The sequence below is a fragment of the Protopterus annectens genome, chromosome 13.part0 (genome assembly GCF_019279795.1).
Source record: "Protopterus annectens isolate FY-2018-M chromosome 13.part0, PAN1.0, whole genome shotgun sequence".
Classification (NCBI taxonomy): domain Eukaryota; kingdom Metazoa; phylum Chordata; order Ceratodontiformes; family Protopteridae; genus Protopterus; species Protopterus annectens.
The window spans coordinates 479,677,209-479,749,297 of NC_056747.1; positions in this window are offsets into that span (position 1 = coordinate 479,677,209).

Below are 72,089 nucleotides of genomic sequence, written 5' to 3' on the forward strand. Positions count from 1 at the left end.
AAACTACCCTTATATAAGTTTCTTTCTCACTCCCTTCTGAGTGGCAATTATAGCTTAATTTAGCATGTTTTCACAGTGTCACAGAGCAAACGTATTGCTTTTTCATTTGCTTTCCCATTGAAAAAACACTGACTTATTACTGGTTCCCATGGTCACATGTTATATCAGGCATTCCACTGAAAGATCTTTTACTTCAGTATTATCTAGCCTCTGTGATCTAAGTAGGAAATCCACAGTTCTTTATATACAAGTTAAAATATAATCTAGGACCCTTGGGTGCCTGCTCTACTAGCACAGGGCAAATATTTTGTCTTCCCACTTGAAGCAGTACGTATAGTGTACACTGTCTTCTATGTTGTTTGTATCCCCTGTTTTTTTTTTTTTTTGTTAAAAAAATGACCGTTTATCTTTTATAGAAGCATTATATTACATTAAAAATGTTTTCACATATTAATGCATGCCCAGTCAGCCATGTACACAGTTGTCAGTTCCCATTACACACACACACACACACACACACTAGCCCATTGATTACCTTCCTCATCAAGTAACGAAAATGTTTTTTAACATGAGCCCTGGGGATGAGAGGACCAAATTTCCTGTTTGTGCTTTGATGAAATGGGTGTCACTAATTAACTTGCTAGTTATTCAGAATGATGAACATTGGGGTAATCTGTATATCCATCTATTTATATAAATATGTGTGCGTGTGTGTGTGTGTGTGTCTGTCTGTCTGTCTATATATATATGTGTGTGTGTGTGTGTGTGTGTGTGTGTGTATGTGCATACATGTATAAAGTTCAATCTTTGATACTCTGTCGACTTGGAATTTTGGAATTTAGTTGAAAAAGTATTGCATAAGCCAGTTTGATTGTGTGGTCAAGTGAATGTTTGAATACGCACATTACACTGAAATGAGGAAATTTGCTTGCAGGCAGTAAGTGTATGCGTGTGTGCATGTGCTTCAGGACTAAGGATATAGTAAATGTTAAAGTATATGATTGCTTATATAGTATATGTGCGTGTGAGGTGAATGTTTGTAGGTGTTACCGGCTAAGAAAAGAGTTAGGGTTAGCTAAGGGCACAGGTATAGTGCAGTGCACGTGTGTATATACTTGTGGAGTGTGTCTGGGAATGTCTTGTCTAGTAGTCCTACAGAAAGTGTTTTTGTAAGGTAAGCTGTTCAGTTTGGGTTAATAACAAGCAGGAGCGGCCTTAGGTCAACTGGTGCCCCAGGCAAAAGGGCTCCACGGCACCCCCCACCACACTACCTGGTGCCCCCATCCTGGTCTACCTACACCAAATAAATACTGGAAAAGTACTCCTGCTAGAGCGGCACCCTAGGCAGCCACCTAGTTGGCCTATACCTAAGGCCGGCTATGATAACAAGGGCAAAAGTAGAGTCAGCATCCATTAGTAATATGGTGCATGGTGACTGACAAGGTTTTGAGTGTTTTAGATTTGATTTTTAAAACTAGATCTAGTGACCTTTTCTACAAAATTATGTGACTCATTTAGAAAGGTAGCTGCTAAGAAAATCAGTTCACATTTCGTTTTCACCCATTTCCCAATTAAAGGTTACTGTACTTACAGATTTTCACCTTGACTATACTCGTATTTCCACAGGCATCACTATATTTAAATGAAAGCTTTCCAGTATCATACCTCATGGTCTCCAGAGTTATTTCAAGAATAAATCATAGGCTTAGCTTAGTAATGGATTCTTGAAGTGGATTGGCAGGAGTACTGCACACATATATTAGTGAAGAATCAGGTGTCACAACATGTGGATGGATGGGTACAGTATTGTATATGTTGGACAGAACAATGCAGTAAAGAAGAAAACAGATAAGAGTGTGAACAAAGATAGAACTCAGAGAATTGAAAGTGGGGTAGAAACTCACTTGTTTGGGGTTGAGATAACACTGAAAACTATAGGTGTGCTTATTAAATAACAAGGACTGATTGTATGAGATGGTTTACAATTTGCTGCTTGTGTAATTGCTTACATATCCATTCATGATATTAAAAATAAAACCTTCTAAAACCATTTTTGGCATAAATGCAATAAAGCATATGCATTGCCCTTTAAATTATGACCCAGTAGCATCACCTTTGCTAGAAAAGCAAAAGAAACTCTTTGGGTCATGCCATATCCAACTTCCAGAGTTAAATGTGGCACAGCAACATGTCTTTGCAGCTGCTAGGAGGGTGCATCAGCTGACTGAGAGCCCACATGCGCCTCTGATGAAGATATTATTGGCAGTGACATGTAATCTGTTCATACTCCAGATACACAGGTGGATGATAATATAGCTATCCTCTATGGGGAGCAGAACTGGAGACACTGTGACTGCACAGTACTGAGCTTCATCCATGCCAGTATCTGCAGTGACTGTGTCAAACCAGCAACAGTGAGACATAGCCTCGCATTGCCTTTGGCAGTGCATCTCCACTGCAGCAGTGTGATGCTAAGCAATGGGCTGAAAGACTTTGGCCAGCTGTTGAAAATGTCAATGCAGTCTTCTCTCCAGGGAATGAACTTCCCTAGCCTGGCTGCAGCGACACACTGGCATGCAATATCTTGCTATATTGTTACAGGGCCTAACCACTATGAGCAGTTCCAGCTCCAGCCCCAGCCTGTGTTACCCAACACTAGCATACTATTTGGGACATGGTAGCTTGTCTAACAGTGGTTTGCCATGGCACACTCCACCATCTGTGCATCACTAGCATGGGACAACGAATCCTTGCTGCTGTGCATGTGAACCTTTACTGGAGAGGTGGCCTCACCCTGACATACACTGGAAGTCATTAGTTGCCATGCCATCTGGCAGACAGTATATCAGGAGTGCAATAACTCACTTATGTTGTAGTACAATGGCTGTACTACAGTATGACTGCATGTTCTTAGTACATAGGTAGAATCCTCAGCCTTCTGATCTTCATGACATTGGAGGCAATTATGTTACCTGCAGAGACAATGGTGCTATGTTCTTATGACTGGGTGGAGGAGGGAGACCAGACTATAGTATGCCTCTCAAACTGCAGAAGCTCTGGACAAAGGCTCATGAAAAATAGATACATCTAGCAGAAACTCGGGACAGCTAATTAGCATGAACTGTGCATGCATAATATTATAAATCCTTCCACTCCCAATAGGATTGTGAAATGCCACTACCCTAAAGCACAAGTGTAAAAAGTTTAAGAAACAGAAGTTAAAAAATGATGCAAAATGTAACCAGAATAATCATCTACTCTGGTGTAAAATAATGAAAAAGCTGCCCTCCCCCTCACAAAAAATGCCTCTAACCAGGCCAGCAATAATTTAATTAGAATAGAATCTTTGGGGCATATTTTATGCAAGACTGAATAAATGTTAAGAAAACAACTGAGCATAAAGGAATAAGATTATAGTCGGATCTTTTCCAATCAGATTATACACACATTTGTGCATGCAAACATAAATAAATAAAATTAAAAAATAAACCAACAAATGAGGACACGAGAGTATAATATGAAATACGGTGCAGGAAACTCTTGAAGATACAAAACGTGATGGGTGGCAATGTGCACTGGTACTTTTGTCAAAGTGTTAGTAATAAGAATAATACAGAACCAAATACAGAATATACTCCCACAAAAGCAATAATATACTCCCACAAACACAGTGGAGTCATGCTGCACACCTCCCAAGAACTCCACAAAGAAAAAAAAAAACAACAAAAACAAAATGGTGCTTAAAATACTTTACTAACTTACAAGAAATGCATGCTAACTTTACTAGCTTGATGTTTTCATACAACTTTAAATACATGATTTAGGTGAGGTTTCCTCTGCATCTTTATTAGGAACTCACTCTCTCAAGGTACCTGTGATGATAGTTCACCTTATTTCTCACAAACCAGTTAACTTGCAGGTTTGTTCTATCGCTTCGCACCTGTTCACCAACCAACGGAGTTACAATGTGACCTCCCATTAGCCACAGTTCATTCAATTAGAACACACAACATCTGAGAATGTAATGTACCAGTAGTTATAGATGCATATGTTAGCCACCTCAGATAAATTTATGGCAAAAATAAATTAAAACGAGTTAATGTATGTTTAATTTTCTTTTTGTCTTGAACATTTTTACACATTTTTTATATTTTATTATTTTTATTAATCAGCAGTTACTCAGCTAAATCCTGGGCATTGCTGTGAAGGACCTCTGAGCTTGCCTACCAACATAGCAAACATCACAAACAAACTTAATACACATAAATAAACAGACAAAAATCAGACTATACAGTACATCAAAATGGTAGGGAATCGGAAAGACTAAGCAGGTCACACAAGGCCAGGCCATTGTCAGCTTCTCTGCCTCTATGTGGAAATATCAGATTTAAAATAGTCAAGATTACATTTTAGGACAAATAGAATCTTTTCTAACTAAATTTCCTGTTAAGCTGCCACTGATAGTGTAGAGTACAGAGCATTCTTGGATAATGATAAATGTATATCAGCCCTAATGTTGGCAGGTTTACATATGTAATTGGAAAGCTGAGATGTATGTATAGTGAAAATCATGCTATGTTACAGTAAAGAGAAATTTTACTTTTTATGCTCGTATTGCATTGTCAGATGCTTTGTATTTGGAGTTAGTGAACTGTAGCTGCTGAGGGGTCACCTTGTAACTCCCTTGGTTGGAGAAACAGGTGTAAAGCAGTGGAAGAAAAATGTGAGTTAAGTGGTTTGTTAAAAATGTAGTACATTGTCATCACAGGTATCCAGAGACATAGTTCCAAGAAAAAATACAGAGAACGATTCGCTGAAAATTTTGTCTTCAAATATGTTATAAAGCTGACTATTAGAAATCCTGTTTTGATTACCCTCATGTACAAAATCTGTCCACCAGCTGTTTTATCCTGTAGAGGAATTAATGTAACCAGCAGGCAGAAAAAAGACTAGTTGAGATTGACGATACTAGAGAGAAATCATTGTATATTTGACTGCAGGCCAGGTGCTAACTATGTATTTACTGTGCTATCAGCATTTCTTATAAACAAATCTTGCTCGACTCAGCCTGCTGTGTGGGAGTGGCTATGATTGCATTAATAATCCAGCTGCTAAGTAGCAATGACAAAATGAATCTAGCAATATCTGATGTCCATAAAAGCTGCTAAAGGATTTGCTGCAGAGTTTTAATATAATGTACTAGTTTGTATTTGTTCTATACTAGTTTCATATGGGTCCTTTGATTTGTCCTGGTGTTTGAGAATTGTCACATCAGTGTAAATAATGCGTTATATGAGACACATTCTATCCATGTTTCAAGATACTCATCTAATGTGATGCATGCCATGTATTCTTCCCAGGAACATTGCTAGAATTAAAACTGGCACTTTTTGAAATGGAATATTTGCAGCAGAAGGCATTGCTCTTCATAGTATTTTTATCTTGTTCTGCATTACAGTTAATTCATGAATACTTAGGTAAGCAATGGTATTTTTTGAAAGTTTGTTACTGGCTGTTTACTTTCTAAAACTTAACTGTGTTAAGACCATGTAGGCACAAGTTAGATTTTTTTCCTGGTCATTTTATGCATTTTAAAGATTTGTTCATAGATTCATTGCATTCAACAAGAGAAGATAGGGCTCCTAGCTGAGCCTGCAGAATATACCTAATTAGACATTTAGCCAAGGCACACTGTGCTACGTAACAATAGATCAGTAAATGATCTCAGTCACATTTGCCAAGACATGAGCATCTCTGAACTGTGCTGACATACTTCTTCAGGAGTTTACTAGTTCAGAAAGAACAAGCTGAGAGAAAGTGATGCTTTCCCTGTACATGAAAAAATAATTATAGAACATGCTGGCCATGTGCTGAGTTGGCCTAGTGGGCTAATGCACTATGTAAAGGGTCAGTTTGGTACAAGCACAAGTAAAAACCAAAGCAAACAGAATAATAAAAGCGAGATCACAAAAAATTACCAGCGTGTAGTGACATAATTTAACAGGAATTTTGAATGTATAACAGAAAAAGAGTTCAAGGAAGTTTTGGACAACTTCACAATTCCGCATGTGGCAACTATTGGATTTAGAAGGTTCTAACTGCATAACTTGTCATGGTGCTGAGTATTGCAACAATCTATGTAAGATAAACACTCACATCTTGGGGTTGTTGGTAGTTACACACACTCATTAATTATGATCTGCTAATAAAAGATTATAAGTTATGCACTCCAAAGGCCTGATAATGGCAAAGACAGGTAACTATTCCGTGTTGGAACGCACAATATGTTGCATTTTTTTAACTAAAAAATACAAAGAAAATTAGTCAGCCGCAGAACTGTGTGCATCCATACCTCTAAACTGTCCATATTTTCCCAGAATGTACATTTTTTTAGCCTCATAATTTTGGTCTGTTCCTCATAAAATTTGAGGTTTTCTGGCAAATCACTGAGGACTGAAGTCACAAAATGATGACCTGCATTTGAGTTTCAGACTTCCTATCCTTCAGAAAATGCATGCTAACACAAATACTGTTATTCTATTGATTTTCTAAGTTTATAAGAGCAGTATTTAAAGTCTGTCCCTACTTTTTGGACCTTTGTCTTCCCCCATTTTAGGCTTTATCCAGATTTCTTCTGGTAAGATATAGAGAGGTATGTTTACATCTTAAAGAATTCTGCTTGCAAACAAATTGACTGCACTCCGGTAGCTAGACACATGATTTACAATCAAATGGCAGCACTGAACAGAGGCTTATAGAATCTGAGGCACAGTTTTTGTTTCTCCATTCTTTCTCCTTCTGGAAACATTTTCAAAGCTGTTAGCGAATGAAATGCATTCTTTTTTCATTTCAGATATTCTGTTATCTCTAACAGCAGAAGCCACTTTTTGACAGGACAGACTGAAAAAGGCTGGTAACTTATATGTTAGATTGTGTACAGAATTGCACCTTTGGAATTCACATCATGCTCATGTTTTGGGCTAGCAGAGGGCATCCAGCAAAACTTAGATTCAGTATGCTGAAGACATGTCAGCTTTGCATGGAAAATAAATCAATGTTCGCATCCTATGTTGATTTCAGATTTCTACATCATGTGCGATCTGCAGAAGTCATTCTGATCACTTATGAAACTAAAATTTATTAAAGCCATTGCCCTTCAAATCATTAAAGGATTTAGTCAGATTTTCAACCACCTTATGATGATAAACTCAGTAGAATTTCTCCAATTACTTATTGGAATATCCTTCCAGTTTCACTTCATGGTGCAGGAAACTGAGTTAGATGTAGCTTCTGGTTTCATTTATCACCCAGAGTCAAGAAATTCTGGTTCAGATGCAGAAGCTTTGAACATTACTGTTCTTATGAACTCTTCTGAAAATGTACACTGAGCCTCTGAAGAATGAAGCATTTTATCTTCTGGAGTGTATTACTTTGGATGATATTTTCAGATGAACTGGTGAACTTCTTTTTATTTCTACTGCACCAGAAAGTTGTGACAGAGGGAATGCCTTTCCCATATGGAAATTGAAGAACCTATATAGTAACAATAGTTCTTACATGGTCAGAGTAAAGGATAATAACTCATTCTGAAATATGAAGACTTGACATACACATGTTTTTTGACCCAGTTCTCATCTTGCATGCCATCTTGAGGCAATTTAGCAATACCATAGCATGCACCTGATGGGATATGAGCCACTTGCTGTGAGAGCTATTGATGAGAGATGTTCTTAGGAAAAGCTCCATAGATGCCATTCACTGCAGGAGAATCCTCAAACAGAAGTTAAATACGTTCTTCACTTCTAAAAGAATGCACAATAGTATACATATTTATGAAAATTTTGTGTTTAGTTCTTGTGGGGGGGGGCATTACACAGACATGTTTTTCTGTATTTTATTCATTATTAGCACAAGAATCAAAACATTTTGCACTGCATTTGATTGCTAAATAGTGTATACTGGATGTACTGTATCTTGTATCTCAAGATTAATCCTAAATGGCATGACTTTTGTTGTGACAGTTTAATGATGTCCATGGTCATACCTTATATGTGACTCTACTCGTACTAAAAAAAAACATATCTTGGTAGTGGCAGTAGTAATGGAGGAAGTAAATAGCTATGTGTTAATAAAAGGTGATTCTAACCAAGTTATATGGCATGAATCGTGTTTCTGAATAAAGCCATTCTCATTGCCTTGCATTCAATACATTTGGTAGAATCTGTTTTTGAAATGGACATTTTGCTAAGATGTGCTAGAAAAGTGTGTTTAAATACATTTGCATGATGTTAAAAACATTTTGTGTACTATTAAAGTGAAAAATTGATACAGTATACAGTAAAAATAGTCCGAAAATGCATCTGAGGCACTTAACACAATGCAATTTACAAAGAAATGCTAGGAATTAATAAGCAAAATGTTGAATTTAAACTAGACATTAGTGCAGATTGTAATAATTTGTGTGAAGGTACCTATAATAAAGTATTAGAACTCAATGGCATGGAACAGACAGCTGTAAACATACTGAGAATATTCTAGTCACAAGCTAGCTCTCTCAGTTCAAATGCCACTGATATGTACATACAAAAATAAGACTTTCAGCATCTTGTTTGAAATTAATTAAGGAAATTAATTAGGCATGAGATCATATATAATGGCAGTTTAGTTATATGACCATTTATGTCTTGTAATTACCCACACCTCAGACAGAACCTTCTCTACCAAGAAGGGCCAAGCCAAGGATTTGGGCAGATAGTCAAAACAGAAATGTGTATGAGTACAGAAACAGTCACTCATAGAATAAAAAAAAACAGCTACAGTGTAGAGCCATACCAATGATATACTTAATAATTATGCCATTTTAACAAGCTTAAAAGTTTGCAGGAAAATATCACATAGAAATAAAACACAATGCTACGCCTGAGATACATTTTCCCAGGAAAGGACCAGTATCCCTTAGGTGGAAAACAGATCAGAAACCATAAGTGGAAAACTCAGATGACATTAAGAAATGTTTAGATCCAATAGTTTAGGGGAGTGACATGATTACTTGTCTAAAGCATAATAAGATTCACATATGTATTGAAAAACAAGATCTGAATAAAGTTAAAGAAAGAGAGTGTTATTCATTACTTCTAGATGAAGAAGTCATCTCAGTTTTGACAAATACTGGTGTCATTTTCTATTAGTTTTAAACCAGGTATTCTAACAGATAAAGGTCTGTGAAGGCATAATGACTGAAACTGTTTAAATCATAGATAAAGCAGCCCCTGCAAGTACGGCCACTGCACGGCTCCAAAAGACCATATAGCAGTACAAAATATTGAGAGCCAGCAGACTGTAGCATAAAGGGTTTATTAGCTCCAAAGCATAATAAAAAAAGAGACAAAACAGACCGGTTTCAGCTGTAAAAGTTACACAGCCTTCTTCAGTGCAGTAAAGACATATACACCTGTTCTCCTTTTTATAGGCAACCACTAGATGAGGCGCCAAATTAGTAAATTAATTAACCATACCAATAAAAGGTATTCAATAAGCCCTGGTAAAAACAAAGTCCCCAGTTTGATGTTCCATTTCTTCTCTCTACTGTTTAAAATCTGATGCCAACCTGATTTATTTGTTCTCTCTCCAATAATTCTGTCTATCACAGTAAAAGTAAAGGATGCATTCCTATGTGCCTCAGTGTGTTTATATAAAGCATTTGTGAGCTACTTGTGTCTGATGTCACTTAGATGTTCAGAAATTTTGAATTTTAAATGCATGAATATTTGGCCTTGGCAATATAGTTACTCAAAATGGGCCCGAGGATTTGGTTTTGGAAAATACATGTGAAGCACAGTTCCTCAAACTAAACAAGCGTATGAGGTCACTCTGAATCAACATATGGCATTCTAAGCTTTTTAAGGCATACCTAACCAAGGGTATTTCGCCAAGGGGGCTAAGGGTAAGTATAACAGCCATTGGTTCATAATATTGACACAAACCTGACAGAACAATGGGCTTTGGCTGAACGAAGAACATCCATGGGTTTTGTGGAAATTCTAGCCTCTCATTACTAGAGAACTATTGATAAGGATATATCGGAAATCACACAAATGTGCGCAGACATTCAGAAATTTGAAGGGCAAGAATCCTATAACACCGGTCTTAGGAAACTTAGCCAGGACCTGCTAACCCTGGAGCAGCAATTGAAAGACAGAAAAATTAGAATGTTCCATAGGGATCTAGCTGACAATGAGGGTGGGCCTCCTTTTTCAAGTAACAAGCACATCAGGTTCAAGCAAACGCATAAAGGTGGTCAAAAAGAAAAGACCAATGTCTATTTTAAAGAAGCCTTCCTCATCCAGCTATGATAGTTCTGGTGAGGAGCCCTTGTCAGGTTTAGAGTCTGATGCACAGCATGCCCCAGATTCCTCAGCCTCTAAACGAAGCAATACTCTGATCCCTTTAGGAGCAAGCAAAGGAGAGGGGGCAGGAAACAACACAAAGGTGGACAATATGGAAGGATTGTTGAAACTGATGGTGCAGAAATAGAACACAACAATGCATTGAGTATTTCATCCACCCCTTTGTCACCCACCCAAGTTAAAATTTTGAATAAAGGTCTTAATTTTATACCTGGCTTTTATGTGTCTGAATATACATTTGTACAAGATATTACCTCATTTTGTAGATTGCACCTAATCCTGAATCGCAGGATGGATTCAGATACCACAAATCTAATTTTATGCCACCAATGCATCATAACATATTTAAGTTTCAGAATTGCATTCTTAAAGATCTGCATTTCATCTTTAGGGAGTTCTGCACCAAATCAAATAATCTCTCAAAGACCGACATGGATGCCATCCATGAACTAGAAACAAACCATGATTTGGCAATATTGTCTGCAGATAAGGGTGGGGCAGTGGTGGTACAGGACTGTATCCAATACAACACAGAAGCTATGAGACAGTTAACTGACAGTCGTTATTATACTCATATGTCATTGGACCCAACTCCTGGTTTCAAGAAACAAATCAGTCAGTTCTTAGCATCTGCCAAGAATGAGGGAATCTTCATGGACAACACATTGCATCACCTCATGGTGCCTGACCCTTCCAGTCAGTATATATATTTTCTACACAAAATACATAAGAATTTGGAAAATTTACCTGGTAGACCTATAGTTTCAGGTAAGGGTTCTATCACTGAACCATTATCCCAGTTTCTGACACAGTATCTCAAATGGGTTAGGGCCCATATCCAAGACACTACGGAATTCCTTAAAGTTATTTCAGAGATGCAGCTTGAGCCAGGGTGGTTACTTTGTACCTTAGATGTTTCTGCATTGTACACTAACATTCCCTACTAGGCAGTCCTGGAAGCATTAAAATACTGGTTATATAAGTCAGAATTGTACCAACTGGATTTCAACACTTTTTTTACTTTGCCTTGCAGAACACGTTCTTACTAAGAACGTGTTCTATTACCAGAATAAATGCTACTTACAAATACAAGGCACTGCTATGGGAACCTCATTTGCTCCCATATATGCTGACTTATTCATGTCCCACATTGAGGAACAGCTCATCTATAACAATAAGCACAATATCTATCTAGATGAGATCGATATTTGGAGAAGATACTTGGATGATTGCTGGTTAATACTGACAGTGGACCCAGATTATCTTATGGAGTTTGTTGGATATTTAAATGATAAATGTAGTATACAATTTACCATCACCTATAATATTAACAGAATCACTTTTTTGGATGTTTTAATTACTAGGAACAATGATCATACTTTAACATCAAAAGTGTATCTTAAATACCCCCAATATTACTCCCTTCTCCATGCTACCAGCTTTCATCCTCCACATATATGCAGAAACAACCCAAAATCACAGTTTTTGCATATGAAATTAATATTCTCAAATGATGATAATTATCAGGTATATCAAGAAGACCTTATCACTAGATTCAGGAACAGGGGCTACAAAATGGGGAACATCTATCAGGCCAGACATTGTGTGGCTAATCGTGACAGGCAGGATCTTTTAACATATAGGGATAAGACTATGGACAAAGACTCAACAGTCTGACTGGTCACTACTTATGGAAGGAACACTGATATCCTATTTAATAGTGTCTGCAGACATTGGAACATACTCTTAGCAGATATCAAACTATGCGAGATTTTGGATGACAGATGTCATTTCTCTTTGAGGAGAGGCAAAAATTTGGGTTCATTTTTAAGTCATATAAACATGGTTGGAGATGTAAAGGTGATTCTATACAAACTACTCTCGTAGGGGAACAACTTAAGGGATGTTTTCCCTATGGCCATTACACTCATTGCAGAAGCGTGATGAAGACATGCTAGTTCAGCAGCAAAAACACTGGGCAAGTATTTGATATTTTCTTTTTTGCGAACTGTCAGACTGGGTGATTTATTTGGTTACCTGCACCTGCTCTGCATTTTATGTGGGACAAATGTCCATGCCTTTAAAATTCAGAATTTCTGAACATCTAAGTGACATCAGACACAAGAAGCTCACAAATGTGTTATATAAACACACTGAGGCACATAGGAATGCATCCTTTACTTTTACTGTGATAGACAGAATTATTGGAGAGAGAACAAATAAATCAGGTTGGCATCAGATTTTAAAAAATAAAGAGAAGAAATGGATTATCAAACTGGGGGCTTTGTTTTCACCAGGACTTAATGAATACCTTTAATTGGTATGGTTGATTAATTTACTAATTTGGAGCCTCATCTAGTGGTTGCCTATAAAAAGGAGAGCAAGTGTATATGTTTTTACTGCAATGAAGAAGGCTTTGTAATTTTTACAGCTGAAACCAGTCTGTTTTGTCTCTTTTTTTATTATGCTTTGGAGCTAATTAACTCTCTATGCTACAGTCTGCTGGACCTCAGTGTTTTGTACTGAAACTGTTTAAATTCAATACTCAGGTAAACTGAAACTATAGGGATGCAGTACATATTTAGAAGGATACAAATTCCTTCAACTTCCATTAAAATTTTTCAGTACCAAAGTATTCATAAAAATCTGTCAGAGAAGTATTTGTTGGCATGTAAAGTGGTGTATATACAATTAATGACTTATTAGTAAGATGTCCAATACAAGAACAGCACAATAAAGACAGTTTGCTGCAGCATATAAATGCATTAAAACAACATAATTTTAAGTTAAAACAAAATCAAATGTAATGTAAGCATGTGAATAGCACACTGATTAGCATTACTTTCTCACATTGTCTGGCTATACAGTTCAAAATTACTGAATGAAGTAACTTCTGAGTAAAGTCTGTTCATTCTTCCTATCTTCTTGGGTGAAACACTGAAAATTGTGTTTTCTGCAAACATCCATAGGAGATGCAAAAGGTGAAGGGCCATTCCTCCAAATTGACTGTAGGCATGTGTACTTTTTTATAATAATTGCATATGTCTAACAGCTCTATCATACAATATAAAAAGCTCCTTAAGTCACACTTAATAGATACCGGTCTGTGTTCCTACAACTCTCCAGGATATACTTCCCTTAGTCTCCTTGCAAGCAATTGCCCTTTAAAGTAAAAAAAAAAAAAATTCACAGCTAGTATTAATAACATATGTAGGAAATAACCTTCTGTATTATTTAAATTGTAATTTACTCACGACGATTTATAATATCAATGCTTCGAGCAAACGTATTGTATTTATTATATATCTGTTATTTGAATGTTTATCTCATGTTTTGTCTGTAACTGATACTTCTGTATACTTTTTGCATGTTTGTTAACTCCAATTTGTCTGTACTAGAGCTTTTGTCCCCATGCCTCTGCTGAAAAAGGACCTCTGTCCAGTAGGACTTTTCCAGTAAACAAATGTAAAATAAAAAAAATAAATGTGTATTCTACGATGAGCAGGTGCACCATTCAGGATTATTTCCTTTGACTTACACGAAATGAATGCCAAGTGCCTAATGAGACTGTGTGACGACGATGACACATTGCATGATGTGTTTGATGAGTTGGCAACTGAATTGTTTGACAGGGGCTACTCTCAGAATGAAATTCAGAGTACCAACGAGGAAGTACTATTGTTAGAGACATTACAGCAGAACATTACTTCTCAGCTAAAACAGACACGGTTTCCTGTCATGAGAAAAGCATGTGGGATGAGGTCAGATGTTCCCTGACTTCTTTCAGCAATGCCAATATGGTTTGTGACATTAAGAGAAATTGGCCAGTATTAATGGCCCTTGAGGAGCTCAAAAATATTCTTGGGGAAATGCCACAAGTCTCATTCAAGAAAAACGACTCACTTAAGCATCAGCTTTGCTATAGGCAGATTAATCCTAGAGGTCATATTGAACTTGATCGAAAAGGGACTTTTAGTTGTTCCTGTTCTGCTTGTAAATATATCAGATCAGTCTCATGTTTTAAACCTCCTACACTGATTTATGATATTGAGTTTGACTTTTATGCGGATTGTTGGTGTGTGAATGTGGTATGTTATGCAAGCTGCACAGTATGTGGTATGTTTTACATTGATAAAACTAATTAGATGTCTAGGGAAAGGATCTTGGAGCATGTTAGAGACATTAACAGGTGCCAAAGATACAAGTGCACTTGCTAAACACGTAAGGAGTACTGACACCACTCACTCTCTTAAGTTTTTAGTGTTGGAGATCATGACTGAGTATGAGGTGGCGATGCTGTGAATAAGACTAAAGAATGTGAACTTTAAATGGATATTAAAGCTAAGAGCAGATAAATACCCAGGTCTTAATGAGAGTGTTTCTTTAAGACTGGTTCTTAGTTCACGGGATCTACATCATTGATCCAATTAACTTTGGCTATCTTTCTAAATGTCTATATGTGCTCATTAGTTTTGTAATTCTTATATCAGCCATGTTTACTGGATAGTTCGTTGTCTTATCAGTTGCATTTTTCATAGGTATGTTCTAGGCTAATGGCTCTGGAGCCTTTATAAGCCTAGCCTATAAGATTAACCTGTCATTGTGTGACCCGACCTTAGTTCCCATTGCCTCTGTCGAGTAGAGCCACTGGAGTGATCCCTGTGGTGAATTTTCTATTTCCCATCCACTCATCAAGATTTCTGTTGAAGAGGGCCAGTGAGGTGCTCTGTTTGACATGTATAAGAAGTCTATTTCATAGTATGGTCAGTCTCTGTGTTATGAACCTGTCCCTCCAGCATGTTCTGTTGATTGTGGTAATAAGGTTGAGGTCTCTGCAGCATGTAGTGTGAAGGGATTGGGATTTTTTAAGATGTAGCATTTCTAACAGAGCTGGGTCGGACATGGCTTTGTAAGTCGAGCAGAGATCACCTCTAAGTAGGCAATATGAGACAGAATAGTTGGTGTTTTTGGAGTCTGTTCATATAGGACAAGTTTTTATGTTCTAGGATCCTCTTTGTGAAGTACTTTTGTGGCCTCTTCAGTTGTTGCTGGTGTCTAGTGAGGTACATGTCAAATGGGGCATTGTACTTGATGATTGGCCTAATGTGGGAAGAGTAGAGGGAGACAATGACCTGTTTCTTACTGGATGCAAAACCCTTAGTAATGAGATGTGCCACATAGAAGGACTTTCTAACCACAGTAGCAATGTGGTGGTCAGAAGAGAGGTTGCTGTCAACCTGTGCTCCCAAATCTCTCATAACGCCTTCTGTGTTCAGTGGACTATCATCGATGTGGTAATTCATGGGAACCGGGTTATTCCCAAACGGGATGACAACACATGTTTTGGCACTGAGTTTAAGGCCATTGTTCTAACACCAGTCATTGGTCTTAGTGAGACAATTCTGTAGGATGTCAACATCAATTGGGGAGTTAATAATAGCTCCCAACTTGCAATCATCTGTGAACTTTGTCAGCCAGAGTCAGTTCGTGTTGGTCTGGACTTCAAAGAAGTAGATACCAAACAGGAGAGGACCCAGGACCAAACCCTGTGGGACTCAACTCATGACTGGTCAGCAGTCTGATTTGGAGTCATCTACTTTCACACTGTGTGTTCTATCTGTGAGAAAGTTTGCAACCCACCTGGTGATATAGGAATTGATGCCTAGCTTAGTGAGTTTTTTTATGATTCCTGAGTGGGGAATGGTATCAATGGCCTTGGCCAGATCAAGGTAGGCTGTATGAATCACCTTGCCTTCATTCACAGCTCTGGTGACTGACTCAAAGAAGTCAACCAAGTTCAGCAGGCATGATCTACCCTTCACAAAACCAAACTGTGTGGGATCCAGAGTTTGGAGATTCCCTGTATCATTGTTTATTAGGTCCATGTTGATGCATTCCATAGCTTTGCATATCAGACTTGTCAGCCTAATAGGGCGATAGTACCCAGGGTCTGTAGTCATTCCTCCTTTGTGGAGAGGGATGACTGTAGCAATGTGCCATTCGGTAGGGACAAAGCCTGAGGTGAGGCTGTGATTGAACAGGGCACACAGATGAGGTGCCAGTTCACTCTGCAGTTCATGTAGAACACTGCCAGGGATATTGTCAGGTCCCATAGAAGCTGTATTCTTGGCCTTGGACAGTGCTGCTTTAACCTGTGCAGCAGTAATACTGGGTGCCTGGCAATCTACTGGTATTGTGATTGGTTCTGGGGGGGTGAGAGGGGTAAAGTTGGCACTGAATCTGTTGGCCAGTATATTGGCAATATCTGTTGGCTCAGTATAGGAGGTACCATTGTGCAGTAGCTCAGAGCAAATCTGGGTATTGCCATGGAGATTCTTTACATAACTATAGAAGGCCTTGTGGTTGTCTTTATCTGCTGCAATTCTGTTTTCATAGCTTGCTTTAGAGGATTTGATGAGGGATCTCATCTTCTGTTGTAGAGTTTGTTTATGGCAGGAGACAACCAGATTGCTTCCTTTTTTTGGAGGAGAGCATCTTGGTTCTATTTGGTATGGCGAGATCCATGCATTTGTGTATATGTTCATACAGTGCATTGTTGTATAATTTGGCAGTCATGTAACTATTCTCCATTTGCATGGGTGCTGTGAAGTTAGCCAACTCTGTTTTTAGTATCCCAAAGTTAGCTTTGGAGAAGTTTTTCATGGTGGTTACCTTTGCAGGGGAGTGGGGTGGGGGGTGGGGGGATGTGGATTTCCAAGGTGATTAGTTTGTAGTCAGATCTAACCAGGGAGGAGTTGACTATTGGTGTAGAGCAACAGTCATCCATGTTAGTAATGACAAGGTCAAGGATGTTGCTACCTCTAGTGGGAGTAAAAACAAGCTGGTCCAGGGCATTGGAATTAATGAATTCCAGGAAACGGTTGGCAAGTGTATTGGTACATGAGTAGTTTTCCCAGTTAAAGGAGGGATAGTTGAAGTCACCCAGTATGAGAGTATTAGGTTGAACCCTAATATTCTCCAGGGTGCTTAGGAATTTAGAGTGGGAGTCTGGGGACATGGTTGGGGACCTATAGTAGGCTACAACCTGAATCTCTGTCTTACCCAATGTTAGCTGCACCTGAATTATCTCTGATGCATTATGTTGGGCCACCAGTTTGGAGGTGTGCTCATCCTTTATGAATATGGTAACGCCACCACCTTTGGAGCTTTGGCCAAGTTCTGGGTCCGAAAGATGTGGAATGAGTTATAGTCTGGTAATGCAGGGGTGCTTTCTACTGCCTCAAACCAGGTCTCTGCTACCTGTTCATATTAGAAGAACAAAAACCCTAAACTGCAAACGCTCACATTAGCAAAAATGCTGGTGATCGAAGTTGCTATTCTGGGGGGCTGCACCCTCCACACCCCCTGCTAACTATATATTCTAACTCCGAGGTCACACTACAGTGCGGAAAGGGCAAATATCCCACTCCTCACTGTAACACGACCCCACAATCCCACTTTCGATTCCTGGCATTTTCGCTCATGTGAGCATTAGCGGTTTATGGTTTTCGTTCTTCTAATATGAACCACTCTGCTACAGCACAAATGTCAATGTATTCCATTTTTGTTTGTGTCTAACCTTTACCTGCTAGTCTTTTTCTTTCATTGTTTTCTGTTTCTAAATACGTGGTGGGTTGTGGCTGATGGTATCGATTTTGAATTGGAGCATAATTCTACTAAGAACACCATTCGCAGGATGAGTCAGACAGATTATCTTGAACACTTTCTACAAGTGGAGTTTAATCCCTTTATTCAATTATCTGCTGCAGCCATATTGTCTGATGGTATTGGACCTCTGAGGTCTCTCCAGCTGCTGGATGTGCTTTGCAAAGTAGATACCGAAAGGGGCATTGTACTCAGTAATGGGCCTTATAAGGGAAGAATATAGGGATATTATGACCTCCTTGTCCTTGGATGAGAGACCGTTATTTATGAGGTGAGCCATATAGAAGGCTTTCCATACAACGGAAGGAACATTGTGATCAAAAGTCAGATTGCTATCATCCTGGGTGCCCAAGTCCCTCATGACTGATTGCATGCTTAGGACATTGCAATTAATGTGATGATAATGCATTTTTTTGTATTCAGCTTGAGGCCATGTTTCTGCCCCAGTCATTTGTCTGAGTGAGACCCTCTTGGAGGATGTCCACTTCATTAAGGGAATTGATGACAGCACCCAGCTTGCAGTCATCTGCAAATTTGGTCAGCCATAGCCCACTGGTTTTGGCCTGCACCTCAGAAAAGTATTCCAAATAAGAGGCCCCAAGACTGGACCCTGGGGTACACTGCTTGTCGGGTCTACTGCTTGAGGTGGCTTCCCCTATTTTGACTATGTGGGTTCTATCAGTGAGCCAGTTTGCTACCCATCTGGTAACATATGGATTGATGCCTAGTTGAGAGAGTTTATCTATTATGCCCGAGTAGGGAATAGTGTCAAAGGCTTTGGCCAGGTCAAGGTAGGCAGTATGCACTGTCTTCCTCTCGTCCATGGCTTTGGTAACTGTCTCAAAGAAGTCAACCAAATTTAGCAGACATGACCTCCACTTGATGATGCCAAACTGTCTGGGATCAAGTGTTTGGAGGTTGCTAATGTCCTTGTTAATGAGGTCCATGACAATCCATTCTATGGCCTTGCAGTTCAGGCTAGTTAGGCTGATGGGTGTATAATTTCCCGGATCGGTGGATGCTCCACCTTTGTGTAAAGGGATGACAGTGGCTGTCATACATACTCTCAACCTCCTAGCACAAAAAAATCTGGACAAAGCCAAAAATAATGGGGGGACAAAGCTCCAAAAAAAGGGACAATTTTTAATTATTGCTCTTATAAGCTAAGAAAGTTGATAGAATAAAATGTCCTGTTCTGTGTTGCATTTTCTGAAGGATATAAAGTCTGAAACTCAAATGCCTGTCATTATTTAGTGAATTAATTCCTCACTGATTTGCCACAAAAATCCAGAAAACCTCAAATTTCACAAGGAACAGACCAAAAATATGGGGCAAAAATCCTGACATTCTGCAAAAATCTGGACAGTTGAGAGGTATGGTGGCTGTCCTCCACTCAGCTGGGATGAAGCCAGTACTTAGTCTTTGGTTGAATATGGTGCGTAATGGTGCTGCAAGTTCCTGCCTGAGTTCACATAGGAAGCAGCCTGGCATGTTATTGGGTCGCATGGAGGCTGTGTTTTTTGGTTTTGAGCTGTTCCTTAGATATAAAGGGAAGGGGCAAGTACTGGGGATGTCCTGATTTACTGATGAGGGGACAGAGGGGTAAAGTTTTCACTGACTGTCAGCCAGCAAGTTTGCTATATCTACGGCATTTGTATATGTGGTGTCCTTGACCACTAGTTCTGAACAGATCTGGGTGCTTCCTTTGAGGTTGCAGACATATGTGAAGAAGGCCTTATGATTATCTCTAGTAGATGTGGCCAATTTGGACTCAAAGTTTGCTTTGGAGGATTTCACTAGTGCTCTTATTTGCTTATTCAGGCTAAGGAAACACTGCTTCCAATTTGGCACTTGCTCCTTCTTGGTCTTGGACAGCAATTTTTTTCCTTTTGCTATATAGTTTATTGATTGCAGATATCCACCAGACTGGTTTACTTTTCCTTGGAGAGGATTTTTTAGTCCTGTCATGTATTCCTGATTCCATGCATCTATACAAATGCTCATATAGTGCTTTGGTGTAGTTTTGTATTTTGGTGCCAGTTTCTACAGAGGAAGAGGGGGCTGTGTATCTGTTTATACCATTCCTCAGGAGTCAGTAATCAGCTTTGGAGAAGTTTTTATGTCTGATTCTAGCTAGAGAGGGGTTGGTGGAGATAGTGACTTTAAAAGTGACCACTTTGTGGTTGGATCTTACCAGGGAGGATGATACTATAGGGATGTTGCAGTGGTTACTCATGTTGGTTAATACCAAGTCTAGGATGATATCACCCCCTGTGGGGGGTATCGACTAGTTGTGCCAAAACTTTTTACATTGACAAAAATCAAGGAATCTCTGGGCATTTGTGTTTTGGCATGAGAAGTTCTTACAGTCTATGTTTGGGAAGTTAGTCACCCAGGATCAGGGTAAAGGGTTGAATCTTGATAGATTTGAACAGGTCAAAGTAGGTGGATTGGGCATCTTGAGTCAGATTGAGGGGGCCGGTAGCTAGCTATGATTTGAATAGGGGTCTTGTCAGTAGTTAACTGCACCTGGAGTGTCTCCTGTATGTCATACTGTTTGACCATTGTTAGTCTACCACGTGGACTAAGAATGCTAAAAATGCCAGCATATCGGGATTTGTTCCCAGTGTTATTGAAACGCTGACAGACATTGAACATACAGCTGGGGCTAAATTATCTCAAGGTTTATGACTGAATTTTTTAAACCTATCAGACAAGATTTACTGCAAGAGATTGTCAACCTGTGTAGCAGCATCAATGCAAGATATATAAGAGAGAATTTTAAAGTTCTCATTGATGAGATGCTTGACAATCTGACTTGCTATGAAAGCAGATTGCAAGTGGTTGAACAGAAAAAACTTCAGCGTGACATTAATGACATTAGCAAGGGCCATGTTTTTTCATGGCCACAAACTGTAGGAGCTACTACACATGCTATGCCTCTAGCATTGATAGTATTGATGCATCACCTGGAACTGAAACTGCAGTCATTTTGACATTGTCAGAGCCATTAACTGGTCATACAAATTTGCACACTGAGATGAACAGGAATGTTGATATCATAGAAGATGCTCAATCCATTCCTTCCACATCAACAGCTGCTCCTTCTCTTTTTCCAGTGACATTTGTGCTGCAAGGACTGCTACCAATAGATAGAAATGTCAGGAAAGATCGGTCCAGGAGCCGGGCGAGTAAAAGGTATGCATCCGTCAACAAACTCAGAAGGAGAGGAAAACAGCTATGGTTACATGAAGCAAAAGTCAGACAGCTTGATCTTTAAAATCTCTTCATATACATTGACAGCAGCCCAATTATCTTTACTGTGCAAAGGGCTCTCATTCATACCATCTAGACAGATAGATTTTAACCGAATGCTCTATTAGATTTGAAACTGTTGGCTAGGAATATTTCTCTAAGTTACTGTTTGCCTGACAGTATGCAGCTTCTATAGTTTTTAAAAAAACTAGCACATTTGTACCACTACTACATCCATTTGTAGAGGCATTTTTGAATTTATGTAAAGAACAGTTATGTGAGACATGGCAACTTAAGAATAAGTCATTATTTTATAATGTCACCTCTGATGAGAGACGAGAACTGAGGGAAGCTACATGAAGCAGATCTTTCAGAGATTTGACTGGCCAATAAGGGAGGTGACATAGTGGTCATGGATAAACATTTCTATACTAGCAGGATGACACAGATGTTAGCCGATAAGAACACATATATATGTTTGAACAAATATCAACTGACTGGCCTCTTTAATAAATGAATTATTATGTATTTGATTTGTTAATGATCAATCTTAAGGATTTAATTACTTTTCAAAAGAACATCCCATCATTCCAGTTCTTTATGGATTACTGAAAATTCATAAAGATCCACTCTGACCACCTATGCACCCGATTGTCTCTAGCAGAGGATGGATAATGGAACCGTTGTCCACTTTTGTAGAAAAGACTAGAGAAGACTCTGAAACCAGTGCTTGCACAAGTTGAAACTGTGTTAATTGATATTAAGAACTTTCTTCAAGATTTATATGTATGGCATACACAATTTAATAGAGGAGGTGATTTGATCTTTGTTACTCATGACATCACCTCACTTTTAACGGTCGTACCAAATGATACAGGTCTGGAGAATATCAGACCATCGCTGAGTAGACAGTGATTTACCTAATAGCAAAGTTATGTCAGTCTGTGTGCTATTAGAATTAATCTTCAAGACTAATATATTTGTATTTGGAGCTGAATTTTATCTTCAGAGAACTGGAGTGGGAGCTTGAGAAAGTGTTGATTGGCAATCCATTTGTGTGATGTATAAGCTTCTATTATTGTTTTGTAGATGATATGTTTATGATTTGCAAGGGAACATCTAATGAACTTATGAGCTTTGTTGAATATCTGCATATCACCATTTAGTTTTGTTTTTCTGATTCATCAATTGTTTTCTTGTTAGTCTCTAAGAATTTACAGCAGTATACATGAAGCCCTGTAGGAAGAACAATTTACTGATGAAATCGAGTATGCATTCCAGGCATATATCAAGAAAAGTATTGAAGGGACAGTTTGAGAACAATGAGACTGTGTGATGATGATGACAAATTATGTGATACATTCGATGAGATGCCAACCGACTTTTTGGACAGGGGCAACTCTTAAAATGAAATTTAGAGTCCCATCAAGGAAGTCCTGTTGCTTAATGACACTACAGGAAAACAATACTTCTCAGCTAGAGCAGACACAGTTCCCATGGAGCATGTTAGAGACATTAACAGGTGCCAAAGATACAAGTGCACTTGCTAAACACGTAATGAGTACTGACACCACTCACTCTCTTAAGTTTTTAGTGTTGGAGATCATGACTTTGAGTGTAAGAGGTGGCACTGCTGTGAATAAGACTAAAGAATGTGAACTTAAATGGATATTAAAGCTTAGAGCAGATAAATACCCAGGTCTTAATGAGAATGCTTCTTTAAGACTGGTTCTTAGTTCACGGGATCTACATCATTGATCCAATTAGCTCTGGTGGTCGTCTTAAATGTTTGTATGTGTTCATAGTTGTTTTGGTCTGAAGAAGTGATTGTTCATGAAAGCGCTTACCAATGTTATTATTTTGTTCATTAAAAGTTTTAATTCTTATATCAGCCATGTTGATCTGATAGTTCTTTGTCTTATCAATTGCATTTTTTGTACATATCTGACCTTTACCTGCTCATCTTTTTATTTCAGTGCTGGAGTAGAGCTGGAAGTATTGAAGTATGTTTTTTTTTCTCTGAGGCTTTCTCTTATTTTTTTCCAGGACCTCAAATGTGGCAGGCCAACAGCAGAAAAGCAATGTAAATGCATTCCCATTCAGTTTTGTAAATCTAATCAGTATTGCACTGAATGTTTTATATAGTGATACTTTTTCATGAGTTTACAGATAAATCTGTGCAATGGTGAGAGAGGTTACATTTGTGTGTTGTACTGCTGGTAGCCTCTTGCATGTTGCAGTTCATTTTTAAAAGTGCTGTTAACTGTATGCTTTGTTTCTATAGAAATTATTCCTTTATGTATTGTTTTCAGGCATCTAATCCAAAGTAAGATGTCAGTTATGCTGTGCATACCTCTCAACTGTCCAGAATATTGCAGAATGCCACTGATTGAGTTTTCGTGCACACTCATGGAACTTTAATACAGTATTACTGCATTCTTCATAAATGTATGCCATATGCATGTCACAGTTTGTTTCTGTAATCTGTTCGCAGTGCTATCATTATTCTACCCTCTCTCTATCACCCGTTAAATTGTTTCAGGAAAGAGCTTGTGTTCCTTCATAAACTCCACTACATACCTGTCTTTTAATTTTGTATAAAATTTTCTTAAGAAGTAACAAAAAAAGTTCATATTACATATAGGAGAATTTAAATAATACACCACATTTCATTTCTTTGCCCAAGAGCAGCTTTGTTGTGTGTAAATTCATATATATATATATATATATATATATATATATATATATATATATATATATATATATATATATAGGTCTACTTCATTTGATCGAAGGACCATTTGACTGAAAATTCATTTGATCAAAAACCAGTATTCAAGGCAAATAACAGGGATTTGTCCCCCTCCCCAATGTTGTGCGACCCTGGAGTTGGTATATATAGTGGGAGGGGGTGGATGCAGCCCCCCACCTATTTTGGCAAAAAATATGTACTTTTTGTATTATTTTCTTCTTTTAAAGGCTTTGCCCACTACACCCCCCAATGTGGGGGGCTGCTCCCTTTCCACCCCCAACTATATATACCAACTCCAGGGTCACACGACATTGGGGAGGGGGACAAATCCCAGATTTATGCCTTATATACTGGTTTTCGATGAAATGAAACTTCCATCAAATGGGTTTAGGTCAAATGATCTTTCGATCAAATTAAGTAATATATATATATATATATATATATATATATATATATATATATATATATATATAAAATATGTGTGTGGTGTGTGTGTGTGTGTGTGTGTGTGTGTGTGTATACTAATATGTGAGGCATGGCTTCTGTAAGGCTCATTACAGCACTCATTCCTAATTTCACTTTCATAGCTAATTTTCAAAACGATCATTACTATTCACAAACTTCCTCTCCTACATACCAAACAAAAACACATTACCCATAACAGAAACAACAGTCTACTGCTAAAAATCAGCAGTAATAACAGTAAGTACAACCACAAAATCAGGGTAATGTAGTCACCATTTAAAAAAAGAAATATATATCAGCAACAAAATAAATTCATTATATTCTAGAAGAACCCATATTCTTGATTTCCCAAAATTATTTTCACTGTGATGTAGAAGTCTTCACTCAGCCTCATCGACATGGCTGCCATCTGAACTTTCTGCTTAACTCAAATATGGGTCATCCTTCTAAGCCTTTCAAACTATGATATCAAAAGTTAAACCAACAACTTGGACATCACTGCTATCACTAGAAAAAACATCCCAGTCCTTAGATTCCCTTTCATGCACTGAACAGACAACCTTACCTGACATGACATCAAAGGTCAAAGGGATTCTGTAGACTGTTACATGGAGGCAAAGCATCACAAGATGATAAATAACAGAAAAAAGGGGAAAATGATTGCAAACTCTAAAATAATTATGGGGAAACTGCACAACGAGGCATTACAACAATAAAATAACCATGAAGGTAAGAACAGCGACAGATCACTTTAAGTATTTCTCCTGCAGTTAAGTAAAAATGGGATTCAGTGCAGCATGAATGTGAACGTACAGCAGTGTAAAGGTGTCTATATCAGATCATCGAACTGTGATAAGTCTGAATACCAAAACATCGAACTGCAAACTTCAAAATGTAAAAACTCTAAAAACCCAAAACTACGAAAAATGGAACTCCGAAAAGCAACGGTCGCCAGCTTCATACCTCTACAATAACTTAACACAGTAACACTTAACACTATCAGTAATGTGGCGGCTTCTCCCCCCCCCCCCCCACTTACATATACCAACTCCGAGATTGCACCACAGTGGAGACTTCATGCGTATGCATGCTTGGGCCAACTATAACCATTCAAAGTTTTGAACTTCAGAGTTTTGAGTTTTCAGCGTTATTCCATTTCAGAGTTTGCAGTTCATTGTTTGGTATTCGAACTTTTCACAGTTTGACATAATGATATAAACCCGTGTAAAGTATGATTGTGAACCTACAGCAGTGTAAAGTATGAATGTGAATGTACAGCAGTGTAAAGTATGAATGTGGACGTACAGCAGTGTAAAGTATGAATGTGGACGTACAGCAGTGTAAAGTCTGAATGTGAACGTACAGCAGTGTAAAGTATGAATGTGGACGTACAGCAGTGTAAAGTATGAATGTGGACGTACAGCAGTGTAAAGTCTGAATGTGAACGTACAGCAGTGTAAAGTATGAATGTGGACGTACAGCAGTGTAATGTCTGAATGTGAACGTACAGCAGTGTAAAGTATGAATGTGAACGTACAGCAGTGTAAAGTCTGAATGTGAACATGCACATCATTATGTAGTACGATACCTTTTGCCAACACTGTGGCTAAAAAAGGTAATGTTTGGGCCAGAGTTTTTAAGCAATTACTAACATTTGTAAATATATAAATATTGCGGATGAATCATTCAGATTACCCAATATTTGTTTTTTTTTTCTTCAATATTTATCTCTACTACTTTCATCTGTAGCCTCACTTACAGCAACTGCAATTACAGTAACAATTTAATATTCTCTATTATTCAAGACTAGTCTCATCCTCTGGAAAAAAATATTTCATCAATGTTAAATCATGATATTAAATTTTTATGCATTCATATAATCCTCATTATGTTAGAAGTGAATTATGACTTCAGGAGGAGTACATTTTTGACAGATTTTAATCCTGTACTAGTAAAAAGGAAATGACATTCAATTTCTATATGAGTATAAGACAGAGATGTTTCAAATGAAACTAGTCCATCTAGCAAGTTACAGCCATACAAAGCAAGCAAATTAATTTATTTTAGAGAACAAAATCATGATATACCCTTTCAGTTAGTTTCACTCTCTCATTTCCTTTCCTACTTGATATGATATACTTATCTTGCGTTACTATGGGAAATTTCCAAGTTCCATGTTGTTTCTTAAAGAAATGGCCAGGAATATATCTATGTATCATGAACAGAATTGTACTACAACAAAATCACTGCAGTCAGTATTGATACCCTAACTTCTTTTTATTTTTTTTTTGCATGTCAATATTTTGTATTAAAGAAAGAGTCCAGCAATCCAGCTTATTTATTTTATACCTTAAATTACACTTCTGTATCACTGATATATTACAGCAATAACCAATGACTAAGTGTGGAATATTGAAGATTTACCCACGGTTGGTGTGGTTTAATCATGAGGGCGAAACAAGCCTGAGGTTCTGTGTATCTGAAATATTAGTTTCATTGCATTGCAAAATCTCTGTTAACTCAAAGTTTTTGCAGGCTGGATATCAAACCCCCATTGTTTGAAATTGGTGCAGAAGTTAATCAGCTTCCTGCTGGTTAACTAAGTATGTTGAAGTATAAATAAATCGTGAAAAAGGAATGTTCAATAGAACATGGAGGATGACAACTATTATTAAACAAGAAGGCATTCTTTGTAATGAGCTTCCAGTGAACAACTGTAGAGATGCATACAGGAATAAATGTAATTACTCAAACATGCAAAAACACTACATTGAAAAAATTATTATTGGCAGTAAGTGAAATTCCATAAATGTTTTGATATAAGTATGCCAAAAATTCTTTCAGTTGTATATTGGATCCCCTTCTTAAGCGCCAGCAATTGTCGATATATTTTCCAAGTATGGTAAAAAAATAAATTGGTGTTTGGATTATAAATATATTCAAGTTGAAACAAGTCTTTAAAAGGATGCATATATGGGGTAAAGCTGTTCCCTTAACAGTTCCATTTCCTTGATAGTAGTTCTACTGAAAATAAAATGCATTCATACATAAATTCAAATCTAAATACATCAACAAAAAAGAAAAAAATCCAAGTTGAAAAGTACTGAATGTTCATAAACAACTATGCCTATCTTAACATTGTTGGGTTGCAAGGATATAACAGGTGTGCATCCAAGGTACATAAAAAGATGTTTATTTTTGTATGTAAATCATTTAATAGCTGTACAAAATATCTGCCTCATATAAAATATTTTTGTTCAGTAAACATTACTATTTTTTTATTCCAGCCAAAAGGGCAAATGATCAGTTAATATGTGGCCCTCTGTTTTATACAGTCTGTTCTTACCTAGACATTGGTGCCCAGCTTGTTGTTGTGGCTGGACCATGCTGTCACAAGCCTCTATTTACCTGCTAATCTGCAGTCATCCCTGACATCACCAAATATTAATTTGCCAGTTATTTTTGCAGTAAGATTGGGCAGCTGGACAGCAGCTGCTGCATATGCCATCAGCATATCCATTCACTGCGAGTATAAATTCTTTATCCTCTTATTTCTTGAGATTGTGCCCTTCTGCCCCACAAATATATCCAGTGGATATTGTCTCTTGCTCCCATTAGTGGGTAGGGCATCCTGTTATCCTTGCTGTAATCAGCTGTAGCTCATTTCATGTCACCTGATGTGAAACCAGAAATAATCAGGGAGTTCTCCTGTCTTGATACATTGTAAAATGTACTGCTATAATGCCCATGTAGTGCCATATATTGAAAAAAGTACTGCTATAATGTCCCATGTAGTGCCATATATGTATCACCATCTTCTACTGTAGTTTATTCTGTGCTGTGGTGATCAGCTACATGTTCTCCTGCATTAACCACATAACCTTTCACCCACAGTATATTAGGTTAGATTGCACACTTCTTACCCACTTTCTTTCTGACAATTTATATATCTACTTCATCTGCCTTCTCTCGCTCTCCAAATTTTTTTGAAAAACAAAACTTAGTTTATTGTATACGCCCAAGCTCTAGTTACTGGTATCTTTTTGTTAAATTGATTTTTTGCTTACATTTTTATAGCTGACCTCCACACAGTGCAGGTCTTAGTTTTCTCTCTGTTTTTCTGCATAATTTTTCACTTCAATGATATCCCCCAAGTTCCTTTAAAAAAGCATATGCATAAGCTAAACATTAACCCAAATCTGACAGATGCTGTCCAAAATGTCAGTACCATGCTGAATCCTTGTCCTCCAGTTTGATATCTTGTTAAATTATTTACTGTAATTTTCAATACCACTGTATCTGTCAGCAGTTCTCCAAATTAAATTTGGGATATTTTGCAATTCCTGGATGTTTTTAAATAATGCATATTTTTAAGCAGAGTCATAATCAAGTCACATGGAGCAAGACTTAAATCAGTTCCCTCATGTAAGAAAAATGTCAAGTTTTCAGGCTCACTTCTGTAATCAAATGCCTCCATGTCTCACCCCACCCAATCATTACCACTCTAACATGAGCTGTCTGGTAACAAATCCCAGTTGAATACCACCAGACCTCATGATCTTCTATGCCCAAAATACAAAAGTCTAGACAACAAGCCTCACTCCCAGGACCTATAAATAAATGAAGCCAGGCAAAAGAAAATACACACTACATTATTTTTACTATCATTTTATTTCAGCTCTCTTCCCACTACTGCCTCCACTCATTTTCTTATTTGTTGTTTTTAACTAACATATATAAAAACAGTTTCAGAAGTCCAGCTGTTTGTAAGCTTATTAAGTTCCACCAACCCACCTTCCAAAGCTAAACAAAGAACATGGGGAAATGCACTAAAAAGAATCCTTAATTAACCCCAACTTTGTTTATTATCTCCTCAGCATTAACTGAAAAGAAGCCCTGCATCACCTTGCCTGATGAGCTTGCAAACACTACAAATTGAAATGTATGAATTTCTCCCAGCTGCAAAAACAAATCAAATTCTTAAGCATGCACCTCAATGGCAGAATCGGTAGATAAGAATGTGATTATGCATGGCTGTAAGGCATTTGTCATGATAAGAGGGTGATGATGCATCCCTTTTTAGGCCGTTGTTAGGTAATACCTACAATGCTAAAGAGGCTTTAGAGAAAAAGGAAAGGAGCATGAATTTTTCAAAAACACATTTTATGTATTTATCTATTTATTCATTAACATTTGATTCTCAGGAAATTCCACCTGGATAGGTGCCCAATTTTATTGGAGGTCTGTAAAGAAAAGTTCCAAAGTATTACACACACATGTTAAGAACAATAGTTAAAAACACAAGACATCTACAGTTTAAATAATTATTACCAATTAGGCTTAATGTGAAAACATTGGTTAAGAATAGATCTAAATTATATAAGAATGGTTTAATATTTAGAGGAATTTTAGCTAGTTTATAGAGAAATTAAAGGTGAGTTATAATACAAACAGGAACTGCAATATGAAGTTGGAGAAGGAAAAAAAAGAGTTATGGCAGATTTAGATTGAGTTAGGGGAGGGAAATTGACTGAAGTAATAAAGAAAGTGAAGAAGGGAGACTAAGAAGGTGTAAGGTACGAACAGGTACTTGTTCATATTTATAAGAAAAACCTAACCAAGCTAGAGTTTTCACTGTGATATACCTTAAACCTGCTCTAATAGAGGACCACGGGACATATCCAATGACCCCTTAAGGACATCAACTGTTTCAGCTACATCGCTTCTGAATGTCCATGGCTTTTTACTTTATGGACAGGTTCAGGCCAACAAAGCCAATTGCCACAAACAGTGAACATGCACGTTTCAGCCTTTTTATGATCTCATCAGCACAGCATAAGTGGACTGTTTGCCATACCTCTCAACCTCTTAGCACAAGAAATCTGGACAAAGCCTAACATTATGGGGGGAGGACAAAGGCCCCAAAATAGGGACAGATTTTAAATATTGCTCTTATAAACTTAGAAAGTTGCTAGAATGACAGTTTTTGTGTTTACATGCATTTTTTGAATGATATGAAGTCTGTAACTCAAATGAATGTCATTATTTAATCACTTCAGTTCTCAATGATTTGCCAGAAAAACAAAAATTTTATGAGGGACAGACCAAAAATATGAGGTAAAAATCTGTACAGTTGAGAAGTATGTTTGGCTATACTCTAGAAACACAAGATCTTTAAACGCAACTGATGACCATAACCATTAAGTTGTCTGCAAAATATCCCAACCAACAACTAAACCAAAAAGTAAAAAGGTCGCACATACAAACCAGTTAGTAAAAACTACAAGAAAAAAACTAGCCAAACTAGAGTTTTCACTGTGTGATACCTTAAACCTCTTGTTGTATATGCAAATGAGCCCTTAAGGATATCAAGTGTTTCAGCTATATGGTTTCTGAATGTCCATGACATTTTACTTTTTCATTTTCTCTTTTGCAGAGACTCCCCCCTTCCCCAACTTGCAGTCTAACTAATGAACTGTGTGTGAGACTTCAACCTTGTTGTACCCACAGTTAGAAATACTTTTGAACAAACTGTTAAGAAACTGTTTTAGTAATATTTCTATGGCTTCATATAATGTAACTTTTACAACTCTTTTCTTGCTATGGTAATGCATTATAATTGTGCAATTAACATTTTATTTCATAACTTTATAAATCCAATAACTATTACTAGTACCTGTAACCTAGTACGATTTTTAGTTACATATACAGATTATTTTAATACACTTATGTGACAATCTGTTAACACATTACTGATATGACTGTTCATTCAAAAGATGCATACGTGATTGCAAACATGCTCATGATTTCCCATGTATTTCATAATAGCATTACAAATAATATTTTTAAGTACCTAGATCTGTCTTTGCAAATACCTATATTTATGAAAACTTTGTAACCTTTTTTTTCTTATTATGACTTAGTTAAGAAACCAAATAGTTTATTTTACTTACTATAGAACTCTGGCCTTCTTGCCGCAACCTGGTCTACCTACTCGACCTACTCAGCCAGCTGGCCAACCCTAAGCTTATGCAAGTCTTCATACCTGTGATGGCACTGCTGGCTGGAGTAGGTTATACATGGCAGGGTTGACAGGTAGTCACCCAACTCTTATAGGTTCATAGGTAGGTACTCGGCGATCTGTCCGAGGGCATTTATAAGCCTAGCCAGAGTGTTTTGGCTTTTGCCACCCCATTGATTAATTAACTGAGCCTCTGTCAAGTAGAGCCAGTGAAGTGATCCCAGGGGTGTATTTTCTGTTACCCATCCACTCGTCAAGGCTTCTCTTGAAGAATGTTAGTGAGGGGCTCTGTCTAATGTAGTTAGGAATTTTGTTCCAAAGCATGGGAGTCTCTGTGACAGGAATCTATCCCTCCAGCATGTTCTATTTATTGTTGTGGCGAGGATTAGCTTACTAAAGCGTGTGGCTCGCAGTGACTTGGATTTCTTTAGGTGGAGCATGCCCATCAGTTCTGAGTTGAACATGGCTTTGTAAGTCAGGCAACAATCACCTCTGAGTAAGGGATATGTCACTGAGTACAGCCGGAGTTTTTTCAGTCGGGCTGCATAGGACATATGTTTGAGGCCAGTAATCCTCTTGGTGAGGTGCTTTTGTGGTTTTTCCAGCTGTTGGAAGTGTCTTGTGAGGTACATCCCAAATGGGGCATTGTACTCTATGATGGGTCTGATGTGTGACGAGTAGAGGAGCACTATAACCTCTTTATTTCTAGATGTGAAACCTTTAGTAATTAGATGGGCCACATAGAAGGATTTCCTAACTACTTTGGCAATATGATTGTCAAAGGAGAGATTACTATCTACCTGGGTCCCCAGATCTCTTATTACCTCTTCTGTATTAAGTGGGCTGCTGCCTATGTGGTAATTCATGGGTGTTTTGCTTTTCCCAAATGGGGTGACTATGCATTTTTTGGCATTTAGCTTGAGGCCAGGACTTTGACACCAGGTGTCTGTCTCAGTAAGGCCTTTTTGAAGGATGTCTGTGTCAGCCGGAGAGCCAGTTATAGCTCCCAGTTTGCAGTCATCGGCGAACTTGGTTAGCCATAGTCCTCCTGTGTTTGTTCGTACTTCTGAGAAATATATGCCGAACAGTAGGTGTCCCAGAACTGAGCCTTGCGGGACGCCATTTGTCACTGGTTTAGAGTCGGACCTGGAGCCCGATATTCTTACCATGTGAGTTCTGTCTGTAAGCCAGTTGGCAACCCATCTTGTGACATAGGGGTTTATGTTCAGGCTGGTGAGTTTTTCTATAATACCCCAAGTGAGGAATGGTTTTGAATGCCTTGGCGAGATCAAGGTAGGCTGTGTGAACCACCTTTCCCTCGTCTATGGCCTTGGTGACTGTCCCGAAGAAGTCAACCAGGTTTAGTATGCATGATCTGCCCTTAAAGCCAAACTGGGTCAGGTCAAGTGTTTGGAGGTTCCCAACGTGTTTGTTAATGAGTTCCATGATGATGCGCTCCATAGCCTTGCAGACTAGGCTAGTCAAGCATTACCAGGGTCAGTTGTGGCCCCTCCTTTGTGGAGCGGAATAACCGTTGCTGTGCGCCATTCTGTGGGCACATAGCCTGTGGAGAGGCTGAGGTTGAACAGCGTGTTTATGTGGGGGATTAGTTTGTTCTGTAGTTCATGCAAGATGCAGCCTGGGACACTATCTGGCCACGTTGATGCTGTGTTTTTGGCCTTTGAAAGGGCTGTTTTCACCTGTGCTTCTGTGATTTCCGGGACGCGACACTTTTCCGGTATTATTGTGGGCCCTTTTGAAGGTGAGAGGGAAGTGAAGTTTGCACTGAATCTATCTGCCAGGATGTTGGCAATATCAGTAGGTTCAGTATATTTTGTGCTATTTTGCACTAGCTCAGAGCATATCTGCGAGTTGCCACTTAGATTCTTGACATAGCTAAAGAAGGCTTTGTGGTTAGCTTTCAAATCCTTGGCTATTTTTCTTTCAAAGTTAACCTTGGATGATTTTATGAGGGACCTTAGTTTTTTACTGATACTGATCAGGGATGTCTTTCCTTCTTGGGATTAGCTTTTTTTCTGAACTAGTTTCCTCCTTTTGTTGTATAACCTGTTTATGGCAGGGGTCCACCAGACTGGTTTCCTTCTTTTAGGGGAGTGAGTCTTGGTTTTGCTAGGGATGGCACGATCATGATCCATGCATCCTTGTAGGTTCTCATAGAGTGCAATTGTAAAGGATTCTGCATCTTGGGCAGTGTTATCCTTTAGCAAGGGGGTTGTGAAACTTACCAGCTCTGCCTTAAGTAATGTGAAGTTTGCTTTAGAAAAGTTTTTCACTGTGGTTTCCTTGGTTGGGGGTGGTGGTGGGGTGTGGACATCCAGGGTGATTAGTTTATGGTCTGATCTAACCAGTGACTGGTTGACCTCTGGTATGGAACACCTGTTGCCCATGTTGATGGTGACCAGGTCCAATATGTTGTGGCATCTGGTAGGGGAGTTTACCAGCTGATCCAAAGCATTTGAGTTGATAAATTCCAGGAAGAACTGAGCCTGGGAGTTTGTACTCAAGTAGTTTTCCCATTTAATGGTAGGTAATTGAAATTGCCCAATATCAGGGTGTTTGGTAGGACCTTCATGTTTTCCAGTGTCTCCAGAAAGTTGGAGTTGTGGTTCTGGGTCATGGAGGGTGATCTGTAGCAGGCCACAATTTTCATTGCAGATTTGCCCGAAGTTAGCTGCACATGGATGATCTCAGAGGTATCATGCTGCGCCACTAACCTGGAGGTGTGGGTATCCTTGATGAATATGGATACACCCCCCTCCTTTTGTGTTTCGGTCCGTGTTCTGTGGCCGAAATGTCTGGTATGAGTTATAGCCCAGTAGTGCTGGAGTGCTCTCTGGAGCCTTGAACCAGGTTTCAGTTACTGCACAGATGTCGACATTCTCCATACTTAGGAGTGTTTCGAGCGCATGCATTTTGAGATTTAAACTCCTGGCATTGAGTAGCATAACCCTCATTTTTTCCTTACATTGTTTACGGAGGTGGGTTTGAAGTTTGAGCCTTGCCTAAAAAGGGCACTATGGGGGCAGCAAGAGTCTTGGCCAGTATTCAAAAGCCAAGGGGTGACAGGTGCAAGCTGTCTCTTGTGAAGCAACGCAGCTTGTCGAGCATGTCATCCCAGGCTGACAGACACTGGATCCCCTTTGAATGACACCAGAAGCTTAGCCAATTGGTGAAATTGATCATTTTTTCTTTATACTGAGGTATCATTCTTGGTGAGGGCAAGATGCTACTCAGGGTCAGGGTCATACCCACCTGGGCTACATGATCAGAGAGATCTTCCATGTCTCTCTTCATGTAGTCCAGGTCAAGGATGTTGCTACCTCTAGTGGGGGTAAGAACAAGCTGGTCCAGGGCACTGGAATTAATGAATTCCTGGATAGGTTTGGCAAGTGTATTGGTACATGAGTAGTTTTCCCAGTTAATAGCAGGGTATTTGAAGTTGCCCAGTATGAGAGTGTTAGGTTGGACCCTAATATTCTCCAGGGTGCTTAGGAACGTGGAGTGAGAGCCTTGAGACATGGTTGGGGGTGCTTAGGAACATGGAGTGAGAGTCTTGGGACATAGTTGGGGACGTATAGCAGGCTACGACCTGAATCGCTGTCTTACCCAGTGTTAGCTGCACCTGAAGATGTGTTATGTTGGGCTACCAGTCTAGAGGTATGCGCATCCTTTATGAATATGGAAACACCACCGCCTTTGGAGCTTCGGTCCAAGTTCTGGGGCCGAAAGGTGTGGAATGAGTTGCAGCCTGGTAGTGCAGGGGTGGTTTCTGCTGCTTTGAACCAGGTCTCTGCTACAGTATAAATGTCGATGTTCTCCATTTTAAGGAGTGCTTTGAGCGAGTGCATTTTTAGATTTAGACTTCTAGCGTTGAGCAGCATGACCCTCAGATTGCATTTGTTTGTAGCTGTTATGGTGATAATTTGGTCTTTGGAACACCACCTAAAAAAAGCACTATAGGGATGGCAAGAGCCTTGGCCAGTATCCAGAAGCCCAGGGGTAGCAGATGCAGGCCATCTGTGGCAAAGCATCGAGGTCTGTCAATCATGTTATCCCAGGCAGACAGATACTGTATCCCCTTAGAATGACACCAGAAACTTAGTCAATTGTTGAAATCAATCATTTTGTGCTTGTACTGTGGTAGCACTTTAGGTGATGGTAGGATGCTGCTTAGGGCTAGGGTCTTACCCACCCTCGCTACATAATCTGAGAGCTCCTCCATGTCTCATTTCATGTAGTCCAGGGAGGTACGTCTCAGGTCATTCACACCCACATGTACAATGACAGAATCATATTTGTACTTGTTGTTGAAGGACCTGAGTGTGTGCATTATGTTGTGGATCCTGGCACCTGACAGGCAGCTGACTGTTACTTTCTCCTTATTCAACCTAGTGAGTGGGACATCAGTGTGCCTCACTATTGAGTCACCTATGGCTAGTGTGTTGGGCATGCTGTTGTGCCTTAGGGGCTTTGGTTGAGTGGCACACTGTTTAGGAGAGTTGTGTGTTGTGATTAGTGTTGTGTTGTGGTGGTGGAGTGCATTTCTGCCTTGGAGGTCTCTGCTGTTTGGGTAGATTTTTATTGAGAGCCTCCATGAAGGTGGGTGTGTGGTTTGTGTTTTTATGTGAAGGCAGTTCTGGTGTGTATTCTAGTGGGCTGTGTGTTCCATGTGGTGTGGTGCAAGTGTTGACCTTCTCCTCTTGACCATTCCAGTCTTGGCTGGAGAGTTTGTGACTTCCAATTTGGATATATGTGCATCTCTCACAAGTCTGACTGTTTGGAGGTAAGAAGAGAGGGTTTTCCATGTACATGAAGCAGTTGCTACATTGCCTAAGGATGCCCAAGTTCACCAGGTTAAGAGGAGAAAGCACAAGGAACTGACCTTTAGACATGGCTGGAGGGGTGGGCATTAATAAGTACTGGAGCTGTTTCCTTGTAGAACATTTAGTGCTGGTAGCACTTTGTGTGCTACAATAATTGCTACAGGAAGTCTGGTAAAGTGCTAGACTAATAAGCTAATAAACGTGCAGGAGAGAAGAGAATTAGCAGATCTAGGGGGAAAAATTGAAGAGCAGACTTTGGCACTGCTCAGAAGCTTATAAGCAGTCCTGGATAGAGCAAATCTGTATCAGAACCAGACTAGTTATAGGAAAGGCGGGAAAAGTGCAAATGCAGGCTTTTAAACCAGAAAGTTGAAAGAGATGGAAAAACTGGCCTAACAACCAATAAACTACAATTTCTGGGCCAGAAACCACTCCTCTTGTGGTAGATAGGCTACTTAGTGCTTACCACTCCCACTGACAAGATAGAAGGCTTCCCTCCAACAGAGAAAGATGTGGGGGGTGGGGGGGGGTGTCTCAGAACCTTACAAACAGTCCTGGATACAGGAAATCTTTATCTGGACTAGACTAGTTACAGGAAAGGAGGGAAACCAGCGCAAATGCGGGCTTTTAAACTAGTAAGTTGAAAGAGATGGAAAAAACTGCCCAAACGGCCAATAAACTACAATTTCTGGGCCAGAAGCCACTCCTCTTGTGGTAGATAGGCTACCTAGTGCTTACCCACTGATAAGCTAGAAGGCTTCCCTTCAACACACGATGCAACAACAAATACAACTCTGTGAGTAAGTAAGCACATGACACATAAATATATAGGCACATGTATGTTTATACATTTTAAGCATGTAGCATGCATGGAATTGAAAGATGTTTTCCTCTGATTATCTCCTCCAGTCTTTTTCCCATTATGCTGCATTGTAATATTTCATTCCCTACAGTTGCAGATAAAACTTTCCATTAAAATTTGAAACAGTTATATCATTGTAATGGTATTCTTATGATTGATTTTAATAAGATTGTTTAGCTGTTTTCACAAGTATATAATAGTTCTGAAGTAAGTCTCTATACTGTAATTCTGTCCAAACAGAAATTAAAGTAATAATTATCCACTGCCATTATATATTGTATCTGCTAACTGCATGAAGAATATTGCACAAACAGTGTTGGAACTAAGCTTCATTTTTTTTACAAAGATGTCAAAACAAGATCAGCAGCTACAAGAAACTGGAATAATAAATTCACCAAACATTACAACGGCCTAGAAAGAATCGGCTTTGCACTTTTCTGTTATGAAATGTACAAATGACAGCCTTTCATTCTTCTGTGTGTGTGCTATAACTGATATCACAGTTGTAGGTCTCAAACACAGACACAAAGGGATTCAGAAATTTAAAATGACCAAGCTAGAATGCCAACATTCAGGGTACGGGAATACAAGATAGTCAAGCAATATGTAATATGATTTGGAGCTAACCTTGAAGCCATGATTTCAATTAGCAACATCTGATGATGTATGACTAAATTTGTTCTTTCCTCAGCATTTATCAAATAATTTCTCCAACATTTTATTTCCTAATACATATTTTTTTTATTGCTTGCATGAGGAATGTTAAGTTTTCCAAAATGTTTGTCATTTTTCTTCTCCATTCCTGTTGGCTGCCTTGTCTTTGAGTTCATGAAACCACTAGTTATTTTTTGTATATTTTCTTTTGCTTAATTAAAATCTGCCATTATTCTGTTTACATGCCTCAAACCGAAAGAATTTCAACAAGCAATTTTTATTTTTCAGTAGAAAAGGATTTCTTGCACTGAAGAAAGAAAAGATTTCTGACAACTCCCTCCTCCCCAGCCAACTTATTGCATTTCTTCAAGATTTCTTGGAGAAGAAATATTGAAGATACCTTTGCTGGTATTACCTGATGCATTTGTCTCAGCAGGTAAAAAATTAACTAAAATGTCAATCTTAAAAGTCTCAGTTGTTCATCTCTTCAATTGCATCTCTGTACTGGTAGTTTCCTCCAGACAGAGGCTGGATAAAAGTGCAAGGCTTGTCTTTGAAAGGCTTTAGGCTATGCAGAGCTTGCTGTAGCTTTTGTTTTTCCTGGCATCTTATAATAAAAACTCTGGTCTAGTAAGGTTGTCATTCTGATGCACTAAAATTCTCTTGGCTCTTTTCTGTTATGGGTCTTTGATATAAATGATTCTATCTTTCCATAAACCCTGGAAGTACATATTTGTTTATCATGAACTATAAATATATCCTGATACAACAACGAATTTAACTGTAGCTTTCACATTTTCTTTTCCACGTATACCCTTATTTTAAAACTGTAATGGTTATCATAAGAGAAGGTACAATATATATTCAGTGGAAATAAATGTCAAGTTTTTTTCTAATATATTAAGCGTATGCCTTAATAATGAATATTTAGACAACTCTCTTAATGTGAGATTTGAAATAAATGTCAGTTTTTGTAATATATTAGGTTTATCCCTTAATGAATATTTTGACGTCTCTCTTAAAGTGAAATTTGAAATGTGTTCGACAGAAGTTATTTTAATTCTACACCAATAGCAATGTGCTTCTACTTTGAATTTCAGCAATGCAGGTAGCTTTCTAGTGTACAGAAAGATGAAGTTTAGGTGGCATGAGAAAATATGCTGGGATACCACTAAATAATGGGAAAGTGTATTGAGTTTGCACATTTAACAAAATGTACCTGTTGCAGAGTTTCAAAAGTATTGGGTAACTATACTGTAGTTGTTTTCTTCGTCTTAGTTCATTCTGTAGTGGTTCTAACTAATAAACTCCAAAAATACATAGAGAGAAGTTAAAAAACATTACATTTCTTCTAATCTGAATTATTTTTCTTCATTTTAAACTGAATGGTCATAACTGAATAAGGAATGACTATGGGCATACAGAATATACATAAATTGAAGATTGTTTGTTTTGTTTATCTACTACTGCCCTGACACAATAAAGAAACAAAAATGACTAGTGTGACTAGTTTACTGAATATTCTAACACAAACAGTAGACAAATATAGCATAAAACTGCATCACAAAAAAAAAGTAACAGCATGAACAAGTTTCCATTTTGGCACCATTGGACTGCTCACTCCTACATTAGAAGCAGCAGCATTAGCATAATCCTCCCACTGTACCAAGCAGAGCAGCAGGCTATCACCCACTCCAATCTGTAACCTAACCAACCCCATAAAAGAAAGGGGGAACTGAGGGATCCTTACCCAACATCTGACCCCTCTGTCATTGCTTCCTAAAATGCACTTAATCCACAAACCCCCTTGTAACATTCTTTTCTTTTAAAGGAGAGTGAGTGAGGGAGGGTAGGAAGAGTGTATTCCAGACAAGCTCACCAAAGAAAGCAATCCTGACTTAAACCCAGACTTATAAAATCGCCTCTTTCATGCACCTCACCTCATTTTCTTATACCCATCCTCTGCCTCCTGCCTTCCCTATCTTTTACCTCTTACACTACCCCAACCTAGCAATAACAAGCAGATATACTAAATGTGTACATATACCCCTGCCTCCAACACACACACAAAAAAACAGCTACTGCAATCAGTATATTGAACACTCAAACAGCAGACAAATGTGGCATAAAACTGTATCACAAATGTATTTATTTTATGTATTGCATTTGTTAACCAGGAAAGTCCACTGGGCCTAGAAAGAGCCCGTATTCAGTGAAGACCCGGGGAGAAAAGCTCCACAATAATTACATACAAATAAAATATTAATACACATAAAGAAATTAAGAGCAGAACACTTACATTTAAAAATACCAAGCAGCAGCATCATGTAGAATTTTGTTATTACAGAAGTATTGAACCACTCACCACTATATTAAAAACACCAGCATTAGCACAAACCACCCACTGTGGTAACCAAGCCAAATAGAGCAGCATATAACTATCCAGTCCATCCTGTAACTTAACCAAATCCATAAAAGAAAAGGGGGAATGTAGGCGTCCTTACCAAACATCAGACCCTTAAATACTAGCCCTATGCATGCTGTCCCCTTTCTCCCTTAAAAAAGCCACACTTAATCATCTTCCAACATGTCTTTCAATAACAAGGAAATATTTACATTAAACAAATGAAGGCCAACATCACAAATATGTACTCCATTCAGCCTCAACCACTTTGGGTCCCTGTCTGTTAACTTCTGATGAGGCAACACTTGTATAGCTAGAGAAACAGTTGCCCCCAGTACCTTATGATTTACAAAATGTCTAGCTAACTGTAAACCTTTAAAGCATATTGTCTGCCTCCAAATTAACTTGGGTATTGTCACTAACCAAACCGATATGACCTTCAGGAAACCCCTGTTTCAGAATCACTGAAGCTCATGCTAACTAAACTAATGACCTTCTTTTCAGCACAAAACCCAGGTTGTTACCCCCTAACTGAATAAGCACTAACTTGACATCATTTCTAACTGCATGGCATTAATCTTATCAAGCAACTGATGTAATTGCACTCCTCTAAAATCATACCAGATCACCTCCCATTTCAGTGGATGAAGTTCTAGCATGTTTCCATGAAGTCATACCATTCCCTATTTTGCTGCCCAATAAATAAAGGAATAGACGAGAATTACATTTTTGCTATGGTCTGAAAAACAATTAAAATTAAAACAACTAAACATACAATTCTGAAACTTATCTAACATAAGCTAAACATGCATCCAAAACCCACTTGTCTGCTCTCTTGATTGGTTCAGTTGAACTACTCTCTGAGGCCAAACCCAAAAAGAACAAGAAGAAAAATGATCCACCCTACCCCTGTCCAACTTGACAATGCCTTCCTCGCTGTGCTAAAAGATTGCCATGTTGATACTGCTTTACCACTAATATCCAAACCACTGCTGCCTACCCAGTAGTGCAAACATCACATCAATAAAAATTGCCCAGCAGTTCACTAATTCTAAAGGCACTCCTTTTCTTAAACACCAATAAAACAGACAGCAAAACACACACTAACTAGAAAACATTACCTGAAAACCTGCCAGCAATACTCTCAAAGTAAATCTGCCTAATGGAAGTCTTTTACCAAAATAAGTCTCTCTTACTCTCTCCCAACCCTTCAGCATGCACGTCACATCCCACTGCTTTGTAACGTTATTTAAACCCAACAATATTGCCATTGCAGTAAGAGCTGCCATGAATACTCAAACTATACTCACTGCTTCACCCACTTGCTACCCTATGAATTAAATACTGACACACCAGCCTCACCGACTATCTCCACTGTTCAACAGGCAGTTGTTGCCTGAAAGCCATAAAGGATGAAACAGCTGAGCTGTAAGATCTTCTAATAGCCCCAGACCATGACTGGGCCACTAACCAGCCTACTGTAACTTGCCAATTTTTCCACGTCCTATGGCACTGCTACTGATTTTACACCTGCATTTGGTGACATCCAACAAAACCAGTTAAACTGAAAATGAGACAGACTATCAGCTAGTGTGTTTAATTTACATGGCACATGCTTCATTGAAAATGTCAAATTAATCCTTAAACTAAGCCAAAGTAATGTCCTTAAAACCAGCTGCAGTAAATTACACCTGTATTCCTCGTCGACACCTGAGCAGCTCTTCCTTCGGTCAGATATTATTGTCGTACTACCATTGCCACCCAGATTGGCATCAGTTCCGAAATTGCCATGTCTTTATTTCACTCCACAGGCCAGTATGCCAGCCATTTTACAGCAAACCATTGTCCTTTAAAAACTGCTGTCATGCCTAAACTTCTGTCTGCACCCAAATACAACTATAATTCCACTGAAGAAATCTAAGCATACTGCCAAAGTATATCCCCTTGAAGTTTTCAAAAAAACTTGACCAAATGCCAACAAAATTAGCCAAAGATCTGTTGAATGTCCTGCATGCAAAATTTAACAACCCCAAAAATTCCATAATCTCCTTGATCTTATCCCTCCTCTCAAAACAATCAAGCCTCTCTCTAAACTTTTTCTCTAAGGGCAGGCAAAATAAACTTTGTTCCACATCAACTTCCAAACCAAAAAACTTTAGCTTTTCATAGCCTCTCCACTTCATTGTCACCCAGTGGCGATACTAACTACTGGAACAACTCAATAAACGTCTGCTTGGCTTCAACTGCTTCCACCTTATCTTCTCCAACCAATAAAAAAATCATCTAAATAATGTCCCAGCTGATGCCTTAGAGACCACTATTGCCATATTGACTGCAAAGCTGTGCTAAATTTCTCAAACATTGAACAGAGCAGTGTGCAGCCCATGGGCATTACTTTTTCAGAGTAAAATTTTCCAGCTAAACACATCCCTAATCATGGCCAGTCAGCATCACAAATGTAGGGAAAAAGCAAAAAGCCATCTCAATATCTTACTTGACTGAGCATGGGTCCTTAAAACCAGTGATGCATACCTCTCAAATCAAACCAGGACATGTATGTGCAAAATGATAAAGTGGCCAAGTACATTTGCCTACTTTAACTGTCCAACAAATGCCATTCTTATACTTGTGTACTTCCATGGCTTGCATTTGACCCCTGGCCCTATCCACCATAATGCTAAGCCATGTGTCAGCATGCCATGACTGCCATCATATTATATTGTCTACTGCCTTTAATTTCCTAAAACACTATCCCACCATAACAAGACATTGCCGCCTCATAAATGCTGTTCTTCTCTAATCATGAGAAAATAAACCAACAAAGGTAAACATTGTGATGCATCTTTCTCCAAAAATGATAGCTATCATGTAAACAAAACCAAGGTCCAGTTGTCCCAAGTTCTTGCCATTTATCTCCCTAACCTTTTCTTCCACAAAGTTTCTAGAACAGCTGCCAAGTCTTGAGCCCCTATAACTTCTGCATCCATATCAATCAATAAATTAAAAAACATGTGGATGTTTCCTTTTCCAAATCTTTTTAAGAACAGACCCAGTCCCTTAGCTAAGAAAGCCTGAGCCCTATAGCGTTTGGTGACAGCACTTTGTTGGATATAGCTTCTTGACACAAAGATCCAGAAATGTCCTCCGTTTAATCCCCAAATGGCTGACTTTTGCCTACACTTAATCCTGAGATTAGAATATGATTTCAGGTATTATTTCCCCTGTTGTTGGGTCATCTAAATACTGACTTAATTCCTCTCAATCCTAGTAGCTCTTGAAGCCTCAAGCTGTCACCCTCACTCAAATCCTGCCAATTCCTTGACAATCTCCCTTCTAAAGTACCACCTAAACCCTCTAATCCCTCATCCATAGTAGCAACAGGATTACGTGTAGGCATCTGTGGCACTGGTACTCCTGCATCTGTTAGCTCCTTTGTTCATGTTCTCATCTGTCCCCTTCTAGATGTCTTTGTCCTCCTTCCATTCTGTCTTTATTCCTTTTCCTCTTACCTCTGCACTCCTCATCCAGCTCAGGTTGAATTTCTGCATGACCTGGCACTGGGTGCTCTGTAGCTGATGCCTCCTGGAATGAATGCTCAGCTTGGGTACCATGTTCACCCAACAATCCTTCAATGCACTAACATTCACCACCATGCAATAAAAGAAAACACATTGCATTAATAACCACTAACAGTAAGCAAAACATTATCAACCCCCCCACATACTTTATGCAAACAAGATCTCTAAGAATTAAAATATATATGACCTACCAAATAAAAATGCCTGATTAAACTTTCTCATCCTATTTCCCTACCTACCTAAAACTTCCCGCCCTCATTACATTTACAAGCATGCAATTCTCATTCAACTGGATTTGTACTTTTACAGCTTGAGTTGTGTTGCCAGCTCTGGTCTCTCCCTTTTTTTTTACAGTATTGTTCTTCAATCCTTTCAAGTTCAGCTTTGATTTCTTCCTTTTTGCCCACCCCTTGCCTCTTTTTTTCTACCTTCTTTTTTTTTTGAAAAATGATGCCTTTTGTGTAGACTGAAGGTTTTCCAACAGAGTAATGTTATTCCCTGTAATCTATGTGACTGGTTGGTAGTCTGACTTGGAGTCCACTACTTTCACACTGTGGGTTCTATCTGTGAGCCAGTTTGCAACCCACCTAAAGATATAGGGGTTGATGCCTAGTTTGGTGAGTTTTTCACTAATTCTTGAGTGAGGAATGGTATCAAAGGCCTTGGCCAGATCGAGGTAGGCTGTATGAACTGCCTTACCTTCATCCACAGCAATGATGACTGACTCAAAGATGTCAACCAGGTTGAGCAGGCATGATCTACCTTTCACAAAACCAAACTGAATGGGATCTAGAGTCTGGAGATTCCCTATATCCTTGTTAATTAGGTCCATGAAGATGTGCTCTATAGCCTTACATATCAGACTCATCAGGCTATTGGGGCAATAATTTCCAGGGGCTGTAGTCACTCCTCATTTATGGAGAGAGATGACTGCAGCAGTGCACCATTCGGTAGGGTCAAAGCCTGAGGTGAGGCTGTAAGTGAACAGGGCACACAGATGTGGTGCCATTTCACTTTGTAATTCATGTAGAACACAGCCAGGGATATTGTCAGGTCCCATGGAAGCTGGATTCTTGTCCTTGAACAATGTAGCTTTAACCTGTGCTGTAGTAATGCTGTGTGCCTGGCATTTTCTTTGGCATTGAGATTGGTCCTTTAGGGCAGAGAGAGGGGTAAAGTTGGCACTGAATCTGTCGGCCAGTATGTTGGCAATATTTCTTGGCTCAGTATAAGAGGTACCATTGTGCAGTAACCCAGAGCAAATCTGGGTGTTGCCGTGGAGATTCTTGATATAACTATAGAAGGCTTTGTGGTTGTTTTTAGTGTCTGCCACAATGCTGCCTTCATAGCTGGCTTTGGAGGTTTTGATGAGGGATCTCAACTTTTTGTTGAGGCTAATAAGGGAATTTTTCCAGTCTTGGGACTTCACCTTTTTCTGTAATAGTTTCCTCCTTCTATTGTAGAGTTTATTAATGGCAGGGCACCACCAGATTGACTTCCTTTTTAGGAGGAGAGTGTCTTGATTCTGTTGGGTATGGCTAGTTCCATGCATTTATGTACGTGTTTGTACAGTGCATTGGTGTATGATTCGGCAGTCATGCATCTATTTTCCATTGGCATGGGTGCTGTGAAGTTAGCCACTTCTGTTTTTAGGAGTTCAAAGTCAGCTTTAGAGAAGTTTTTCATGGTGGATACCTTTGCGGGCGGTGTGGATGAGATGTGGATTTCCATGGTGATTAGTTTGTGGTTGGATCTAACCAGGGAGGACTTGGCTATTGGTGTATAGCAATGGTTGCCCATGTTAGTAATAACCAGGTCAAGGATGTTGCTTCCTCTAGTGGGGGTAAGAATAAGCTAGTCCAGAGCATTGGAATTGATGAATTCCAGGAAGTGTTGGATAAGTGCAGTGGTGCATGAGTAGTTTTCCCAGTTGTTGGAGGGGTAGTTGAAGTCACCTAGTATGGGAGTGTTGGTTTGGATCTTAATAGTTTCCAGTGTGCTTAGGAATGTGGAGTGAGAGTCTTGGAACATGGTTTTGGACCTATCGCAGGCTACAACCCGAATCACCATCTTACCCAATGTTAGTTGTACCTGGAATATCTCAGATGCGTTATGCTGGGCTACTAGTCTGGAGGTGTGCATATCCTTTATGAATATGGAGACACCACTGCCTTTGGAGCTTCGGTATATGTTCTGGGGCTGAAAGGTGTGGAATGAATTATAGCCTGGTAGCACAGGATGCTTTCTGCTGCTTTAAACCAGGTCTCCATTACAGCACAAATGTCAATGTTCTCCATTTTGAGGAGTGCTTCGGGTGAGTGCAACTTGAGATTTAGACTTCTAGCGTTGAGCAGCATGACCCTCAAATTGCATTTATTTATAGCTATTATGGTGGTAATTTGGTCTTTGGAACACCGCCTAAAAAGGCACTATAGGGGTATCAAGAGCCTTAGTCAGTACCTGGAAACCCAGAGGTGACCGATGCAGGCCATCTCTGGCAAAGGATCAAGGTCTGTCAATCATGTCATCCCAAGCAGACAGATACTGGATCCCTTTAGTATGACACGAGAAACTTAACCAATTGTTGAAGTCAGTCATTTTCTGTTTGTACTGTGGTATAATTCTGGGTGATGGTAGGATGCTGCTCAGGGCTAGGGTCATACCTGCCTGGGCCACATAATCCGAGGAGCTCCTCCATGTCTCTCTTCATGTAGTCCAGGGAGGTGCATCTTAGGTCATTCACACCCACATGGACAGTGACAGAGTCATACTTGTACTTGTTGCAGAGTGACCTGAGTGCATGTGTTGTGTCGGATTCTGGCACCTGATAGACAGCTGACTGTTACCTTCTCCTTATTCAACCTAGTGAGTGAGACATCAGTGTGCCTCACTATTGAGTCACCTATGAATATTGTATTGGGCAAGCTGTTTTGCCTTAGGGGCTTGGGTTGATGGGCACACTGTGTAGGTGAGCTATGTGTCTTGTGGTTTGCGCTCTGTTGTGGTGGTCGAGTGTGTTTCTGCCTTGGAGGTCTCTGCTGTTTGGGTAGATTTCTATTGAGAGCCTCCACGAAGGTGGTTGTGTGGTTTGTGTTTTTATGTGATGGCTGTGATGGTGGGTGTTCTGGAGGGCTGTGTGTTCCATGTGGTGTGGTACAGGTGTTGACCTTCTCCTCTTGACAATCTATTCCAGTCTCGGCTTGAGGATGTGTTCTGTTTGTACTTTTCTTACTATATCTCATCAGTCCATTCATTAATATATGTAACAACAGTTTTCCAAGCTGTACTCGTAGCGGAAGTGTAATACTCATCATTAAGACTAGATTTACTACTCCTAATGACAGTTTATTACATTGTACAAGACATTTGTGCTTTGCCAAATTATTAATGGCATCCTCATTTAAGGAATTCATTTTCAGTTTGAAACGTATAAAGAATTCTAAAAGAAAACGATGATCAAAATTCAGAGAGATTCTAAGCCAAGTTTTATGAGAAAAATCACACAATGTAAAACTAAATATTAAATTAAGTATAATAAAGTCATCACTCTAACCTACTGTATCACTTTTGCCAGTCACATTAAAGATGGATTTCCTTTATAACACCCTTGCTCGCAGTTGCACTTCATTATATTAGTAAAAATAAAAAAAAATCACAAGCCAACATAGGATTGTTTTGAAATAAGCTCTGGATTGTCCTGTCTGCAGTCTGTGTGAATTTATAGCTGTCTGTGCCCCTTAGGAGGAATAGACTTTGCCTGTCTAAAATCTATCCCTTTCTAACAAGCAGTGAAAGCTACAGGTAAAATAATAAAATATAAATTAAATATTCCTGTCTACAAGCTATCCCTTTCTTGCTACAATGAAAAACAGAGGTAAAATAAACTATAAATCAAATTAAATTTTCTCTTACCAGGCAACTGCACAATCAATTACAAAGCAACACAGATTTTTTCAGAATAAAATATGAATTGAACATACTGAATATATCCGTATGAAAAGTCCATCAGCTCAACAACACTACCTTTTTTTTTGTATTGACATATGATTGAATATATATGTGTATTATATATACATACTTAAATGTTAATTTTGAGGCAAATGCTCTAACGTTGATAATAGTTTTGTCTACACATTTTGGTTGACAGAAGATATGGTCAACAGGTGTTTGAGATTGGCAATTTCTGTGGTAAGGGAATATGGGGTCTACTTTACGCACTCGAAAGCTGAAAAACCCGAATCCGAAGAGCGCGACATGTACAGAACGAACAGCGAATACATCGAAGGAATGAAAGTGTGAAAGTGGAAATATCGAATTCGCATAGTTGGCCCGTCTGCGGTATAGCTCCGTAAGGTAAGCGTGTGATAGTTACGGACCTTAGGGTTAGAGAGGGGTTAAAGTAAGTGCATAGGTAGGTAGTGTATGTAAGGTTTTGTGTAGGTAATGTATGTAAGGTTTAGTGTAGGGTTTTGTTAAGTGTATGTGTGTGGAATAGTTAGTTTGTTTGGATATAGCTCCGTAGGGAAAGTGTGCGGTAGTTACAGACCTTAGGGTTAGGGAAGGGTTAAGGATAGTGCATAGATAGTTGTGTATGTGGGGTTTAGTGTAGGGTTAGCAGTAGGGTTTTGGTGCTTTAATTTAGGGTTAGAAGTAGGGTTTTGGTTAGTTGTATGTATGTGTTTTTTTTTATTGTGTTTGGGTAGGTAGTGTGTTGCGGGTGGTGGGTTGGCCGACTATGATGATTCGAGGTTTTAAATTTCGTGCTTTAGTACGTTCGTATTCGCAGTTTGCTCTTTATGTGTCGCGCTATTTGGATTTGGGGTTTTCATGTTTCGAGCCCATAAAGTAGACCCGGGAATATGCCCTTACCCCAGGGATTGTCCAGTCTCAGATTTAGAATACATAATTAGCAGAGGGTATTGGGGAGCATGAGGACTCCCCCTTGTAAAAATAGTATCTTTCATTTTCTGCTCTGAGGTTAATCCCCAGAGCATTCACAGAAGCTTGTTGACATTTTGCTGTCATGTTAAGGTTTTTTCATTTAGAACATCCTTAGAAATAACGAACACCAAAACCAAGTAAAAAATATATGAAGAGGATCACCAAAGGAACACTGCAGCACTAAATCCAGAAAATTTATTGAAAAAAGTTAAGCGCTTTCATCAAAATCACAAGACTTCATCAGAACAAGAACACACAAAAAATGGCATATTTAAATACCCTAACACTTACAGCCATTGGTTGACAAAGCAAACATCATTTCCTGTAAAATGATTAAGCAGTTTAAAAAGACAGTAACACATAATCACAGTAACTGCTCACTACAACACACCAGTTGCCACCTACCAACCACATAGACATTTGATATATTATGTATTGAAGTATGATTTAAAACACAGATCTTGAATAAAATCACATAAAAAAGCTGATTTTAGTTTTAATACAGAACTAATGGATAACTTGTCATTGAGCCCAGGTGGTTGACATGCATTTAATTTGATCTGCCACTTGAGCTCTAAATATTCAAGGAAGTCATCGTCGGACACCCCTTGTGGACCCAGGTCTACTTATTCAAGTACAAAAAATTTTAAATAATGTGTATATCATAGTTGTGTTGATATATTCTTTGTCTGAGGGCTCTGATTGTCTTCCCCACATAGTACCCCTCACATACCATACAGGTTGCAATGTATACCCCTCCACTGGTGTAACAGTAACACTTCCTATTAGTAGTAATTTTACCATAGTTCCTGACTATAATGGAATCAGTGTCCAATATATAGGAGCATTGTCCACACCTCCCACATTTAAAAGTAACACTTATGCCTGCCTTTAACTTTTTCCTCTCCTTGTTTTCATTGCCCAGGTGTCTGCACTATACCAACGTACTGTTCACACCATTGTTTTGTACATACCATTTTTATCTTCTTTGGCATTCTTCTATCACACAGTACTCCTCTTTGCTAGTACACACTCTTTGACAGTTGGCTGCATCCACACTGATTCAAGCTTTGACCTCCTCATTCAGATATCCCTTGTCCTAAACCACCCCTCCTAGATACTTGATGTTGGTAACCTACTATTTACTACTATTTCCATTCTATCAAATTTTCTGGTTCTTCTGATTTCTTGCATTTGCTGTCATGACAAATATCTTGGCTGTGCTCCATTTCATCCCATTTCAGTTTTGTATTTGCTCCCCTATTATTTGTTGAAGCTCATCTCTAGAGCTTGCTTGTAATGCCACATAGTTTGCATACAACCAGGACCAGCTTTTGGTCAATTGGTGACCTAGGCAAAAGGTATCCACAGCACCCCCCAACACCACCCTTTTCCCCTATCCTGGTCTACCTACACCATCCAGATTACTGGAAAAGCTTTCTTGCTACAGTGGCACCCTAGGTGGCTGCCTTGTTGGCCTATACCTAAAGCCAGCCATACATACAACAGCTTTGTTGATCTTTCCCTTCCAACCTTTTTCTTAATCTCGTCCATCAACAATATGATTAGCAGTGGGCTCAGAGCTGTGCACCCCCCACACACACTCCCATTGGAAACCCCTATTTGAGCCCAAACACTTTTCATACTTGTGCCTTTTTGTCCTTGTTAATAGCCTGTACTAATTATACCCATGTTTCCAGGACTTTGAACCATTACAAAACTGCCCAAAATCTACTTTCTTGGGTATGTTTTATATTTATTTATTTTAGCTATTTATTGACATTTGATTATCAGGAATGTCAAATTGGGTAGGTACCCATTTTCAGCAGAGGCCCAGAGAGAAATGCGCCAAAGTATTACAAAAATATTTTAAGAACAAAAATTTTACTGTCTTAAAGTATTGCAAAAAACATGTACAGTTTAAATAATTATACCAAGCAAGACATACTGTGAAAAGATTGGTTAAGTATAGATGTGACTTGTATGACAATGATTTATAGGTATGTTAGTGTAATACAAAGAGGATCTGCATTACAAAGTGAGAGAGAAAAATCAGGGTTGTGGTATATTTAGGAAGATGCTTTCCCAAGTCAAAGAAAGCCCAGTTTAATGCCTTTCTAATCTTTGACGTCTTCTACATTGTGTCAGTGCAAATATTGTGTTGGCTGTGCTGCATCCTGATCTGAATCTGAACTTCTCATTTCCCAACTTACTTTCCTACTGTTGTGTATATTCATTTATCAGTCATCCTGCCCAGTACATTCGGGCAATGTGACACAAATGTTATACCTCTATTCTGTCGATGCTTGTGAGGGTCCACTTTCTTCTTGTACGCTGGCATGGCAATGCTTATTCTCCAGTTGTATGGGATAGCTTTTATCTTCATACCAGTACATGTACCATCGGGAGCCATTTCTCTCCTAATTCACCCAGCATCTTGTGATGCCCTCATCTGATCCTGCTCCTTTCCCAGACTTCACGTTCCTTAGTGGAGTTATTGCTACATTTAGGGTGGGCACTTCTTTCTCTCTTACTGTAGGCTGTGTATGGAGCAGTACAGCTTCTGTGGAGTTGTCTTCATTCAGAAGCTGCTGCGAGCACATCTGCTTTTTATGTCAGGTGAGCAGATTGTTGCTAGCATTCCTTATGAATGGCATTTGTTGACTATCATCTTTATCGGTCTTTTCCTTGCAACCTGATAGCTTCTGTGTGCTATTTGTTGAGTCACTTTCCAGAAGCTCTTAGAATGCCTCTAATGCCTTTCTCTTTGCTATTATGACTGCTGTCTTAGCTTTCTTATTAGCCAACCAGTATTCCTTCTTACAAAAACACTCTCCTTTCTCCTGCCAAATATAATGTCACAAGCAACTCTGACCCAAAAAAAAAACACTGACTGTGGTAAACAAAGAGGCCAAATAACAAAGCAAGACTTTTTATTCTTTTTATTCTATCGCTTCGGTGTTTCCACCTTTAAGGAATAACAAATTCTCAAAAAAGTACACACATTTATATACCACATAATTAATTCAATTCAATTAATAATTAAACAATGAATTACCCCCTTAAAGTAAACACTTCCAATTCAACTCATTATTTAGGCCTTTAGGCACTAATGTTTTATATTTTAAAATATAAATACTTTCCTTATACAATAACATCTGTTTCAATACATCTTCATTAATATGTAAACATTCCACTCTCTCTAAAATTGTGCCTTGTAATAAATCACTATTATGCAACATTTTAAAATGTAAAGCAATCATTTTATCTTCCCTTTTATTCTTTATATCCCTCAAATGCTCCATAAATCTGATGCAAAATTCACGTTTTGTCTCCCCTATGTAATATAACTGACATGGGCACCTCGGGGCATATACAACTTCCTTACTTCTACAAGAATAGGTGCCTCTGGGTTCAAACCTGACTCCATTCATACTATGAAACACATTTACAACATGTGTACATATACTGCATTTGTCACAACATAAAGTTCCTCTGACTGATGGTGTATCTGGTATATCTACAACTGGCATACAAAATTTACCATGTACTACCATATCTCTCAAATTTTTCCTCTTTTATAGGAGAAAAAAGGTTTCCTTGGCAAAATATTTGCCAAAATCCTATCTTCCATCAAATATTTCCAGTAGTACTCTATTAGTGTCCACACTTCTTCACTTTTAATATTATAAACTGACACATAATAGATTAGATCCACCAAATTCTTATTTTTCTTTCCATTTTCATATGTAAAATATGTATCATTGTAATTATATGTGTTGTTATTACCCCTCACTTTATTACCTATACTCATTTCTTCCCACATTCTGCTTTGGGCTTCCTGCATGATATCCGGATCATACCCCCTTCTTAAAAACATATTTCTGGTCTGTCCTATCTCACTTAATAGTAAATCCTTTTCGCTACAAAGTCTCGAGATTCGTAATAGTTCCCCGAATGGAAAGGCCTTCAAAACATGGGGTGGTTGACATCTAGTAGCGTGAAGATATTCATTACCCTCAACAAATTTTCTATGAATATTTGATGAAATACCTCCATTTTCTTTTCCCCTCCAATACGAGGTCCAGATATATAACTTCTTTTGGGTCAGAGTTGTTTGTGACAGTATTCCTTCTTAACCTGGTCCATCTTTTCTATCTCCCAAATTATCCTCTCTTCTCTTGATAGCTTCCTGGAGTTCTACATTCCACCAGCAGGTTTCCTTATTTACATTATTCCCATACTTGGCTTGGCTGCATATCTGGTCTGCAGTCTTCGTACAGGCTGGTTTGCGAAGGTACTATTTTTCAGGTCCACCTACTTCCTCTTTTTTTCACAGGTGCAAGAGCTATAAGTGTTTCCTGTCTTGCTTGTGCTTTCACTCCAATTTCCAGGTATTCAGCCTATTGTCTGTTGACCTTGGAGCCTTCTTTGACCACTACTTTTGACTGATTGTGGTCACCAGTGGTATATACTGTGGACAACTGTTTCATTGGGAATGCCTTTGCAATCTCTGATTCTACCCCAGTGTCCTTTCCTTACTAGAAATAATGTGTTGGCCCCCATCATGCCATGTGTTAGACAAAAGTCTAGAATGGCCTTTCTCTTCCTTATTCCTGCTGCTCTACCCATGTGGATCCAGACAGTCCTCATATCCTGCTTTGTGTATCCCAGTATGAGCATTCATATCCCCATTATCATTATCGACTCATATTGCCCCGCTTTATCTAACAGGTCCAGCAACTGCTTCCTGAATGAACTCTTTTCCTTGCCATCAATCAAGTGGCTGTGCAGTCTCACTTTAAACATCATGTCATCCACTTCCAAGCTGTGTTCTGCCAGTGAATCTTTATTAGATATAGCAATTCTAAGATTGCTTGGTCAGTTGACTGGTTTTATATCCAAGTAACCCAGGCTGGGCAAGTGAACCAGTAGCTTACTGACCCAGGGCTGCTAGGCTTTATGACTTGCACATACTGTGCCAATAGTCACATAGACCCCTCCCACCATTAGCATGGGTCCATGGTGCAGCTTGCGGTAGGCTGGGTCCTCAACCCACTTATCCTCCAGTAAACACAGATCCCCCTCTTTGGGACAGTATTCAATGTAACCAAATCACTTAGAGATAATTTTTACACCATTGAATGGCTAGCTATAACATGGCATGCAGTCTGTTATCTCTACACCACATTTGATGCCTAAAGTTGTTTGCTTATACAAGCAACCCCCCCCCCACCCCCATGTTTGTGCTTATGCCCATTACTTTATTCAATTTTGAGTGAATTTGAGATGGAAAAATGTAATATTTTTTTATGGGGGGGGGTGGGGAGTGGGCAGAATCCCACAATGACTTGCGAAGGGCATGCAAACTCCATACAGGCACTGGCTGGATGTCAGCATCAAACCCTCTACCTTCTGCTTGGGAGGCAAGGAGCTTAACTATTATGGCAATGGTGGCTTTTGAAATTAATTAATGTATTTACCTTTCTGTCTGTTTTGCATTTCTCAGTTTTGCCTCTTCTCACCTGTCAGTTCCAACACATTTTGTTCTGATATAATGGAGAATATTCAGAAATAAAGTATCCCCCTTTTTTTTTCTGTTTCAGTTTAATTTCCTTTTTTTTTCTGGTGGTCTGGTCATCTGTGGCAGGTAGGCTCTCCTTTAAGCCAAAACTCCCTTAGTGCCACAATTTTATGTGAGGCTCACCAGAATATCTCCTCTAACTGGGAATGCTAGTCTAATTCCTCATCTTCCATTTGGGGACCGAGCTTAGCAGCTGCCACTGCTGTTTCTGTACTTGAACTTATAGGTTCATATGTTCATAGGTTGGTACTAGGCTATCAGCCCTAGGGCCTATACAAGCCTAGCCTTAACAATTCCCTGGCTATTTCTTCCCACACTATTTACTTCCCTGGACCCCTGTCTAGCAGGGCGACTGACGCGATCCCTGGTGTGAATTTCCTTTCTCCCATCCAATCATCAAGGTTCCTTTTGAAGAGGGCCAAAGAGGCAATCTGCTTGACATGTATGGGCAATCCATTCCAGAGTCTGGGGAGTCTCTGGGTCAGTAACTTATCCCTCCAGCATGTTCTGTTTATTGTGATGACAAGGTTTAGATCCATGGAGTGTGTTGTTCTGAGGGATTGGGATTTCTTTAAATGTAGCATGTCCAACAGCTCTGGGTTTGACATGGCCTTGTATGTTAAGCAGAGATCACCTCTGAGTAGATGATATGCGACAGAGTATAGCTGGAGTTTTTTAAGGTGGTCAGCGTAGGGCATCTGCTTTAGGCCTGTGATTCTTTTAGTGAGGTATTTCTGCGGCCTTTCCAGTTGTTGCAGATGTCTTGAGAGGTACATACCAAATTGGGGCGTTGTATTCTATAATGGGTCTAATGAAGGATGAGTACAGTGGGACAATGAGCTCCTTTTTTCTGGATGAAAAGCCCTTAGTGATGAGATGTGCCACATAGAAGGATTTCCTGACTGTTGTGGCGATGTGGTTATTAAAGGTGAGACAGCTGTCCACCTGTGTCCCTAAGTCTCTTATCAAACTTTTGGTGTTTAGTGTACTGCCACCTATATGGTAATTCACGGATACATGTTTTTTCCCAAAGGGGATAACTATACATTTCTTGGCATTGAGCTTGAACCCATGGCTCTGGCACCAAGCATCTGTTTCTGTAAAGCCCTTTTGTAGAGTATTCACATCATTTGGGGATTCAATAATGGCTCACAGTTTGCAGTCATCTGCGAACTTTGTTAGCCAGAGTCCCTTAGTGTTGGCCTGTACTTCAGAGAAGTAGATGCCAAACAAGAGCGGTCCCAGGACTGAAGCCTGAGGCAATCCACTTGTCACCTGTCTGGAGCTGGATTTGGAGTCGGCTACTTTTACAGTGTGGGTTCTATCAGTAAGCAAGTTAGCAACCCATTGGGTGACGTAGGGATTAATGCCCAGCTTAGTAAGTTTATCTATGATTCCAGAGTGGGGGATGGTGTCAAAGGCCTTGGCAAGGTCTAGATAGGCTGTGTGGACCACCTTACCCTTGTCCATGACTCTGGAGACTGTTCTGAAGAAGTCAATCAGGTTCAGGAGACAAGATCGGCCCTTCACGAACCCAAACTGGGTGGGCTCCAGTGTTTGAAGGTTGCCAATGTCTTTGTTTATAAGTTCCATGATAATACACTCCATGGCCTTGCAGATAAGGCTTGTCAGACTGATGGGACTGTAGTTTTTGGTATCCAAGGTAGATCCCCCCTTGTGGAGTGGGATAACTGTAGCTCTGCGCCACTCAGTGGGCATGAAACCTGAGGTGAGGCTATGATTAAACATGACACTTAGGTGAGGTGCCAGTTCATATTGTAGTTCATGTAGTACACAGCCCGGGATGGCATCTGGTCCCATGGATGCTGTATTCTTAGCTTTGGAGAGTACATTTTTTACCTGTGTGGCCGTTATTACCAGAATTTGGCAATCTTCCGGTATTGAGATGGGCCAGTTAAGGGGTGAGAGGGGGGTGAAGTTGGCACTGAATCGATCTGCCAGGATATTGGCAATATCCTTGGGATCAGTATAATTAATGCCATTCTGTTTTAGCTCAGAGCAGATCTGAGTATTGTCATTTAGATTCTTGACATAGTTATAGAATGTCTTGTGGTTGCCTTTGGCAATTTTATTTTCGTAACTAGCTTTGGAGGATTTTATGAGGGATCTCAGTTTCTTACTGAGGCTGGTAAGGGAGTTTTTTGCATCCTGGGATCTTCCTCTTTTCTACAACAGTTTCTTCCTTTGGTTGTAAAGTTTGTTTATGGCAGGGGACCACCAGATTGGCTTCCTTTTTTATGATGAGAGCATCTTGGTTCTATTTGGGATGGCACGATTCATGCATAAGTGGATGTGCTCGTACAGTGCCTTAGTGTAGGATTCAGCAGTTGAACTTTCAGTTCCTGTCTGCATGGGTGTCATGAAGTTTGTCACTTCTGACTTGAGTAGCATGAAGTTGGCTTTGGAGAAGGTTTTTATGGTGGTTTCCTTACTGAGGGGTGGGGGTGGGATGTGGATGCTAAGGGTGATTAGCTTATGATCAGACCTGACTAACGAGGGGGTGACCATAGGTGTGGAGCATCGATTTCCCATGTTGGTAATGACCAGGTCTAGGATATTAGAACCCCTGGTGGGACTATGGATTAGTTGATCCAGGGCATTGGAATTTATGAATTTCAAGAACCGTTAGGCAAAGGTGTTGGTACATGAGTAGTTTTCCCAGTTAATAGCAGGGTAGTTAAAATCACACAGTATTAGGGTGTTTGGTTCTATCTTAATATTTTCTAGTATGTTTAGAAAGGTGTAGTGAGAATCTTGGGGTATGGTGGGGGATCTGTAGCAAGCTACAATTTGGATTGCAGTCTTACCTAGTGTTAGTTGCACCTGGAGAATTTCAGACACATTGTGTTGGGCAACTAGCCTGGTGGTGTGAATATCCTTGGTGAATATTGACACTCCTCCACCTTTAGTGTTTCGGTCCTGGTTTTGTGGCTGAAAAGTTTGGTAAAAGTTGTAGCCTGGTATTGCAGGATTGCTCTCTGGAACCTTGAACCAGGTCTCAGTTACTGCACAGATATCTATGTTCTCCATTTTTAGTAGTGCCTCGAGAGAGTGCATTTTGAGGTTTAGACTTCTAGCATTGAGTAGCATTACCTTCAGATTTTGCATGCTTGTACCTGTTACGGTGGTGGTTTTGTCCTTTGAACTTTGCCTAAAAAAGGCACTATAGGGGTGGCAAGAGCCTTAACCAGTAACCTGAATCCCAGGGGCGACAGGTGCAGACCATCTCTGGCAAAGCATCGTGGTCTGTCGATCATGTCGTCCCAGGCAGACAGATACTGGATCCCCTTTGAATGACACCAGAAGCTTAGCCAATTGTTGAAGTCAGTTATTTTGTCCTTATATTGTGGTATCATTCCGGGTGAAGCCAGGATGCTACTCAGGGCTAGGATCATACCTGCCTGGGCCACATGATCTGAGAGCTCTTCCATGTCTCTTTTTATGTAGTCCAGGGAGGTACGTCTCAAGTCATTCACTCCAACATGGACAATGCCAGAGTCATATTTGTACTTGTTGTGGAGTGACTTGAGTGCATGCGTTATGTGGTGGATCCTGGCACCCGAAAGGCAGCTGACTGTAATTTTCTCCTTGTTCAACCTGGTGAATGGGACATCAGTGTGCCGGACTATAGAGTCACCTATGACTAAAATATTAGGTACATTGTCTTGCCTTAGGGGCTGTTGCTGGGTGGCACACTGGTGTTGTGAACTATGTGACACTTTGGTTGTGATTGGTGTTTATTTGCGTTTCAGCTTCAGAGGCCCTTGTTGCTTACGCAGGTTACAGTTAAGGGCCTCTGCATATGTGGATTTAGTGTTACTTTATAACATGGCCCTATCATCCCTCTGTACATGGCAGTCCTTTAACAGGCCACTGTGTACAGTTATGCATGCTCTGCAAATGAATCAGGCAACATTGCACATCTTCTGCCATGATACACTACCCTGCACTGTCCGAAACACCTTCCAGCAAAATGAATGCATTAAAGAAAATATAATAGTGTCTCTGACTCAAATGTTCCTTCTACTCATATTATTAACCAACTGTACATCTTACTAAAACACAACTGCCTGACTACTTTACCTATGACCAAAAAATACATGATTTACAGTTTTATCCCTGCATCCATCCAATTTATTATTATCCCCCACTTCTATAAAAATCACTACCCAGACCTTATTAAACCTAAAATATTCTGAAAGGTACTATCACAAGCTATTCCATAAAACCTAAAACAACACATTCATATAAGTATATTACTGGCTATACCATGAGCAGGTGACATTCACCCCTACCCTGGACCATCTCACACACCAAGTCACTACACATACAATAAATCAACCCTACCTAATAACCTTAGTTCCTTTCCTCACAATATAAGAAATAGCAACAAAAAACTCAGATATTCCATAGGAACCTCAGATGCATTGTAAACAAAATTCCAGAATTACACACCTGGATAAAATATCACTCCCCTGACATATTAGCAGTAAAAAAATATTGGCTAAAACCTAACATTAATAACAATATGTACAGCAGCCCTTTATATCCCACCTGGAGACAATCTCAGCAGATTGCAGGACATCAAATGTTAGCTAGCCCACAGTGGACACACAGAGACAATTACAGTAGGTGATGTTAATAAAGATTGGTAACTCTCATCTCTGAGATAACCATTTCTGGTATAAACCTACACAGTCTCTCAGCTTATCCCTGATCCTACCAGAAACAACCTATAAAATGGTAAAACTACCACCCTGGACTAGTTCTTAACAAGTCACTCTAATAATATAAGCTCCCACTGCACCTTAAGCACACACAGTGACCATATGTTCATATATGCCACAACACAATGCCATACATATCTCAGGGAACCCACATAGAAATCCTTATGCAACATCAACATCTTTGACCCAGAACTTTTTAACACATCACGGCAATCTGACAACTGGAATGTACTAAAAATCTTGCCACTACATGGTGCTGTTGTCTATCTTAATATGCTATTTATGTAACTACTAAATAGCATGGTCCCCTTAGACTTGAGTGCCAAACATCTCTGAATCTTAGCTTACTACCACCACCAGGAATATAATGAGGAATAGTGATAAAGCCTGGGAAACATGGCTCAATAATAAAGCAGATAACAAGCTTCAGCAATATAATTTAATGCAAAATAAAACCAAATGCCATATCATACTTGACTAAAAAAAATATTACTCCAATCTGTAGAACGGGTGCTACAAGAATTATACACTATTCTTGGTCACTATATCTAAAATACTTCACCCTGGCTCAAATTGACAACCAAATCCCAGCCTCCATTGTTCACCAGAAGCAGCTGCTAATACTTTCAGTGATCACTTTATCTCTAACATCGTCAAACTACTTCACACCCAACCTCAAAACAAATCAACCTCTTCTAATAATCTGACTGCATCCCTTGTCCATTAATACTCACTCTTTCTTCTTTCAACCAGTATCTACCACAACAATCGAAAATACCACAAACAAATTAAACCAAGTACACTAGCTCCAAACAAAATTGCTGGTGATTTCCTTTAAAATAATAGCCAGCTCAATTTCCATTCCAGTATCCATTGTCATAAATAGATATGTTCAGGAATCATATGTCCCATCCATATGGAAAAAAAATCTCATATCATCCTACTTCACAAGGGAGGTATTGCACAAATTTTCACTGTCCCTATGAGTTGATACAGTGAAGCACAGGGAGGCATGGAAGCAGGCATTAGGCTTACTAAGCCATCATCAGCTGGTAGACTTCAAATGTAAGTGTGGGAAAGCACACCCTTGTAAGACAAGAGAATAGTGGGCCACCCAAATGACGCAGTTCCCTCCACCCTACACATGCAGGAGGTGTGGGCAGTCTTATTAGAATTGCTGGGGTACAGGTGAGACCACAAAGCAGCCTCATGGCTTCTTTAATGATGTCACGCTTGGGCATCTCTTGACTCAGCCCTGGGTGAAATCCTTGGAGAATAGTCATTATCTGATAGAGGACAGGCTTGCTGGTTGGCAAGGCTTGAGGTAAAAAAAATGTAATGTGCAAGCTGCTTTAGCATAGTTTGTTTAGTCACTGACACTCCTTGCTTAGATTTCCACAAAGGAGGCAATAAATTGATCTGATTTTTTTCTGAACGCCTTAGTTCTCCTAAGTAGTTCCTCAGTTGTCTGTGTTCATTCAAGGAGAACAGAGAGTTTTCTCTCTAATTTTTTCAACAATGGAAGAATACTGAAAGTTGAATACCTCTGATGAGACCTACTTCTGTAACACCTTTTGTCATATACAATTAGAATGCAGAATCACCCTTTCTCTATGGAACTGCAGTTAATAATCACTGCCACAAGGGGCTGTAGTACAAAGACTCACAGTAGATAAGAGAGCTTTAAAAGAGAACCTCACCCACAGACTCAAAAAACGTGTTTATTTCATCATTGTTTGATGTTTCCTACATTTTAACACCACTCTGGGACTATTTACAGTTTTTAGATATTTTTATACATAATTTCTGAGTCTCACAACATGGGGTCTGGCATCTTAAAGTAATTCTGATTGTTTAGTCTGCCTCTGGGTATCCCATAATTCATTGTTTGTCTCTAAATAATTGCATCATGTCTGACACTTTTTCCCTAAAGCTCCTGTCACTGCACTGATTTTACAGACATTCAATGTTGTGTTGCAGCCACCTAGTTTTGGTTAACATGTTTTCCTTTTTCAATGACTACGTCAAACACAAGCAGTGCAAATGCCACAGAACACTATTGAAAATTGCATTTTATTGCTGCTTCCTCTTAAAAATGTTAACTTGATTTCTTTTGTGAAGCCCGAATTGTAGTTCTTCAAGGTATCTCCCCTCCCCCTTCACACCTACACCTTTTTTTCAGCCCTAACTTTGAGAGGATTTCTGTCTATTCACACTGAGCAGAGTGGAGGAGGGGCACTGACTACAACTCTGATCTGAGATATATAAGTATCTTGGTTTTTTTGGCTTATTTTTACTGATTATTGTTTCTAGAAATTTATATATATATATATATATATATATATATATATATCACTTTTTATTGCCTGCTGCATAGTTTTTACTACATTTTATTGTTATTAACTAATCTGCATGAGTAACTGATTTGTTTGCAGTTAAAAGCATTCTGTAGAGTCTCTTTGCTCCTTTATCTGTTTAAAAACTTTCATTTTGTGGCTTTCTGTAGTGTTTACTGTCTAAAGAGTGTAGGCTAATAGCTTTAGTATTGGTCCCCACCCTCCCTGTTGGTGTTTTGTTGTTATAATTTGTGGCTTTGCAATTGCCTACCCCTACTATACATTTGATCTGGGATACTCCTCCTAGTCTAGTGTCATTAGCTCATTCTACCTAATACAAAGAGAACATCTGAGAACGCCTTCTGTTCCTCCTTTCTCCCTTTCAAAAAAAAAAAAAAAAATGCCTGAATCTCCTTGTGTTCTGACTATGCTTCTCAAACATTTTGGAAATATAGTGTATATTTTAGAGCATTTATTATATCTGTATTTGCCTTAATATTGCTACAACTCAAGTGCTCTAGGTTGCACTGCATCTGAATTGTTTGTGTGTTTTAGCTGCTTTTCTGTATATATAGACTTCTCTGTATATGTAGACTACTTACTTATTCTGCTGTATTACTGCCTCTTAAATCGTTTTTCAGTTGTGCACTTGCCTTGCTTTATTTAAAAAGTTTTAAATTGCTAATTTTGTAGAGCTTTAATTGCATTTACTGTTTAGGACTACACACTCAAGTGTGTTAGCCTTTTCTGTGTTTATTTACTATATTATTGCATTGTTTAACCTGTTTTAACAACAAAAAAAAATATATCTTGTTTGCTCGTTTCCCACCTTTCCTAGCCAGTACAGATCCCAGGCTTTGCTTGTCTCAGGACTTTATTTTCTGTGCTCAGCACTATCCAGACCTTGCTGTGGTAGAGGGAAGTTCTACTACTTACCAGTGGGAGTGGTGAGCATTGTACTGCCTGTCTAACACTAGAGGAGTGGTTTTCAGCTCTGAAATGGTAATTTTATTAGCCTATTTTTGGGCTGATTTCTATCCCTTTCAACTTTCTAGCTTAAAAACATGTGTGCTTGCACATTTTTCGCAGACTGCAGCACCACGATGCTACAATTAAACTGTTCCAGGTGCTAGAAAGTCTGCTCTTCAAATTTTCCCTTAGAACTAGCTAGTTTCTCAGTAGTAGCACTAAAATTTGAACCCTGTGACTAGCACTTGCTCTAGAACCTACTGTAAAGCACTAGGGAGCCTGAAACTGATACAAGCACTCAGCTCTCCTTGTGATACAAGCACTCAACTCTCCTTGTCAATAAGGAGAAATTAATCATAGGCACTAAACAGCCTATAATTGCAAAGTACCTTGCAAAGGCAAGGGAAAACAGCTCTTGTACTTGACAGAAAAAGCACCTAAACAGGCATGTCCAAGGGTTAGCTTCCGGTGATTTCTCCTGTCCACCTGGTGAATTTGGGCATACTGGGGCAATGCAGCAACTGCCTCATATACACAGATGACCCTCTCCTCGTACAACTCAACACTACAACCTGCGAGAGATGCACTTACATAGCCAAACTGGAAGCAAAGCTCTCTCTGGCCAAGATTGTGCTAGACAGTCATGAGGAGAAGGTTAACACCTGCACTACACCTCAAGCAACTCATAGCCCTTCAATACCCACACCATCAACACCCACACATAGCAACAATAAACCTAGATATGCAAAGGCCCTTAACATTAACCTGCCCAAGCAACAAGGACCTCCAAAGCTGAAATGCAAAGAAACGCCAGTCACAACCAAAGTGACACATGGCTCACAACACCAGTGTGCCACCCAACAACAGCCCCTAAGGCAAGACAATGTACCCAACACTTTAGTCACAGATGACTCTCTAGTCAGGCACACTGATGTCTCACTTATCACGCTGAACAAGGAGAAAATTACAGTCAGCTGCCTGTCAGGTGCTAGGATCCACCACATAATGCATGCACTCAAGTCACTCCACAACAAGTACAAATATGACTGTCATTGTCCTTGCTGGAGTGAATGACTTGAGATGTACCTCCCTGGACTACATGAAAAGAGACATGGAAGAGCTCTTGGATCATGTGCCCCAGGCAGGTATGACCCTAGCCCTGAGTAGCATCCTGCCTTCGCCCAGAATGATACCACAGTATAAGGACAAAATGATTGACTTCAACAATTGGCTAAGCTTCTGGTGTCATTCAAAGGGGATCCAGTATCTGTCTTCCTGGGAAGACATGATCGACAAACCATGATGCTTTGCCAGAGATGGTCTGCACTTGTCACCCCTGGAATTCAGGTTACTGGCTAAAGCTCTTGCCACTCCTATAGTGCCTTTTTTAGGCAAGGTTCAAAGGATAAAACCACCACTGTAACAGATAGAAGCATGAAAAATCTGAAGGTAATGTTACTCAATGCTAGAAATCTAAACCTCAAAATGCACTCTCTCGAGGCACTCCTAAAAGTGGAGAACATCGATATCTGTGCAGTAACTGAGACTTGGTTCAAGGCTCCAGAGAGCACCCCTGCAATACCAGGCTACAACTCTTACCACACTTTTCAGCCACAAAACCAAGACAGAAACACTAAAGGTGGAGGAGCGTCCATATTCACCAAGGATATTCACATCTCCAGGCTGGTTACCCAACACAATGCATCTGAAATTCCCCAGGTGCAACTAACACTAGGTAAGACTGCAATCCAAATTGTAGCTTGCTACAGATCCCCCACCATGCCCCAAGATTCTCACTACACCTTTCTAAACATACTGGAAAATATTAAGATACAACCAAACACCCTAATACTGGGTGATTTCAACTACCCTGTCATTAACTGGGAAAACTACTCGGGTACCAACTTCTTTTCCCCAACGGTTCTTGGAATTCATAAATTCCAATGCCCTGGATCAGCTAATCCATTGTCTTATCAGGGGCTCCAATATCCTAGACCTGGTCATTACCAACATGGGAGATAGATGCTCCACACCAGTGGTCACCCCCTCATTGGGTAGGTCTGACCATAAGCAAATCACCCTTGACGGCTACATCCCACCCCCACCCCCAGTAAGGAAAACTCCTTAAAACCTTCTCCAAAGCCAACTTCATGCTACTGAAATCAGAAGTGACAAACGTCATGACACCCATGCAGATGGGATCTGAAAGTTCGACTGCAGAATCCTAAAATAAGGCACTGTACATGCACATCCACTTGTGCATGAATCGTGCCATCCCAAATAGAACCAAGATGCTCTCCACCAAAAAAAGAAACAAACTATACAACAGAAAGAAGAAACTATTGCAGAAAAGAGGAAAATCCCAGGATGCAAAACGCTCCCTCACCAGCCTCAGTAAGAAGTTGAGATCCCTCATAAAATCCTCAAAAGCTAGTTACGAAAATAAAACAATTCCAAAGACAACCAGAAGGCATTCTATAGTTATGTCAAGAATCTAAATGGCAATGCTCAGATCTGCTCTGATCTTCAACAGAATGGCATTAAATATACTGATTCCCAAGGATATTCCCAATATCCTGGCAGATCAATTTAGTGCCAACTTCACCCCCCTCTCACCCCCTAAAGGGCCCATCTCAATACCAAAAGGTTGCCAAATTCCGGTAATCACAGCCACACATGAAGAAATTGCACTCTCCAAAGCTAAGAATACAGCATCCATGGGACCAGATGACATTCCAGGCTGTGTACTACATGAACAACAAAATGAACTGGCACCTCACCTAAGTGTCATGTTTAATCACAGCCTCACCTCAGGCTTTGTGCCCACTGAGTGGCGCACAGCTACAGTCATCTCACTCCACAAGGGGGGATCCACCTTGGATCCTGGGAACTACCATCCCATCAGTCTGACAAGCCTGATCTGCAAGGGCATGGAACGCATTATCATGGAACTTATAAACAAAGACATTGACAACCTTCAAACACTGGACCCCACCCAGTTTGGGTTTGTAAAGGGCCGATCTTGTCTCCTGAATCTGATTGACTTCTTTAAATCAGTCTCCAGAGCTGTGGACAAGGGTAAGGCAGTCCACACAGCCTATCTGGACCTCTCCAAGGCCTTCAACACCATCCCCCACTCTGGAATCATAGATAAACTTACTAAGGTGGGCATAAATCCCTATATCACTTGATGGCTTGCCAACTGGCTTACTGACAGAACTGTAAAAGTAGCTGACTCCAAATCCAGCTCCAGACAAGTACCTCAGGGTTCAGTCCTGGGACCACTCTTGTTTGGCATCTACTTCTCTGAAGTACAGGCCAGCACTAAGGAACTCTGGCTAATAAAGTTCGCAGATGACTGCAAACTGGGAGCCATTATTGAATCCCCAAATGATGTGGACATTCTACAAAAGGGCCTTACAGAAACAGATGCCTGGTGCCAGAGCCATGGGCTCAAGCTTAATGCCAAGAAATGTATAGTTATCCCCTTTGGAAAAAAACATGTACCCATGAATTACCACATAGGTGGCAGTACACTAAACATCGAAAATGTGATGAGAGACTTAGGGACACAGGTGGACAGTGGTCTCACTTTCGATAACCACATCGCCACAACAGTCAGGAAATCCTTCTATGTGGCACACCTCATCACTAAGGGCTTTTCATCCAGAAAAAAGGAGGTCATTGTTCCACTGTACTCATCCCTCATTAGTCCCATTATAGAGTATAATGCTCCATTTGGTATGTACCTCACAAGACATCTGCAACAGCAGGAAAGGCCACAGAAATACCTCACTAAAAGAATCACAGGTGTGAAGCAGATGCCATATGCTGACCATCTAAAAAAACTCCAGCTATACTCAGTGGCATATCGTCTACTCAGAGGTGATCTCTGCTTAACATACAAGGCCATGTCAAACCCTGAGCTGTTGGACATGCTCCACTTAAAGAAATTCCAATCCCTCAGAGCCAGCGATCTAAACCTTGTCATCGCAATGAACAAAACATGCTGTAGGGATAGGTTCCTGACCCAGAGACTCCCCATACTCTGGAATAGACTGCCCATACATGTCAAGCAGAGCACCTCTTTGGCCCTCTTCGAGAGGAACCTTGATAATTGGATGGGATATAGGAAATTCACCCCGGGGATCATGTCAGGTCACCCTGCTAGACAGAGGTCCAAAGAAATAAATATTGTGGGAAGAAATATCCAGGGAATTGTTATGGCTAGGCTTGTATAGGCCCTATGAACCTACATTCCCTAGTTGTCAAAGTGCTGAGGGTAATTTGACCCATTATCTGCATGTGATTGACAGCTCACAGCAGGTGACCTGACTAATGTACTGTTTTGTCACAGCCTTTCCTTCCTTACAGTGGGGCACTTTTTTTGTTGCACTCCTGCTTTCAAATTTAGATTTGAGCTCCATAGCACTGGGAGAAATCACAGCTTTGCAAACCATCAAACTCCCAGTTTCTTTCCTTCCAGTTTGGCTAAATAGCTAACAACAGATAGAATATAAACATGATATATTTCACGTACTTGCATGACAGTAGTCGTATGTCTTTTTAAGTGGTAATTTAAGATTAAGGTATCACATATTTAATGTAATCTTATGTAGTGTTGTCTATTAATTGTGACAGAGATCTGCTTCTTATGTAAAAAGATGCAATTAATGTGTACGCATGGTCATTGCAAATTTATGCTCTTTGTTCATGCAGCTGTTACTGTACTGTTGTCTGCCCTCCCTCACTGTACTTTGTCACATATCAGTAGGGCTGTTCAGATAATTGAGATTATAGTTCTTCATTTAGATTAGAATAGAGTGGGCTGGGCAAGGCAGCTCTGACATCACTATGTGGGAGGTTCACTGCCTCTTATACAGAGCATGCAAATAAGGCAGTGGTTATATCACTTTGTGGGAGGAGACGTCCTGGTAACCACAGCAAGAGGTCTGGCAGACATGGCATCAGCAATTAAGAGACAGCTAGAGGTTTTTCAACTGGGTTTTCAAACTGAATCTAAAACAGTACAGAAAGCTATGAAGCCTACAAGGTAAAACAGTAGAGTGGATTACTTTTTAAAGCTGCAGTGATTATGTTTTGATCCAGGATCAAGTAACAGGGACTAAAGAAGACAGCAGGTTGAGCAATTTGCTTTAATATCCCATTGTTCCGCTTTAATGAATATTGTTCCCAGTAAGGAATTGCGGCGGCTTCTGGTTCAGAGGGTGATAAGGTCAATTTTTCTAACACAAAACTGAGGTCTCGGACTTGGACCACCATTTATTTCAGGAATTGCTCCACTGGGAGCCTTGATGCAATTGGGGGAGTTAGTAAGTGAGCATACTGAAATAGGCAAGAGATTTAACTCCTCTAAAGCAAAAGCAAAACCTGTAGAAAGCAGTTAAGTCAAATACTGATGAACCAGGCACTTGATCTGTATGCTGGTTCCATGTTTTGCATCATATTGAGAAACGTTTCTATTTAGCAACACATGATCTCCTTGTGCTAGGATTTCCCAGTTTTGCTCATGATCGCTATCACACCCTAATGTAAAAAGCTGCTGAAGGCTAGCAGGGTCATATCTTCCAAAGTGTTAGTATGTGCTTGCACATTTTATAGGTTCATAGGTTCATACTAGGCTATCTGCCCAAGGGCATTTATAAGCCTAACCCATAGTTATGTGGCTTTTGCCACCCCTTTAGTTTGAATAAAAACTATGCCTATCATTTTGCTGTGCCTCTGTCAAGCAGTGACACTGAAGTAATCCCTGGGGTATATCTGCGATCTCCCATCCATTGGTCAAGATTCCTCTTGAACAAGGCCAGCGAGGTGCTCTGCCTCACATGTACCGGGATTCTGTTCCACAGCATAGGGAGTCTCTGGGTGACGAATCTGTCCCTCCAGCATGTTCTATTTATAACCGTGTCAAGGTTTAAGTCTCCCGCCCTTGTGGTTCTGAGGGATCTAGATTTTTTGAGGTGAAGCATATTCATCAAATCTGGGTTTGACATGGCCTTGTATGTCAGGCACAGGTCACCTCTGAGCAAGCGGTATGAGACTGAATAGAGCTGGAGTTCTTTCAGTCGGGCAGCATAAGACATACTTTTGAGACCCTTTATCCTTTTGGTGAGGAACTTTTGGGGCCTTTCAAGCTGCAGCAGGTATCTGGTCAGATACATTCCGAACGGGGCATTGTACTCAATCATAGGTCTAATGAGTGATGAGTACAGGGGTGCACTTAGGACTTCTTCCTGTTATCAGCAGGTTGACATGCTGAGGCAGCAGTAAAGATTTTTCACTTCAAATCTAAATCAGGTTGGAAACTGGCCTTTTGCCTTTCAGTTTAGAACTACTGTTAGATTAAGGATATAGGAGGCAAACTATGGATAAATCAATATAGTCAGTCAAGGCAGATAATAATCACTGCCCAGGCCTATTTCTTTTGAGCTGTGGAGTACAGAGAGGAACTTTTTTCAGTTGCCTGTTGCTCAGAGAAACAAAGAAGCCCATTTCTGGTACACCCTATCTGCTCTTGTGATCAAAGATTGTGCCACTATTCACATTTATTTTGGGGCTCTGATGAGGTCCTGCTCAAATTTTCTGTAGTAGAGTTTTCTGGGTTGGTATACATGTAGCATTTAGGAGGAGACTGTACTTTGAGGCCTGTTCTGAAGCCTAAATGGCTAGCCATCACAGCTGGAAAGTGCACATCCTCTCTTGTCTGATTACATATTATATGACTGTGGTGCTGTCTGTTATAACATGGAGGGTCCCCATTCTCTACTCTGTCATAAAATCTCTAAGAAAATGAACCATGGTGAAGAATTCTTTAAGGTTTATGTTCAGCTGCTGTTCCTTGTAATGCCAAGTACCCTGCTATTTGAGGTTGTTGATACATGCCAATGTCACAGGCATCTGTAGATAAGGTCCAATTTGGGGTGGCTGGTCAGTCATTTGATTCAGGAACTGAATTTGTTGGCATCTGGTATTCTTTATGTACTTATTAGTTTATTCATGTGCACCTTGGCTAACAGCACCATGAGCATGGTGGACATCATGTTACCCAACACCCTGATTTTTCACCTTGATTTCCTTAAAATGCTTTGAAAAGGAGACAAAAGGAATTTTACTTTTTCATTTGGTAGGTAAACTGTTTCTTGAGATGTCGTCCAAGAGATCACCTCCCTGGCTGGGCAAAGATTCAGTTTCTGTTTGATTCAGCAAACTAAAGGTGCCACTGAATGAGCTAGATTTTATACCAGTGCATTCTGTATTCTCTTCATGGACTGAGCTGGAATCAGGCAGTCATTTAGGTAGGGGTAAATGTTGATGCCCCAGAACATACCCTAAGCTATGACTGGGGCCACACATTTTGTAAAGTTTCTGGTTTATATAACCAAATATATAACCAAAGCAAAAGGCGCTGAGGTGAATTGGTAACGCTGATCCCTCCCCAGTACAAACTATCTTTTCTGTGCCTTTTGATATATAGAGGTAGGTGTCACTGAGACCTAATGTCAGTAGTAGGGCATATACAGATAACATCTTGAATTTAAAAATCTATTACAAATTTGTTTACCATTGACAGATCCAGAGTGGATTTCCATGATCTGTCCTTTGCCTTGTACAAAGAACAGTCTGGAGTAAAATACTTCACTTTCTTGGATAAAAAAAAAGATTCCTTGTGGTAGTATCACTGCTAAGAGGGGGAGGACTTAATATTATTGGTCTTTTGGTACATAAGACAGTCCTCTGTATTTTGCCTTGGATAAAAAGTGAAGTCTGCATCCTCTGAAAAGGCATGCTGTACTGAAGTTACATTTATCCAGTTATGCTAGAAGGAGGCCAGACATCTTCTGTCTTGGGATACTGACGGAGACAAATGGGTGATGCAAGGCTACGGTAGAGGTGGGGTTTTTGGGAGTGGAGGGAGGAGACTGATATTTTCATATCTGCTTCTGAGGGATGGGTAATCTTTGATGGTCCACAAGCCTGCATCTTTCTGCTTGCTACCAGTACCTTTACTTTGCCATCTTTGTGTGTTATATTTGCACATTAAAAGGTGAACCTTGTATATGACTGCCACCGTCATTTGCCCTTTATTGTATAGTCTCTTAAACATGTTATAAGATACAGGCTTGAAGAAAAACTCCTTATATAGTAGAGAATTAAAACGGAACTGGTGCTTCACATCCTCAGGCAGGGACTACAACATTTAACAAAAACATCTCCTTATCACTGACCTGTTTCATGAGTACTATATGTTGTATCTACAGCATCATACCCACATTTTGTGTAAAGTTTTCTCACTGTAAAATAATCTGGATTTGGACATTTCATATTTGTTTTTGGGCCTTCTCCTGCATTCCCTCACAGCAGTCATGGAGTTATTCTGATGTTGTTATCCTAATAATTCCATGTATGGATCTGAACATTTATTGCCTGGTAATGCAAGGTTGTTGTGATGCGTGCCTTATTCCCAAATCAGTCCAGCAATCTGCCTGCTTTGTCAATGAAAAGAGATTTTCATTCTGCAACCTGCCTACTCTATTTCCAGGGGCACTGTCACAATCTGCAGTAAAGTTCTTATACAAAAATGTATGTAGTTCCAGAGCACCTGTAGAATCTTTAAGACTGCTTAGGAGTGGGGAATTGAGAAAGCAGCTCCAAGGATACTGTTTGAAGAACATCTAAAAGGACTTCCTGGATTGGAGAGACCATTAATTTGGGGGGGGGGGGCTGTAGACCTGCAAGATCCCAGTATTTTTTTTCTGTGAGTCTGAGGCCTCCCAAGACCATAATTTGTAGCGTTTTCTCATCATTGACAACATATATTCAAATATCATGTTTTCTGGTGGAGAACCAGAGGATGGAATGTCATTAATACTTTTCTCAAGCTACTGGAATGGTGAAATCTAAGATCTATAGCCCATGTCCTCTTCTTCATCAGAGTCAGAAGAGTCTTTCATTGTATTGACTACCATCTTCCTTTCCAGATACAGGGAACTGTTCTGTGTCTGGCTGCAGAATGCAGAGAAATTATAGGGAACTTTGAGCTAACTTAGATTAATCATGGGAGCCCACCTGGATGGGGCTGTGTGGAAGAGATCATACTTGAAGGTAACTTTCCTTGTAAAAAATCATTGAAAAAGCATTGAAAACAACACTGGAGTCTTATTATTGAGGATGCCCACTGGAGATTTTGGAATTCTGAGGGGTATCCCTGGATTCTGACTTTAAGGGGAAGGCATCTTCCATCTTCCTTAACAACGATGGTGTTGGAATACTGTCCTCCCTTTGATAATCAGGTGACATCATGAAGTGGACATCAGGAAGTTTGCATTTGCTGAGGGGTAAAAATATGTGGGGGCAGAGGCATGATGACCTATCAAGGAGAAGCATCACAGGACTTGACAGTTGCAGACATAATGGCAGGGGATTCTGAATTACATCCATAAAACTAGTGCACATGGACCTGAGGATTGTCATTGGACATGCAAGTTCCAGAAAGTCGCTTTCCTTCTCTTTAGTTTAAATGTCCATGCCTCCTGATCCTGCAAATCTACAGACATAACAGAAGAATTAAGTAATGTCATATGTCT